Source organism: Felis catus, chromosome A3 (assembly GCF_018350175.1).
Source record: "Felis catus isolate Fca126 chromosome A3, F.catus_Fca126_mat1.0, whole genome shotgun sequence".
NCBI lineage: Eukaryota > Metazoa > Chordata > Mammalia > Carnivora > Felidae > Felis > Felis catus.
The window spans coordinates 101,359,301-101,430,167 of NC_058370.1; the positions used below are offsets into that span (position 1 = coordinate 101,359,301).

The 70,867-nt window shown below is 47.4% G+C and overlaps 1 protein-coding gene and 2 long non-coding RNA genes across 14 annotated transcripts; 2 read left to right on the forward strand and 1 right to left on the reverse strand.

The window, feature by feature from the left end:
- Positions 1–18,330: 18,330 nt before the first annotated feature.
- THNSL2 (threonine synthase like 2) lies at positions 18,331–40,710 on the forward strand. 12 transcript variants are annotated; one of them, XR_002154972.3, is made up of 9 exons: positions 18,331–18,468; positions 26,703–26,935; positions 28,450–28,644; positions 29,052–29,204; positions 33,000–33,230; positions 36,372–36,520; positions 36,623–36,748; positions 37,655–38,287; positions 38,958–39,094. XR_002154972.3 is itself a non-coding variant. In XM_045054537.1 (9 exons), exons 1-9 carry the CDS (start codon positions 18,464–18,466, stop codon positions 39,732–39,734), a joined length of 1,470 nt encoding a protein of 489 aa, XP_044910472.1. In that variant the 5' UTR covers positions 18,343–18,463; the 3' UTR covers positions 39,735–40,710. The 12 variants fall into 12 exon arrangements, 11 of the variants coding, with proteins under 11 accessions (XP_006930347.3, XP_044910473.1, XP_006930348.4 ...); XM_045054537.1 differs by lacking the exon at positions 37,655–38,287 and adding an exon at positions 39,509–40,710 and having other exon boundaries at positions 18,343–18,468; positions 38,958–39,109; XM_006930282.5 differs by lacking the exons at positions 18,331–18,468; positions 37,655–38,287 and adding exons at positions 25,009–25,126; positions 39,509–40,710 and having other exon boundaries at positions 38,958–39,109.
- Positions 40,711–49,996: 9,286 nt separating this feature from the next.
- On the reverse strand, positions 49,997–61,269 carry LOC123384528. The gene is made up of 4 exons (XR_006595723.1): positions 61,140–61,269; positions 58,011–58,262; positions 51,052–51,461; positions 49,997–50,513 (listed from the first exon to the last, which is right to left on the reverse strand). It is a non-coding gene; the product is annotated as an uncharacterized LOC123384528 (long non-coding RNA).
- Positions 61,270–61,290: 21 nt separating this feature from the next.
- On the forward strand, positions 61,291–63,677 carry LOC123384527. The gene is made up of 2 exons (XR_006595722.1): positions 61,291–61,569; positions 63,534–63,677. It is a non-coding gene; the product is annotated as an uncharacterized LOC123384527 (long non-coding RNA).
- The last annotated feature ends 7,190 nt before the right edge of the window (positions 63,678–70,867 follow it).

Consider the following 70,867-nt stretch of genomic DNA (forward strand, 5'->3'; position numbering starts at 1 on the left):
ACATTTTTCAACAAAAAATTTTTGAACATTATTTTTATTTATTTATTTATTTACTTTTAGAGACAGAGTGAGCAAGGAAGAGGCAGAGAGAGGGAGAGAGAGAATCCTGAGGGGGCTCCAATGCTGGCAGCACAGAGACCTTAACCAAAATCAAGAGTCAGGTGCTTAACCCTTAACCCACTGGCTGAGGTGGCCCTAAAAGTCATTCCTTAAGCTTTGCTTTTCATATGCTTATTCTATCTCGAGCATTGCATTTCCTTAAAGAACCCTCTGTAAATGACTGGCCAGTATTTAGAATGGAGTCTGCCTTAAAACCATCCAATATCCGTGGCATTTTTAGACGTCTGCCTGCTTGAAGAACCCAATGGGGCCCCAAAGTGCAAAAATGATAAACAAACTTTGTGGGTGGTGGTTTGCACTGTGAAAAGAATCACACTACACAGACTGCACTGAAAAGTCCACTTAACAAAATTTCCCTTTATAACTTTTAGGACTATCCTTGTTGTAGAAAGGGAAACCTTCCTGTGATTTATTTAAGCCACCCCTCCACCCCCGCCCCACGAGTTCTCCTTTACTGTGACACAGTGGAGTGGAAAATCCTGTGGATTCTGTGGCAGGCAATGGGGATGATTTGTGAGCTGATGTAATCAAGAGACAACACAGAACTTATCTGTAAGTCTTGTTTATTAGGCTCCTAATTTGGCTGTGAAGCTAATAGTGTTTGCTTGTCCTATGTCCCTGTGTCCTTGTGTCCCTTGCCCTCTGAGGGTTGAAAGCTAGTCCAGTTGGCCTCAAAGTCAGCCTGACACTTCAAAGAGAAATCTCGCCAGCCTGTCACCTCTGCCCTGCAACTCTGCCTTCTCTCTGCTTTAGAGCCATGAGTCACCAGCCCTTCAGAGCTGGGACGGCCACTCCGCTGACATCTCTCAAGGTTCAGCTCCACGTTCCCTCACCATACAGCCCTCCTGAGGTCTCTGCTTTCTCTACTCCCCTAGACCAAAGTACCCAATGGCAATTTTTAATATGTTCCCTTAATTCTATTGTATTAATAGTGATAAAATAGTAGCTTCTATTAACTGAACACTAAGTGGATAGTTTTTCTGTGCCATCTCATCAAATTCTCAGAACAATACTATAAGGTAAGTGTTATATTCCCATTTTTCAGATGAGAAAGCTAAAGTACAAAGATGTTAGTAACTGCTTCTAGGTACCAAATAAGAAGTTGGTAAAAAGGAACATGAACCCAGTCTGTTGGACCCCAAAGTTTACATTTTTTACCTATATTATTTCCATATGATAATTTTTAAAGGTATACCTTGCTTACTTTCCTGAAAATTCTTCTACACCAGAGCTTAGCTTGCACTTTCCATAGAGTGTGTGTCTAGAAAATGTTGGTAGGACAATAGTCCAGATGCCATTGACCTCTTGGGTCATTCATGGTTGACTTACTGTTGGCTCAGAAGTGTCCTATTAGTCTAGATCAAGTAACCTGACGGTCCATGTGTATGAAGACAAAACTCAAAGAAATGAAAGATCCAGGGGTAGCTGCTGGGCCCTTGTGTTCAGGAGAGGTACAGGGTAAAGCATATTTCACTAAATTCTAATTCTTTAATGGTATGATCTATAGTTCTTCCTATATTGGCTTTACTGGAATATCCCATATGGGTCACTCTGTAAGCACACCCCTGTGCTCTATGGTGATCATGCACATCATTCTGTTCCCTCCTCCAGGGTTTCCTGGGAAGCCTTTCCCCAGCTTCAATCCCAACAAAGCCACAGGCATCCAATGATTCACCTACTTGTCAAGTATTCACTCAGCAAGCATACACTGACCTACTATGTGAAATTGTTGAGGGGAGAGCTACGTTTTGAATCCACAAAGGAACTCACTGTGTAGTAGGGAGCACAATGAGAATTTAAGCTGCCTTTTGACTAGGATGAAGTTTGAATAAAATTTCAAAATAGGGGTGTCTGGGTGGCTCAGTCGGTTAAGCGTCCAACTCCTGGTTTTGGCTCAGGTCATGATCTCACAGTTTCTGGGTTTGGGCCCCATGTCGGACTCCATGCTGTCAGCATGGAGACTGCTTGGGATTCTCTCTCTCCCTCTCTGTCTGTCCCTCCCCTGCTTTCTCTCTCTCAAAATACATAAAATAAACTTAAAAAAAAAAACTTCAAAATGTAGGGAATGATTGAATTAATAAATGAAGGAATATTCTGGTCAGGGAAGGAGTCAAAATACTTTCACGAATAGAGAACAAAGCATGCAAAGACATGGAAAAATAGGCTGCTGTTGAACAAAGCGTGAGGTTCAGGGAAAAAGAGTAGAGAGGAAAAGGGAAGAGTCTCTGTAGGCGTACTGGGGATGGTGGCCAGAAAGGGAGGCCACAGCCAGACAGTGAGGGAGAGATTGGATTGGATCCCCCGACGAGAGTCTGTATATACCCAGAATGGAGTATGTATCAGCCCAGGAGATGATTTTTAGATGGTACATGGATGAACACTTTTATGTTGATATATTAATATTAATAGTTATGCATGGAGTCTAATATAGATTTGGAAAATATACACCAACTTATGACCTCATAGATGTTATTGCTTAGGACAAGGGAAAGTTGTTTTTTAAGGAGCAACTTAGAGAAAAATAGTACATCACTGATAGTACAGAAAACAGAAAGTGCCCTAGGCATTTCAAATGAGGAAATTTAATACAGGGGATTAGTCACCAAGGTTTTAGAAGAGCTGGAACAACCAAAGAAAGGAGGTTCAAGTATATTTATGCCCCTGGGCTGGGCTCCAGAGGCCTACACTTGCTTCTACAGTGTTGGAGGTTGCTGGTGCCTTCAGTGCTGGATTCAGTAAACAGCTGCCACCTTGGCTCAGGCATGAGTGACTGACAGGGGGCCACCCCCAGCCAGGCTGCTGGAATCTAGAGCCCCTGCATTCCTGCTGCCACACCAGCAACCACTAGAATGTCCAGCAACTGCTGCTAAGCAAGATTGCCTCCTCCTTCTGATTTCCACTTTCCTGCTGATTGGGTGATCGCCATGCCTGAGATCCTAACGGGAGGCAGCTGGCAAAGGAGTTCAGAAAATGTAGTTTGTAGACTCCAAGCCCCTAAAATACAGAGCAGAGTGGTGAGTGAGGGTAAGGGGTTGAGAGACATGGTCAAAAAACTGGCACAAAGGTACCTAAAGATATGACAAAAAGAGATAGTGAAGCTGATGTGCTAGTGACAGCATTTTGGATACTGCTATGCTAGGTGATGGACAGCCAACAAAAGTTTTAAGCAGAGGAGAGGTGTGATTGTGGTTTTGGAAGATTACTCTGTGGAGGTAGCAGGAAAGACCGGCTTGATGGGGAGACATTTGGAGGTGGAGAAATGAGTTTGGAAACTTCTACAAAAATTCTGGCAAGAGACGAGGGGGACCTGATCTCAGGAGGAGGTGGGTGGGTGGGACTTGGAATGCTATTGTGTAATTAAATGTAACACTACAGTGTTTGGGGGTCTACTGTAGGCGCATGGATGGGGGAGGGGCTATAGACGCTCCAGGAAGCTCCAGCCCCGGTGACCATGGGGGTGTCAGTGCCATCCAGTGGGTAATGGAGGGAGATCATCCTCACCTCTTCCCTCTCCTCCTTCTCCCAGCTGGAAGTATGTCCTCCTCACTCTGAACTCTCCTGAGTTTCTATGCCTCTCTCACTGTTTGTACCACTCTATCTTCTAAACTCACCTAGCTTTATGTCTTCCTTTCCCTCTGGATGGTTAGGTAGCAGGGTGCAGTCATTCACCCTTGTCTCCCTGACTGGACTTTCACTGTCCCTGGCACAGAGAAGGATCAATGTATGCCTGAGGAACAAGGTGGCTATAATGATGTAATGATGTTATTTGTGTATGTTCATGCTGTACAATCTCCTCTCCTCTCCACCCCTCTTCTGTTCCTAGTAGATTGTTCGTGCACTCTCATATGTCCATGGTCCCTTAAAATGCTGAGGGCAAAATCCAGCATCCACATCGACAGCTCAACAGAAACAGCCAAAGCTTGGTGAACATCGTTTAGAGGAATTCATTCAGGCTGCCTTGTCACTCAACCTCTTACCTGATGGGATTCCCATATACATAGTACAGCTCAGTAAACACTAAATGTTTTGTTTGTTTGTTTGTTTGTTTGTTTGTTTATAGGCTTCACACCCAGTGTGGTGCCCAATGCGGGGCTTAAACTCATACCCTGAGATCAAGATCTGAGCTGAGATCAAGAGTTGGTCATTTAATCAACTGAGCCACCCAGACATCCCTAAATACCAAATTTAAAGTGTAGCACCTTCTCATTTCAAGGGTCTGTGGTCTCGAATATCCTTAGTCTGGAAGTTGTGTGAAGGAGGGTTCATGAAGGAATAGCCTCCATATTGGTACTTTCTTTGTAGTACCCAGAAAAAGGGGGTGTCTTGAGAGGGATTACCAGAATATCTGCCCATACAGGATTGCCTACATTGATTATGGTCCATCTGTGACTTGAATTACTGTATAGCCATTGACAAGCGTGAGTGACTTGGAAATATTTCCAGAGATGGACTGTTCAGGTAATAAAAAGTGGTTACAGAAAAATATAGAATGATTTCATTTGAATTTTAAAAGCCCAATAGCCGTGATTATGTATGCACATACACCCACACGCATGCAGAGAAAGTCTGGAAGGGCACACCCCACGGTTCACAGTGGTTACCTAAGAAGAGAGCAGTGGGAAGGGAAGGAGTAGCAGAAAGGTACTTCTTACCTGTGTGCATTTGATTTTTTCACAGCGGATTGCTTGTATGATTAGATTTCTGACAATGGGGCCATCATTGCCACGTGAGAAATACTCAGGCAGTGTCTCTCTCCACTACAGAAGGATGGGTCCTGGCTCCTCCTGTAGCTGTGGGAAAAACCAGTCACTTCCAGCTCTAGACCTCAGTGGGAGGTCTCACCCGGACTCACAATGGCACCGCTTCACGGCCCTCTGGTATGTCGTTGCTCTTACAGCTAATACTTCCTGCCACTCACTGGTACCAGGCACATTTATATGAATTATCGTATTTCACAACACATTAAAACCCATTTTAGAGATGAGGCACAGAGAAGTTAGGAAGTTTCAGCTCCACCCAGATGAGAAGCAGAGGAAGGAGCCAGGATTCAAACCCACGGACTCTGGCTACACTGCCCAGACCATTGATTCCAATGCAAGGTGAGAAGTCAGATTCTGTCATATTTCTCGGTGCATCCTGATTCACAGGGATCTAACTACACTCACCAACTTCATAGGAACCTTGAATGGAAATCAGGACAGAAGGATCTATTAATGTCAAAACCATCCTGATCCTCCCTTTGTTGATACTGGACCTGGGAGTGAGCCCGCTTAGGAGGAACCATGCTAAATCCTTCATCAGGATGCTTCCCACAAACGTTCTCCAAACATGTGCGACTGCCTCACATGTGCGACTTTGGTACCTCACCAAATGCTCTGCAGGATTTTTGAGACTGCCAAGGTCTCAAAGGGTGGTAGGTTTCAAAGTGTGACCCTGAGCTATTCTGCAGCACTGTCGACAAGCACGGGGATACCCAAAGCTCCATTTGGTCTGAGGCTAAACGGAAAATCTTGGGGTTCCCTGAATTGTCATCTCTCCCCTTGTACCTCAAGCTTCTATTGAACTATTACATTGTAAACTTTGTGGAAATGTGATTAAGAAGCAAAGTTCCTGGGGTGACGGGGTGACTTAGTCAGTTAAGCGTCCGACTTGATTTGGGCTCAGGTCATGATCTCAATGTTCATGAGTTCCGAGCCCTAAATCGGGTTCTGTGCTGTCATCACAGAGCCTGCTTGGGATTCTCTCTCTCTCTCTCTCTCTCTCTCTCTCTCTCTCTGTCTCTCCCTCTCTTTCTGCATCTCTCTCTCTCTCTGTCTCTCAAAATAAATAAATAAACTTAAAAAAAAAGAAGTAAAGTTCTCAAAAAACACACACACACAAAATTTCTACTGCTTACTTTCAGTTTCTCAATCTATGACTGGGAGGATTTCAACTGTTAGGGAATGATCATCATAATATTAACTCAGGAGTAAAATGGTACAGTTGGAGAGTTAGGGTTGGTAACCCCATTTTCTATTTCTGTTTTGTTTATTACTTGTAACTTTCTTGAGGGCAGGGACTGTGTTGTTATGTGTATCTTTAGAGCTTAGCAAAATCCCTTAGAGTAGAAGGCACTCCGGACATGACTGGCGTGTCAGTGGAATAGCCGAGTGAACGGATAAGAATAAAAAAATGTCACAAACTTGGCTTACAAGTGACAACTCTTCTGGCTTTTGCCTCCTGGCAGGATCTTCCGTTACCCAGAGAAACAAACGCCTTTCATGGAGTGAAGATGTAATTAGAGATCTATGAAAAAGGGCCTTAGGTCTGTTTAAGCAACATCCTTATAAACATTTCATAGAAACACTAGAGCCCCCTGCTTTTGGAAAGTAACATGGAGAAGTACAAGATTCCATGATGTGGGCAGAGCTCATGACATGCACATGGTCCACTGAGAGGAGGGATTGCCCCATCTGCTGAAGGTGTGTGTGTCAGGGGTAGGGACACTTGTAATCACATGTCCATCTCTGGCCCAAGTCCCTGCTTTGACCAAAGCTTTTGACAATATGGTTAAATTTCAACTAAATATTATTTGACTAAACTACCCCCCTTGTAACTTAGGCCCCTGGAGTCTGTCAGCTTTCTTTGCTGTCTTTGTTGAAAATAGCCTTGATAGAAGTTGTTTCCAAGGTCAGGGCAAAGTTTCCCAAGGAGACTCTGGTGTCTTGAGAAAGGGCAGGATTAACTGAGTTAAGTGGGATTCAAAGTTTATTACAAAAGTGTGTGGGCCAGGAGAGCCTGCACGGCTTAGTCGGGTGAGTGTCCAACTCTTGGTTTCAGCTCAGGTCATGATCCCAGGGTCGTGAGACTGAACCCTGCATCAGGTTCCGCACTGAGCGTGGAGCCTGCTTAAGGTTCTCTCTCGCTGCCCCTCTCCCCCACTTGTGCACGCTTTCTCCCTTTCTCTCTCTACAAAATAAAATAATAATAATAATAATAACCAAAGATGCGTGGGCCTGAGTGGGACCAGTCAAGTGTCTCCAACCATTTGCTTGACTCCCAAGTGGACAAACTCTTGACCCTGGGTTGGGTTGATATTTTTCACTCTAGTTGGGGAAACTGATTCAAAGAGAATCCAAATCGCCAAAGGTTAGAATAAATTGCTGAACCATCATCTGCACAGCACAGCTCAGCAGGACTTATGCATTCCCAATGCCCCGTCGGGCAGGCATGATGCACGCTACAACTCCTATTTCACCCAGAGAAAACTGAGATCCAGAGATGGAAAGCATCTTGTCTGAGGCTGCACAGCTAGGAAACAGCAGAGAAGGCAGCCTTTCTGGGAGCAATGTCAGAACTGTCTCCTCCGTGCCAGAGGTATCTCCTCTTCACATTTTCATTCTAAATGCAAAACAACTTTGTATTTTAACGAAGTATATATACTCAGAGTTGGGGAATTTCTCTTCTAGTGCATTACCAGCGAGTTTGGCTACTAGACCAGAAAATCAGAGACATCAGTGCCTGGCACATTGCAGATGTTAAATAACCATTTATTGAATGAATGAATGAATGAATGAATGAATGAATGAACGAACGAGCAGTGCCTCTGGCCTTTCCTATTAGTTCACCTCAGGCCCAGGCTGAGCCCAGGCAGGAGCTGTCCGGGAAAGAGCAGACTCCCTGGCTCTTGGGGTCCAGTCTGTCCCAGTCACAATTGCTTGCCAGCCACTGAAGCCCACTTGGCTGGCGCTCTCAGAGCTGTGCTGAGTGCCAGGCCGCTGCCCACTCCCAGCACCGAGCCTCTAAGGCAGCAAGTGGTTTTGACCTTGCCTTCTGCTTCCACACCCAAGTGGCAGACATTGCCCTGTCCTGTTTCTAGTGTAAGCCATTTCTTTCTCTCACCCTCAGGGGTGAGGGTGATGATCAGGACCAAGTGATGGGAGTCACATCATCACAGAACGAAGCTTGAGAAAAGAGGGGCACCTGAGTGGCTCTGTCGGTTAAGTGTCTGACTTCAGCTCAGGTCACGGTCTCATAGTTCGTGAGTTTGAGCCTTGCATCGGGCCTCGTGCTGACAGTGCAGAGCTTTCTTGGGAAACTCTCTCTCTCTCTGTCCCTCCCCTGCATGCTCTCTCTGTCTAAAATAAAATAAAATAAAATGAGAAAAGAAAAGAAAAGAATAAAAGAAAAGAAAAAAGGAAAGGAAAGGAAAGGAAAGGAAAGGAAAGGAAAGGAAAGGAAAGGAAAGGAAAGGAAAGGAAACAAGGAAAGTTCTGTATTTCATTAGTAAAGCATGGCTCTTAATGCTGCCAGGGAAGCTCTGCTGATGAGGTTGAATGCATTGCTGGAGGCCTCCCTGAGCATCCTAGAATCTCCCCCACTGGCCCTGCAAGTTAACTACCAACCTCTCTGTTCAAATCTCCTTCGGAGATCATGGCATGCTGGCCTAAGGACACCACTCTGGCCCTCAAGTGAGCGTAGCAGGACAGCCCCAAATTGTACCTTGAACCATTCACAGACTCAGACTGCAGCCTTTACAGTTTATTGCTGCCAAATCATCTTCAGTGACCCGTGAGGAGGGTCCCTGCTTCTGACTCCTACCTCTGCTCCCAACCTTCAATGGACATGAGAAATAGGCATTCCCATCTACTGAAAAGAGTGTAGGATTTGTAGCCAGGTATCGTGGATTCCTGGCCCCACCACCCTGGGGGTACATCAGCTTCCCTGACCACAGTTTTCCCATTTGTAGAATAAGAAGCAATTTAATTACTCACTCATTCAACACATATTTATTGAGCATTTACCTCAAGCCAGGACCTTGCTCATCCAAGATATTAACAAGTTGTGGCCATTATCCGTGGGACGTCTGCAGAGCTTCGATCCTCCCAGGCGTCAGTGCTGGCTGTCCCTTGGCTTTGCTGAGAGGATTGATGGAGATCAATCATGTGGATATCTTCATAAAGGACAAGGGCTGAGGATCCAGAGGACTGGAGGTACCTCCCTACTCCCTGGGTGGCTATGCATGAGTTGAAGGTGTAGGAACAGGAGGGCTGGGGAGGAATCAACTCACTTAACCTTCCCAAAGCCTGTTAGTTCAGCAGTTAAATGTGGAACTACATATACTATAGAGATCAAATGGTGTAGACTCTGCTTTTATAAATGATGGTAAGAGGCCAAAAACGTTAAGATATTGACCCAAAGTTCCAGTGCTCTTGTGTGGGGGCTGGTATTCGAACCCTAGGCGCTTGACTCCCGGTCAGAAACTTTTCCCTGCACCATGCTTAGTAATGCAGCAGACCCTTTTGATTGTTTCCTGACATCTTCCTTGCTAATAAAACCCCCACCATGTTCAGATGGTGCTGTACTTTCTCTTACTTGGAGCTCTGGGCATTTCTGATAAATCAAGTACTTTCCACACTTATGTCTGTGTCTACGTCAATCTACAGACACTTGTCATCCTAATAATATTGAGTCATCCCATCAAGTGCATATCCTCTTGGATTCTTTCATGGAGTTTAAAATTTTCCCCACGGAGGTGTCACATGTTTTAAAAAGTCAGTGCCTAGATGTTTTGTGATTTGTGCTGATATTGTAGATGCTATTATATTTTCGAACTGATTAGTCCTGGTATAGGAAGGTGCCTTTCTTTTCTTTTCTTTCCTTTTCTTTTCTTTTCTTTTCTTTTCTTCTTTCTTTCTTTCTTTCTTTCTTTCTTTCTTTCTTTCTTTCTTCCTTTCTTTCTGTTAACAGAAATCTGGCCACCTTGTTGAACTATTTTATACTAGGAGATTAATTTTTTAACAGCTTTATTGAGGTCTAGTCGACATATAATAAACTACACATATTTCCAATGAGAAATTTGAGGGGCACTGGGGTGGCTCAGTCAGATAAGTGTCTGACTCTTGATTTCGGCTCAGGGCATGATCTCATGGTTTGTGAGATGGACGTTGGTGTCAGGTTCTGTGCTGTCAGCACGGAGCCTGCTTGGAATTCTCTCTCACCATCTCTCTCTGCCTTCCTCTCTCTTCCTTTCTTTCTCTCAACACAAATAAATAAGCATTAAAAATAAAATAAAATGTAGAATTTGATAAGTCTGACATATGTATGAATCCCTAGAACCATTACTACAATCAACATAATGAAATATTCATCACAGTCTAGAGTTTCCTTGTGCCCCATTATAATTCCTCCCTCTCACTCCCTGTCACCCACATGCCCCCATTCCTAAGCAACCACTGATCTGCTTTCTGTCACTGGGTTAGTTTGAATTTTCTAGAATTTTGTGTAAGTGCAATCATACCATATATACTCTTTTCTGCATGACACTTAATTTAGTGTAATCATGCCATATCATAAATAACAAAAACAAAACAAAACAAAAAGACAAAGAAGGCATAATCTCAGACAGAACAGTCGACAACCTTATTCTGCCATGTTATATAATGCGTCACGATGTAGTAGTGGGATACCGAGACTGGGAATGAGAGAGCAGGACGGTAGGCTGATGGGGGATGTAAATATCTTGGGGAGGCCAGTCCCACCAGCCTCCCACGGACGGCCATTCCTCCAGGCTGGAATGGTGATAGGCTTGTGGTCAGGAGTCCTGTGCCAGCACACATGTCCCAATGGGTTGCTCTTCCTATCTAAGAACTTGGCACTGTGACCATTGACCAGCTGGCCATGTGCCACAGATTCAATTAATCTCATTGAGATTAGGGAAGCAGCAGGAGCCAATGGTTCCTTCGATTAGACCTGAAATGGTCTGAACTCAGCACTCAATCTCGGCCTCTGATGGCCCTAGATAATAAATAGGCTTCCGTCTGGATGAAAGGTCTTCTCAGCCTTGACAAAGATGACTAAAGACCTTTGGGCCTCACAACTGTACAGGTTGTCCCTTCCCAGGGCATCTGAGCCCACGAACCAGATGAGGAATGAGCACCATGGCCATTATCAAAATCGTTACTTATCTAGAAAGACCATTTTCTCCAGGATCTGAAGGACAAGGGTAGAGCTGAGCCTACTTCCCCAGCTGACCTGTCTTTCTTAGAATCAGTTTTTGATTAAATGCAACTCTTCGAGATGTTCTGATTTCTTATAGCCCTAGATGTCCTTGGTCCCTCATCATTCCCAGCAGGAGACTTAGCCACTAGTGTCTTGGTCAAGGTGGAGGAGATTTATATTTGCCAAGTTAGTGATCAGCTCTTTGAGCCCATAACAGGCAGTGTGAGGTGCCCGTTCAGTGCATGAGACCACCTATGGGCCGTGACTATTAAGTAGCTGTCCAGATGGGAGTCCTACCCTCTCTCCCCAGCCAGCCTGCCCACAGCCTCCAGAATCCATATCAGCCTTGAACATCAGAGCTTAAAGGGACATGTTCTTGGAGAACATTCCTTCCAAAAGATTGTAACCAAAAACCTAAGGGACCCCGAAATTGGGTGCGAAGTATATTGCATTTCTCTGATAAGACTTACATTAGATCCTCAACTTGAACCTCTCAAAAATCTCGAGAAGCTCTGACCTAATCCGATCCCTTGCTAAGACGGGGAAACAGAGAAGCGAAGTGGTTGGTGCAAAATCCCACAGCGAGGGGGATGTGACCTGGAAGACAATTTGGGGCTTAGCTCTATCCTGCCCTCTACCCCTCTCAGAATCTAGAGCAGAAGTGCCCAAGTGGTCCTCTGAACCCCTGTGGCAGGTTAAGCACTCAGACATCTGGGCCTGCGGTGGACCTACTCAGAGTCAGAGGGTGGGGCCGGAGTTTAGTAAGCTCCCTCCGGGTTTTAGGGTTTGAGAATTAGGACTGCCCGAGAATCAAAAAATACACACAAAACACACATAAATGGTAATGTAATGAGGCGATCGCAACCATGTTCAACTCTTTTAGCTTTTTCCCCCCTAGTACTTTTCTCCACATTTCTAAACAGCACTGTTTTATGATCTTTCCTTCCTTCTTTTGTCCTTTTCTCCTCTCCTTACTTTTGTAGCTGTAGATAGTCTCAGCTAAGTTTTTATCATGGGCGATTAGGGTCATGAGACTTGTTTAGGGGTTTCCAGGTGCCCAGCTGGGCTCACGTCTCTCATCTTCCTTGTCAGGGAATGTTCTAGACTCTAGACGTGCTATTGACATACCCATTTCACCTGCCACAGTAAGTCCAACCTCCCCTCCCCTCGGGGGCGCTGGAGAGCAGGCCATGGTCTGTGCGCCCTGTTCCCCTCTGCCTTCACTGCTGATCCCAGCCCCCAAGACACCTGGGAATCGGCCCTAAACCTTCCCTGCAGGCCCTTGTGGGTAAGAAAGAGGATCATTGCCTTCTCCTGACTTGTAGTGCCAACCCGTGCCCTCTTTGCCACCAGCTCCTAAACCCCAATGCCGGTTTCATTCCTTTGCCTCCATCCTTTTCCCTCTGTATCATCTTCCCCACGTGTGAGAAGTTGACAGAACTGTGCATAAGTTTCTATTTGTTGTTCTTACATCTGTTTATTTTTTTAAAGGTCATTCCTCTATCAAGGCACTTGGTTGCGTAACATCCTCGGCATCCCCCCCCCTTGACGGGAAATGTCTGCGAGGCTCACACCACCATAGTCAGCTTCGACTCTCCAGCCTCATGCGGTGCTTTGCATCTAGGAAATGCCTAATGCCTGTTTGTTGAATGAATAACTTTGTCTTGCAAAATATCTGTTGGTATTCTTTAAGAGATCGTTTCCTGGGACACCTAGGTAGTTCAGTAGGTTGAGGGGCTGACTCTTGGTTTCGGCTCAGGTCATGATCTCACCGCACCTGAGATCAAGCCCCTGGAGATCCAACCCCACATCTAACTCTGGGCTGATAGCCTGGAGCCTGCTTTGGATTCTCTCTCTTCCTGTCTCTCTGTCCCTCAGGGTGCTCTGTCTCTCTCTCCTCTCTCAAAAATCAATAATCAAACATTTGATTTTTGAGAGAGGAGAGAGAGACAGAGCCTGAGCAGGGGAGGGACATAGAAAAAAATTAAAAAAAAAAATTTAATGTCTGATTATTTACTTTTGAGAGAGAGAGAGAGAGCATGCACAAGCAGGGGAGGGGCATAGAGAGAGGGAGACACAGAATCCAAAGCAGGCTCCAGGCTCTGAGCTGTCAGCACAGAGCCCGACACCAGACTTGGACTCAGGAACCTTGAGATCATGACCTAAGCCCGAAGTCAACACTTAACTGACTGAACCACCCAGGCACCCTAAATCAACACTTTAAAAAAAAAAATAATTTCCCTAAAGTTAAGAAAAACAGAGACCATACTGCCTTAGTTAATAAGAAATGAGAATTTTAATCCCATCAAAAGGGGATTACTGAGAAATGAACCAGGTGACTTTGGAGATGACACTCCCAACTCTGGTTCCCATCCATAAATTATCAGGGAAGGTCCAAACTATCTTCTGATTCTAACATATCATAAACATTTTAGACAATAGCTGCTTTCCAACCGTCATCTACTTAGAGAAAGAAGCTGGGGGAACAGGCAAAAGTGTTAGGAGATGGTGTCAACAGAAGATCATGAAAAAAATGAAGTATAACATCACCAATGTGTACACTTGGTACCTGGCCAGAAGGTAAGGAGGACGTGGTAAGAAAAGATCATTCCCATGGCAAAATTTCAGTTTGCCAATTTTCTAGGAAAACATGGAGCAGTGATTTCAATCTACTCTGGAGAGCAATACTCTATTTGCTTGATGTTTTAATCCTTTGGGGCACATAAATATATATGCCATATACAATTTGATGAATTAAAGTAAAAAAAAATTTTTTTGAAAATCCTATCACGCTCCCAGGAACTCCCCACCACTCCCACCCAGCTCACCCCCAGGATAAACCAAAACCCAAACTGGGGGTGGTTTTGCGAGAGGGCTGTTGTAGCAGCTCTTTTGACCCAATACTGCCATCTAGTGGCACTGGATGTAAACACTATGTTTTATGACGGATCCAGGAACCAGAGGTGGAGCTCAGGACGTTGGTACCAGGTAAGAGAGAAGGGAGCCAAACGCCCTGTATCTACTTCCTGCCTGGCGTGAGTGGGTGAAAAGAAGCCCTCTTCTGTTGTACGTATAGCTGCAAACCCGAGTCACAGAAGCTGGACCAGGGGCCACCTCCTCCACGAGGTGTTGGGTTTGACTCCTGAGCCCCAACAATCTGGGCCGAGCCACGCTCGGGCTTGCTCCCTTAGAGCGCTTCTCATTTGGGCTGTGCGTGTCCCTCTCCCTCTGCTCCCCACACTGCGGGGTCCTGAAGGGCAGAGGTCTTGTTTTATGTCTAGAGCCTGGCCCAGTGCCTAGAACGTTGTAGGTGTGCAATATATATGGAGTATAATTACACATCATACACCATATGTATAATTATGTATCAGCATTAAAATAAAAAATGAGTGAATGGCAGAGTGAATGTCTATCACCTTCATAAAGTCAGTCCCAAGAGAATGAAACATCTACCCCTCTTAAGTCATTTTCTAAATGGAGTGGATGCGTGACGCTCGGCCCATCTCCTCTTTCAGGAAGAAAGAGCTTCTTCCCCAGCTGCTGGGAACTGCTGGGACAAGGCCTTCAGGCCACAGCCTTCTTTGGGGATTTGTATCAGCTGGAGATACAACTGTGGGCACTGACTGTACCATTCTGGCCCAAGGTCACACCTCCTTCCGGGGCAGCCGTATCCAATGCTTAACCCATGTGGGAGTATAAAGGCCCACATTTGTAGAATCACATGTGATTCCTGAAGATGCTGTGGTGTTCCTAAGGTCTGCCCCCAGGAGCCTCCGTCTCTTTCAAGCCCTGACTTACTTGCTCCATTTCTACACTGGGGGGAGCATGCCGCTCTCTCCTCCCCTCCCACAGCTTGGGGTACACGTTGTCAAATGTCCCCAGTCCTCCTACTCCTTTCAGGCAAGCTCAGCTCAGCATCTATGTTTTTTAAGTAGCCTGCACTTTAAAGTGTTCTCCTTGGGTCGCCTGGGTGGTTCAGTCGGTTAAGTGTCCGACTTCGGCTCAGGTCATGATCTGATGGTTTGTGAGTTCAAGCCCCGCATCTGGCTCTGTGCTGACAGCTCGGAGCCTGGAGCCTGCTTCGGATTCTGTGTCTCCCTCTCTCTCTGCCCCACCTCTGCTTGTGCGCTCTCTCTCTCTCTCTCTCTCTCAAATATAATAAATAAACATTAAAGAATTTTTTTTTTAAATGAAGTGTTCCTCTTGCCTCTGTGTCCCTATGTGACTTGCATTGTTTCCTGGTCCCAGCGCTTGCCTGCCTTCCCCTTAGCAGGTGATTTCCTGAGTCTTCTTGTGAAGTCCTGTCGTGAGACACAGAGGCAACAAGTTCTGAGTCTCCTCCAGAGTGTTCACATAAAGACTGCCCACCTTTGCCCCCATGACTGTAATTCTACATAGGAAAAATCTTTTTTTTTTAACGTTTTTATTCATTTTTGAGAGAGAGAAACAGGGTGTGAGCAGGGGAGGGGCAGAGAAAGAGGGAGACACAGAATCTGAAGCAGGCTCCAGGCTCTGAGCTGTCAGCACAGAGCCCGATGCGGGGCTCGAACCCACGAACCGTGAGATCATGACCTGAGCTGAAGTCGGACGCTTAACTGAGCCACTTAGGAAAAATCTTTTAAACCAGGGCAGGCAACCTTTTTCTGTAAAGGGACAGGTTTTAGACTCTGCCAGCCATATGGTCTATGTTGCAGCCTCCACAGTGCAAAAGCAGCCATCTGCAATAGTCAGATGAATGGGCACAGCTGGGTTCCAGTAAAACTTTATCTACAAAAACAGGCAATGGACCAGATTTGGCCCATGGGCCATACTTTGTGGACTCCTGTTCTAGAAAGTCGGCATCTGCTCCTAGCCGAGGCTTAGTCTACCAGACTCATGTTTTCTTAACTTCCTGTCCTATGTTGTCTCAGGCTTGTTCCGTGTGACCCAGACCTATGCCATCCAAATGGCCTGTGTGACACCTGTGTCAAATTGAAGCTCACCTATAGTTTTCTATTCCCCTGAAGGAATAAATTCTGTGCTGACCTTGCCCTATTTTGTCTCTCTCAGATTTGTCAAAAACCACACGTAGCCACGCTCAGAGTAGCATTCGTCATTAAAGACTGTTAACTGCTTTTTTTGTATCCACATCAGGGTGGTGGTAAGGACTTTTGGGTCTGGAGGCACCAGGAGGAGTTAAAGGTATTGGGGTACAGAGAGGGGCCAAGATCTCCAATATGCAGCCATGGCTTCCTTGACCCTGAAGCAAATATTTTATTGAGCATGTATCATATGACAGGCACTGTTCTAAGCACTGGTGATAAATCAAGGGAATGGAACAGAGCTATTCCCTGCTTTTCTGGAAGCTTTTCTTACGGTGAGGAGAAACCAATGGCCTTCTACAGCGTCTAGTGGTGATAAGTTTCCGCAGAAGAGTAAAGCCAAGCAGGGGGATAATGAACCCCTTTAGACCAAGGGATTACGGAAGCCCTTTGTAATTAGGACACCTGACTGCACCAAGAGGGAAGGACTCTCTGGAAAGAGCATTCTGGGCAGAAGAAGCAAGTGCAAAGGCCCGAGCACGAGGTCATGCAATGTCTGATGCACGGAGGAGCTGTCGGGTGCCACGGTGGCCGGAACAGAGAGAGCAAAAGGGAGTGTGTAGGGGAGGGAGTTAGGGCTGAATACTCCGATATTTCTCACTGCCTGTGATAAAGAACTGTCGATCAGTTTTTTCCCTCAGTACAAACCCAGGCCCATTGTCATGAATGATGCCATGCTCGGTATCAAGATTTCACTAGCCCATTCCTGAACTTCAGTTAGACATTTTCAGGCGTCTCAACAAGGACCATTGGCAAAGACTATATTGTGAGCGTTATATTCCGTCACTCTTCCTCACCACCCGTGACAGGGTATCCATAAAGAGCCCCCTCTCTACCCTTGCCCAAAGCCTTTTCCTATTTCTCCAGCTGCCATTGGCTACTTTTCTTGAAGGCAGCTTGTTAGCTCATCACTCTTCTTGAGTTTTTTTCTTACAATGGTCAAATGCAAACTTTCTCTAAATATATCAACAGACAATTTGAACCAGAATCACCTGAGCCACTTGTTAAAAACAAAGATTCCTGGGGGGAGCCTGCGGGGCTCAGTCGGTTAAGTGTCTGACTTCGGCTCAGGTCATGATCTCATGACTCGCGAGTTCAAGCCCCGCGTCGGGCTCTGTGCTGACAGCTCAGGGCCTAGAGCCTGTTTCGGATTCTGTGTCCCTCTCTCGCTCTGCCCCTCCCTGCTCATGCTCTGTCTCTCTCAAGAACAAATAAACATTAAAAATTTTTTTTTAAATAAAATAAAGATTCCTGGGCCCCTCCTACTGACCTTGGGAATCAGGATCTTGGAGATTGAGCCCAGGAATCTGCATTTTAAACAAACTTTCTAGGTACTTGCTATCCAAAGTGTGGTCCTCAGACCTGCAACATTGGTCTCACCTGGGAATCTCGGCCCCATCCCAGATCTACTGAGTTAGAATCCACATTTTAAAAATCCTCAGGTGAAGCTTTTGCATGTTCAAGTTTGAAAAGCATAGGCCTAGATGATATTTATACACCCGGGAGTGTAAGAACCACTGATCTAACACTATCAACAGGTAACAGTATGTATTCTGAGAACAGGGTCTACACTCGGATTGGGGCCACAGGAAATGGTTGTTTGGTTCACCCAGAGGAAGAAAGTTATGCAGCTGCAGGTTCCTTTTCTACATTAGAGACCACTTCAGTCTACACAGATTTTCTAGTTCTCAATCTGCAAAGAAAAAAGCAAAAAAAAAAAAACCCCCAAAACGTGTTCTCATTCTGAAGCTTGAAAATGTCTTTGCTAACCACTGTTTTCCAGGATGGTTAGCTTAGCCACCAATTATGGGATTTTTTAAAAGTTTATTTATTTATTTTGAGAGAGAGAGAGAGCATGGAAACAGGGGAGGGGCAGAGATAGAGGGTGAGAGGGACTCTCAAGCAGACTCCCATGCTGTCGGTGCAGACCGCAAAGTGGGGTGAGATCATGACCTGGGCGGATACGGAGACTGAGATGCCTAACTGACTGAGCCACCCAGGCGTCCCCAATTATAGAATTTCATATCAGTCTCCAATCAACTTTTGCAGGCTGGCCTTTACTAAATGAGTAACCAATGACATTTAGGTGGCTGACAATTCAAGCAAACCTTTTATTTTCTGGCATTTTCTTCATTCATCCAATAAGCATGTACTGAGTGTGGCTGGTGATTGTTCTAGGTGCCAGGGAGAGACTGGTGGATACGACAAATAAGGTCCGTGTCCTCGAAGAGCTTCTATTAGAATAGAGAGAGGAGAAAACAGCCAAGAAGCACATAAATCTGATGCGGTAAGTGCTACGAAGACAATGGAACAGGGCGATATGATGGTGACAGGGGGAGGGGTGAGCTCTGAGGGTGCTCGGAGGCCATTCTGAAGTGACAAACAGTATCTGCCATCTCACTCCTAGAAAAGAGAGGTGGCTGTCACACCTACCCAAACTGGCAAGTATTAAGAGCTTGAGCGGGTGGTGCTGGGCCCAGGGTCCAGGTCAGAGAAACCTCTTGGGCCATGTGGGCTCAGAACTAAATTCTAATAGTGACGAGAACTACTGAGGATTAATGAGTCATCTCAATGGGCAGATGTGCCAACGGCCTATGAAACGCTTAATTTCAGGGCTCCTCTACTGTGATGCCAACCCCATGGCATGTGCAGTAACATCGGGTTCTTGCCATGTCCTCCCCCGGGGGTTGGGGGTGTGGGAACTAGTGCTAAGATGCTGCTCTGGCTGCTTTTTCCAGGGAATGATCAACTGTTTCTCTGATCCAGAAAACCCCATGTCTCCCGTCAGGAGATATACCTAAAATGTGGCAGGCCAGCCTGTGAGCTTCCAGGCAGGGTGACGTCTCAGACCCTTCGCGGTTTCTGACTTAACACCAGGCTAACTAACAAATGAGTCCCAGGGGCACTAGTTGGGTCTATTCCTTATAAAAGCTGTCCTGGAAACTGTCCCAGAGCTTTTAGCTTGTATCTCACTGGCCCGAACTTGGCCACTGGGTCACCCCTAAAGGCAGAGAAGTTTGAGGCACACGTGACGTTTCTAACTGCACATCTTGCCACATCAGAGGAGTAGGTGAAAGTGGGTGTTGGTCAAGCATCTCGCGGTGGTCTGTCCCAGGATGTTTGTAAGGTAGCTCTTACACCGCTATCCTTCCCAGACTTTCAGAATTTCTCATCAATGGAAAACATCTTTTCCAAGTCCCCAGCAACTTAGAGTGGTGGCGGGATGAAAGGGAAATTGGATGCTGAATTGGGGGTGAATCCCGGACGTGCTGCTGTCTAATCGCGTGCCCTTAGGCAGGCCACAGTCTTGCTGAGTCTCAGCTCCTGAAAATTGGAAATGACGTGGTGACTGGGTGGATAAATGGGCTAACATATGTGAAGATTCTTAGGAAACGTGAGTCCAGCTGAGAGAGCGGAGGAGCAAAGGGCAGGTCCAGCACCTGTCGGGCAGCATGGAGCCAGGTCCCCTCCCAGAACAAAGCAACAAGAGTCCGCTCCCGTGACGTGACGGATCCAAGTCCACGTACGGCGGGCACAAGACCTCCCATCCTGACAGCCAACGATACCCATGACTGCGGAACTGTACAAGCAATTTATAATTATTACCACTCTGAGAAAATATGCAGAACACACAGGGTCAGTGTGGGCAATGGTCTCGAAATAATGGAACATGAGTCCGGGCTTTTACTTAATGCTGCTTCAGTGGAGATCATTGGGTACGCATGATTTCCTATTTGCATGAACAAAAGTACCTTTGAACTTGGCACAGATGCTTTCATGCACACAGAGCAATGCTCAGCACGGGCCAGGGGGAGGGAAAAGACACGACCGAGAAACCAGCATCCAGTCCTTATAACAAACATCTCTTATAAATGCACACTCTGCTCAGATGGTTAAGAAAGTATCACCTGAAGTGACATTAACTGCAGAACTATTTGTACCCTTTTCAGCATTTTCTGCAGGTTTCTCAAAAGTTATGGAGTAAGACCAGATATCAGAGTGGTAAAAGGTATCTCTGACCTGCATTAATTATGCCCCATTGACTGCTATTCCAAGTAAATTAGCAATGGAAGACTATATTTAGAAGAGCAGAAAAAAGTGCATACTAACTACACAGAGGAAACTTCCAGCATCGGAAAAGGCTTGCTTGTTCTTTTCTGAGTTTTTAGAAAGGATTTCTAAAGTTGTTCGCTGATGGATTAGATTGTCTGGATCAAAACTCTGATTGTCTTGTACTCCCAGTGGGAACAGCGTGCCCCTTCTCAGGGCTCAGTCTGCCCTGTCATGCCATCAAAGCTTTTCTCTCTGGGCAGCTCTTTTGGATAACGTGCCCTGACTCCTAGCCAATTCGAGTTTATGTTTTTTTGCATTTTTTTTATTATGATATAATTCACATAGCATTAAAATCACCCTTTTGGGGCGCCTGAGTTGGTTGAGCATTCGACTCTTGAGTTTGGCTCAGGTCACGATCTCACAGTTTGTGAGATTAGTTCCCTTGACCATGGAGCCTGCTTGGAATTCTCTCTCTCCCTCTCTCTGGTCCCTTCCCCGGCTTACACATGTGCTCTCTCTCTCTCAAAATAAATACATAAACTTTAAAAAACATCACCCTTTGGGGCGCCTGGGTGGCGTAGTCGGTTAAGCGTCCGACTTCAGCCAGGTCACGATCTCGTGGTCCGTGAGTTCGAGCCCCGCGTCAGGCTCTGGGCTGATGGCTCAGAGCCTGGAGCCTGTTTCCGATTCTGTGTCTCCCTCTCTCTCTGCCCCTCCCCCATTCATGCTCTGTCTCTCTCTGTCCCAAAAATAAATAAACGTTGAAAAAAAAATTAAAAAAAAATAAAAAACATCACCCTTTAAAGTGTACAATTCAGTATTTTGAGCATATTACAAATTTGTGCAACCATCACCACTGTCTAAATCCAGAACACTTAAATTATTCCCTAAAAACACCCTGTCCTCATTAGCAGTCACTCCTTATTTTCCTTTCATCCAGCTCCTTGAAACCACTACTCTCCTTTCTGTGTCTATGGATTTTCCTATTCTGGACATCTCATATAAAGAGAACCATACAAGATTTGGACTTGTGTGTCTGTCTTTCACTTAGCATAATGTTTTCAAGGTTCATCCGTGTCATAGCATGTTCATCCATGCTATAGTATCTCTTTTTGTGCTGAATAATATTCCATTGTATGGATATACCACATTTTGTTTATCCATTCATCAGTTGATGAACATTTGGGTTGTTTCCATTTGGGGGTTATTATGAATAATGCTGCCATGAACATTTGTGTTCAAGATGTTGTATGAAGATATGTTCTCAATTCTCTTGGGCATGCACCTAAGAATGGAATAACTGGGTCATCAGGTAACTCTTTAAACATTTTGAGGAGTGCCAAATTGTTTTCCAAAGTGGCTAGACAGTTTACATTCCCACCAGCAATGGGTCTCGGTGTGTGCATGAGGATTCCAATTATTCCACATCTTTACCAACACAATTTTTCCGATGCAAGCCATCCTAGTAAGGTGTGAAACAGCATCTCATTCTAGCTTTGATGTGCATTTTCCTAATTACTAATGGTATTTTTTTATGTGCTTGTTGGCCATTTGTAGATCTAAGTCCTTTGCCCATTTTTAAATTAGGTTGTGTTTTTATTATTGAGTTGTAGGGGCTTCTTATATATTCTGGAGACTCAACTCTCCAGAGTTGACTCAACTGTTGAGTCTGGAGACTCAACAAATCACAGCAGATTTGTGATTTGCAAACACGTTCTCTTATTCTGTAGGTTGCTTTTTCACTTGCTTTTAATAGTGTCTTCTGATGCACAAAAGGTTAGCCCAATTTGTCTGTTTTGTTGTTGTTGCATTTGATGTTGGTCTCATATCTAAGAAGCCTTTGCCTAATCCAAGGTCTCATGAGGATTTATACCATAGTTTTCTTCTAAGATTTTTACCATTTTAGTTCTTACATGTACGTCTTCTGTCCATTTTGAGGTAAATTTTGCATACGGTATGAGATAGGGGTCCAAATTCACCCACTTGCATGCAGATGTCTAGTTATCCCATCATCATTTATATAGAGATTATTCTTTCCCCACTGAAAAGCCTTGGCACTCTTGTTAAAAATCAGTTGGCCATATGTGTATGGGTTTATTCCTGGACTATCAGTGCTATTCCGTGGATCTGTATGTCTATTCTCATGTCAACACCACACCGTCCTGATTACCACAGTTTTACCAGGTTTTCAACTCAGGAAGTATAAGTCTTCTGCCTTTGTAATTTCTTCTCAAGACCGTTTTGATTATTCTGAGTCCCTTGCATTTCCATATAAATTTTAGGACCCACTTGGGGCGCCTGGGTGGCGCAGTCGGTTGGGCGTCCGACTTCAGCCAGGTCACGATCTCGTGGTCCGTGAGTTCGAGCCCCGCGTCGGGCTCTGGGCTGATGGCTCGGAGCCTGGAGCCTGTTTCCGATTCTGTGTCTCCCTCTCTCTCTGCCCCTCCCCCGTTCATGCTCTGTCTCTCTCTGTCCCAAAAATAAATAAACGTTGAAAAAAAAAATTAAATTTTAGGATCCACTTGTCCATTTCTGAAAGAAAGGTAGTTGGAATGATACTCGTCAGTTTTCTCTCGATAATTTGAGACTTTACTTGAAACTCTTAGTTACAGAGTCAGGAACTCAGAAGAATGAGGGTGATTCAGAGCACTTGAGCTTAAATATCACCCCCTCTCCTCAAACAACTATTGCACACATTAAGCAAAACAATTCTCAATTTAGGAGGGCAAAATGCTCAGAGATACCAGGCATGTGTCTCTGAATGCTATCTTTTCTCCTCTTTGCCTTGCTGCCTTGCCTCACCAGAACTCCAGAAAAAGCCTGAGTGCTCGCCTGTGCTCTGCACAAATGGCTGGCAGGCTTCTGACAGGTCACTTGTTCCTCCAGCATCCTGTGTGTTCTCTAATCTTTACAGAGGGCTCTGGCCCCTAGCTCCTACATCCCACTGCATGGAGACCACGGTAAATCCGCTGTGCTCACAGTCTTGTAGAAGCTTCCCTTAGAGGACTTTGTAGGGACACATGGAAGAAAATAGCACTGCAGGGGCCCTGGGGCTGTGCTTTGAAAATCATTGGCTTCAAGGCCACAAATGGCTATGCACTCAAATCTGGAAGGTCAGAAAGCAAAATAAATAAATAAGAACAATTTTTCATCTCAAAAAAACTAAACGGTGGTCTAGTGTAAACGTCTCCGAGTACGCCACATTCCTACTATTCCTGTTTAGAATTCAGAATTCTGTTCTCCTCATAGTCCGCACAGAAGTTTCTATTCTCTGTAGCTGCATTGTTCTGAATGTCCTGGGCCAGGAATTCCTAACAAATTAGACCTCTTCTTCCCTGAGCAAAAGGCTTCTCTCCTTTCTGAGGGAGTCAGACGATTTATAGCAGAGCTTCTGGCCTCCCCTTCTGCGTACAGAATAATGAAGAAGTCTTGCAGGCCTCTGGGAGTCTGGCCTGGTGGGAGAACTCTGTGGAAGCTACTTTTGTCCTTGTGGAGTTTTTGAAACTCCATCCTGGTTGGTCACAAGCATTGTAACAAACACAGCTGTGTCTTAGGGCCTCTTTGCCAGGTGCCTCAGTTTCCCTGGCCTTTGTATACCTGATATAAGGGATGGACACCCTTGGGGGTTTTGCCTGGCCTGTATCCTTCTCTGGGAATGGCTCCCTGGCATATATGTGAACTCCATGACCACCGTCCATTAGCTGAACAGGGACTAGTCAGACTCTCTTTCTGGAATCTGAGACCCATCCAGACTAGAGTTGGCCAATGGCAGGTACGTGGACTCGTGTAGATATGTCAGATGAGCACGTGTGGGCCAAAGTTTGGAGAGAGGTAACTTGAGTAAGCAGAGACCACAGGGTTAGGAGAATGTCATAGATAGGAGGAAGAAAGGAGGAGGGCAGCCATCCAAGTCCACTGTCCCCATGAGTCCCAGCTGGGCCTGCTACACTGACCAGGCCCAGCCCAGAGGCACAGACTAAATCTTAGCTGACATCTGTCCAGCTCGGCAAACTTTGCCTCCAAAGTGGCTTGGGACCCAGAAGCACGAATATGAATCCAGGGGCATTTGCCATATCTGGAGGACAGTTTTTCAAGTGTCTTGCTTCTTTTTAAAAAAAAAAAAAAAATTCTTTGGGGAGGCACTTCACTCTAGACTAGATCTATACTTACTAAAAAGTGCTTTCTGACAAATAACAGTCGAGCTAAAACAATGCCATGTGCCCTTGTGGATTCCGAATTCCTAATGTGCTAGCCCCAGTCTCAGGAACAAGGAGTTTGTCCAGTCGTCTGATTTTGCAGGTGAGAAGTATAAAGCCCAAAGAAGTTAAGGGCTTCTTCTTTCCATCTTGTTCTGTTTTCTAATCTGAAAAAATAAGGTTCCAGGGCTGCGATGAAGATTAAGAGACTGAATGTAAGTGATTAGCGAGGTGCCTTAAAAACATGCCAAGTGGGGGCGCCTGGGTGGCTCAGTCGGTTAAGCGTCCGACTTCAGCCAGGTCACGATCTCGCGGTCCGTGAGTTCGAGCCCCGCGTCGGGCTCTGGGCTGATGGCTCAGAGCCTGGAGCCTGTTTCCGATTCTGTGTCTCCCTCTCTCTCTGCCCCTCCCCCGTTCATGCTCTGTCTCTCTCTGTCCCCCCCAAAAAAATTAATAAACGTTGAAAAAAAAAAAAAAACATGCCAAGTGAGCTGCTCCCTCACTGCTGTGCCCTTTGGCGCCCTCCTCCCCCTCTTCCCGCGCCGCTTTCTTCCGCGCTCGGCCTCACTCCCCCGCGGCCCTTCTCACTCGCCCGCAGAAGCCTGAGGCCTGCGGCCAAGTCCAGCGCGCACGGCCGAGCCCCGGCCCCGCCGCCGGCCAGCCGCCGCCGCCGCCGCCGCCCGCGTCCTGGACCCGGTAACCGTACCCCCCCCCCCCCCCACACACACACACACCCGGCCCAAGCCAGCCGATTCCGGGCCGGGATCCGGGGTGGCGCCGCTCGCTCGCCGCGGTGACCAACCCCCGCCCCAGCGGCCGAACCTCCCCCCTCCCAGGCCGGATCTCCTCCCCGCGTCGGCTTCTGGCGAATTGAGGCGCCCTCCCCGCGGTAATCGGTAGCGGTCTGTCTGCGCTTTTGAACTTCTCTCGGTTTCGCTCAACCCTGACTTCCGCGTGGCTGTGTCGGCCTCCCTGCCCCCTTCCGTAGTCTAGTTGGGGCACTGTGCTCAGATTTGGAGGACCTGGGAGGGTCGAGGGTTTCCGAGGCTCGGAGCCTTCCGTAGGGGCTCTGCGGTACTTGGACTGGTGCCCGGTGACCTTAGACAGGCAGGGGCCTACCTTGAGCCTGCTGGAGCCTCCACCCTGAGGGGCCCAGTCTGGGCTCGGAGGGCAGAGACTCAGCTGCTGGGGTCCAAGTCCCGGCCCTGCCCCGTCCTTTATCAGAAAATTTGTTCGCCTGGCTGGGCCCTTCCTGAACTGTTTCCTGGCCTTGGGGCTTTAAAATCAGACCTCCTGAATTCACTGTCATGGTCCAGAGAAAGGTAATCAGAGCTCAAGCTCAGCTCCTCAACATGGCACCCGGCTCCTGAGAAACTAACTGATGTGACATTGTAACCAGAGTTAGGCCTCAGGTGCCCTTGGGCACTCCCCCTGGCCACAACCCTAGTCAGAGTCCTGAACCCACCCAGGGCCAGTCAGCCTTAGCTAGACAGTATTAAGGGTAGCTTTTCAGCACTTCTAACTATTCCAGGGTTAGGCTGAGAAGTAGGGCACTGGTTTTCAATTAGCTTGACCAAATCTAGTTTGTCTACCACTGAGAGGTTTCCTGGGACAGGGGACTTCCGGTTTTAAAACTGGGAAGGTCGTGGGCAAAGTGAGATAAGTTGGTTCCTGTATTCTTAACCCTGGCTGCACGATAGACTCACCCAAGGAGTTCTCATATAGGGGTTCTAATTTCATGGATTCAGGGAGGGTCCCAGATAGGAATATTTTTTTATAGCTCCCAAGTTGATCCCAACAAACTACCAGAGTGAGGAACCACTAGGTTATGGGCAACAATGCTGTAAAACCATTGAAGGTGGCTATTTTTTTGAACAGAAGTGGACCCAGACATTTCTCAAAATGGTGGTCCTCTCTTTATCAAGAGGGCTATCAAAATGGCAGTTGCTTTATTATTGCTATTATCTTTCCCCAGTGCCCTTATTCCTCAACAGTGAGGACCCACAAGCCTTCTCCTTTCCTCGAATGCCTCAGTATCCCCTTTCCCAAGGTCAGCGAATTTGCCTCCTTTGGATTGGAGAGGCCATGATGTGGACAGTTCCGGATGAAGCTGGCATGAGACTCAACAGGGCTCCAGTCTCTCAGTCTGGGATGCCTACCCCAAATGAGTCGTGGTCTAGGGGCTAGCTGAGGGTGCTGTGTATGCTTCAGCTTCTCTCTGTGGGGTATTGAGCTTGGAGAGCAGGTGCCTCTGGGACTTTTCCCTCTGCAGGCCACCAGGGATGCGGTACATCAGCACTCGGGGAATGGCCCCCCGGGTCGACTTTGAGGGAGCCCTCTTCTCTGGCTATGCTCCTGATGGGGGTCTCTTCATGCCCGAGGAGCTCCCCCAGCTGAGCATAGAGACCCTGCGTCAGTGGAGTACGCTGTCCTACCCCGGCCTGGTAAAGGAGCTGTGCACCCTCTTCATCGGCCCTGAGCTCATTCCAAGAGATGTCTTAAATGGTGAGCACCCCCCAGCCTCCCTACTCTCCCACCTAACTCCCCAGCCAAGCCAGCTCCCCCACAGAGCTGCAAATCCATCACTTAACTCCTAGGAGGTTTCTAGTCCTATTTCCCAAACTTCGGATTTTTTTTTCCAGATTCTGGAATCCCAGAAATGGAAATCTCCCCAAAGAGTTCGTCCATTCCATTCCACCTTCCATCTCCAATAAAATGAATGCCCCGTGGCATCTGCAGAGAATTTTTCCCTTTCATTTATTGTTCAAAACCCTTTTCAAGACTAGACATTTCACCAACATCCTGAGATGCTTGAATAGTGGGATGCTTCCTGCCTGTATGTAAAGCGCTTAGACCCTCAGATTGCTGTTTTATTGCCTTGAATGGTAATTTTCGAAGGGACTTTGAGAGTATCCCGGACCAGCTCCTCTCAAAACTGGAATATACCCGTGGGTTGCCCCAGGGATCCTGTTAAAATACAGATTCTGATTCAGTAGGTCTGGGGTAGGCCCGAGGATTCTGCATTCCTACCCAGCGTCCAGAAAATACTGGTGTTGCTGGTCCATGGGTCAAACATGTGATGTAATCACAATATAATGGTGAGAGCTTGGGGCTGGGAAGAAGAGGGCCACTCAAAATGTGGTCTCATGGCAGGGATGGCATTGCCTGGGCACTTAATCAGAATTCTCAGACTTCTTCAGGCCTACTGAACCAGAATCTGCATTTAAAGATCCCAGGTGATTGGTTTGCTAATGAAAAGTTTGAGAAGCATTACCTAAGACGGCCTGCCTTAGGTAGGATTATATGTAAACCATCCCAAGGTTCCGGTATCACAGATGTGAGATTTAGTATAGGAAAAACAAATAAAGAACAACCTCTCTTTAGAAAGGAATATTATGGGGTGCCTGGGTGGCTCAGTCGGTTAAGCTTCTGACATCAGCTCAGGGTCATGATCTCCCGGTTCATAGGTTCGAGCCCCATGTTGGGCTCTGTGCTGATGGGAGCCTGCTTCCGATTCTGTGTCTCCCTCTCTCTCTGCCCCTCCTCCGCTTGCCCTCTGTCCCTCTTTGTCTCTCAAAAATGAATAAACGTCAAAAAAAAAATTTTTTTTAAGGAAGGAACATTAGAAAAGATGAGACATGGATTTGTTTGTTGCACAATTGTTTAATCAAACTTCTGTTGGCATTCACACACACACACACACACACACACACACAGAAGAAATCCAAACAATGAGGTTTACACAATAAAAAATGGAAGTCTGATAGTGTCATTTCTCTTCTCTGGGGGGCATCACTATGAGGAATCTGTGGATGGTGTGGTTCACGTCTTTTCAGACTTCTTTCTCAGATTATGCAATTATATTCATATATAGTATCATTTGGGGTAAACGTTTTTTGCCCTCTCGTCTGGTAGCAGGAGATAGGAACTTCAAATTCAAAAGTGTAAAGAGACAAGAGAGAGAACCTGTAGAAGAGATAATGCCCTTCTTCCACCATCCAACCCCTCTCCCCTCACAGGTCTGATCGACCAAGCCTTCAGCAGATTCCGCCACAGAGAAGTGGTCCATCTGTCCAGGTTGAGGAATGGGCTGAACGTGTTGGAGCTGTGGCATGGCGTCACATATGCATTTAAGGACCTGTCCCTGTGCTGTACAGCACAGTTCCTGCAATACTTCCTGGAGAAGAAGGAGAAGCACGTCACTGTGGTCGTAGGTGAGCCCCTTGGGGGCCCTGACTTGCCCGCATCCATCCACAGGATGCCCGTCATTGATGTCTCTCAAGGAGGGTGTGTTACTGGTTCTTCTAGAGCAGGGTTTATAACCTTTTCTTGGGCCATTGGCCCAATTGACAGTCTGAGGGAGGCTATGGAGACTTCACAGAATAATTTTTTTAAGTACACAAAATATGTAAGATTATATGGTACCAAGTGCACAGGTGCCCTGATTTCTATCCCTGGATCTCTAGGAGGTTAATGGACCCCAGATTAAGTACTAGGTTCCTACTCTTCAGGTATTTGAAATAGACATTGTCTCACATGGCAGCCATGCTTTAGGGGCCACGTCTTTCCTTTTCTGTCTCCCCTGTTCTAAAGAAGAGGGTTATTTTTGCTTCCTACCCAGGAACGTCTGGGGACACAGGGAGTGCTGCCATTGAGAGTGTTCAAGGGGCAAAGAACATGGACATCATCGTTCTGCTGCCCAAGGGCCACTGCACGAAGATTCAAGAGCTCCAGATGACAACAGTGTTGAGGGAGAACGTCCATGTGTTTGGAGGTGAGTGCTGGGATGGGAAAGCGCGGCCCTGCCTCATATGGGGGGTCTGTTTGGGGAGATGAGCTGGAATAAAATGGTCAGTTGATTGGTCGATCATCCTTCCTCCTGCCTTTTCTCTGTCCTTTCCTTCCTTCAACCGTTATGAGGTTGGTATATGCCTTGGCTTAGCTCTGGGCAAGCTCTTGGCAACACGGTTTCATAAGCTGTTGGAGGTGACGAGTGCACAGACCAATACTGTCAGTACAACCTAAGAAGTGTAGGCTGAAAACCGTAATCCAAAGATGGCCACCTTTATGCAGGTTCAACCTCCTGGTGCCTTATATACAGGCAGCCACCAGACCCATTCGCCTGAGCCAAGTGACTTGGGTTTTGTTCCAGGACACGGGAAGTTTAGAGGGCACAAGCATATGTTAAATAATTATTTCTTAAATGTTTGTTTATTTTTGAGTGCGAGAGCGTGAGCGAGCAGGGGAGGGCAGAGAGAGAAGGAGAGAGAATCCCAAGCAGAGAAAGAAAGAGAGAGAGGGAGAGAGAATGCCAAGTAGGCTATGCACTCAGTGCAGAGCCTGATGTGGGACTCAAACCCGTGAACCATGAGAACCTGATCTGAGCCGAAACCAAGAGTCAGACGCTTAACCGGCTGAGCCACCCAGGCACCCCAGCAGGTCTAAGTATTTAAAATAGGAAATCAGTTAGTGGTACCCATTGCTAGAGACGCCCTTTCCTGAGCCACATCAGGAATTTGGGTATTTTTGTATTTGCAGAAACACAAAAAACTATCTCCTTTAATGTCAGGACATCTACTTTTTAGAAATCGAGACTGTGGAAGGGTGGGGTGAGCTTGAGTGGAGCCGAACACTTTTATTTCCACTTCTCACACCTAGCTAGACCCCAGGTAGCCCCAAAGTAGGGGCGGGGATATGAGCAGTAGGGGTCTTGGTGAGGTTTTGCACACTGTATACACCGTGGCCTTGGGGAAGCTGTCCCAGTGGTCTGGTCTCGTTTGGTCACTCACCCGGCAGGAGAGCAAATGTGGTGGCGGAAGACAGTCCTCCTACAACTCGCCTGGTCTCCTGGTATGATCCCATAGAGCATGTTTGCATAGGACACGGGCTTTGTCAAGGAGCAAAGCGTAGTGCAAAGAAACCTTCCCCATGGGAGTAGCATGAATAGCCTTTGTCCATTTGTTCAGAAGTAAGCAAAAAGCCCCTTCTACTCTTCCCTCTAACAAGCACATCCACATCCCAGTGAAAGGTTCCGGGTTCAGCTAATGCAGGTGCTGGCAAAATCTTACACATTAGCCTTGGTGGTTGGCCGTATTTGGCCGCGTTTTTCTGCAGTCATTGCAAAATATTGATGTATGATATTTGGGCTCCTGAGGGTCCCTGTTATACCCTAAGCACTGAAATTGCTAGTGATGGGTCCAGGGCTGTCTTTGCCTAGAATCAAAGCAGAGAGTAACCTTTTGTATTTCTGTCTGCCACCTACTCCCTTCTTGCCTTGTACCAGATTTTGGAAGACTTTTATCTAAAGGCATGGGGGTTAGGGAGCCTGGGTGGCTCGGTTGGTTGAGTGTCCGACTCTCGATTTTGGCTCAGGTCATGATCTCACCATCATAGTCTCATGGTTGTAAGATCGAGATCCGTGTCAGGCTCTGTGCTTGGCAGGGAGCCTGATTAAGGTTCTCTCTCTCCCTCTCCCTCTGCCCCTCCCCTGCTCTCCCTTTCTCTCTCTCTCTCTCTCTCTGTTTCAAAAAAGAAAAATAAATTTAAAAAAACGACTCATATGTAAGCTTGGTTCCTGACGATGGGGTGGAGAATGGTGCCCATTTGTAAAATAATGGTAGAAATGTCAATGGTATTGAGTGCAAACCTGTCATAAATGTATTATTGCTGGAGCTCAAGGGGGCATTTCTGTCGTGCACATGCTCTGAGCTTCAAGAAAATAAGGCAGCAGACTTTAGAGAAATTAATTTTTATTTCTAAATAACACCGTTCAGGTTCTTCCTTTCCTTTCTGGAGTCTTCTGATTTGGTTTCTAGGAGGATGTGTGTTAGTTCCAGAGCTAACAGTGGATATGTATTTTCCCTTAGACCAGTGAGCTCAGGGAGTAAGGACGGACCACCTGGATTGTTGTGAGTTGGACACTGATGTTTTATAAAGTCATTAATTTCCAGGGCACCTGGATGGTTCAGTCGGTTAAGCCTCCGACTTCAGCTCAGGTCATGATCTCGAGGTACGTGAGTTTGAGCCCCTCATAGGGCTCTCCTCTGTCAGCACAGATCCTCTTTCCCTCTCTGCCTCTCCCTGGCTTGTGCTCTGTTTCTCTCTCTCAAAAATAAATAAAACATTAAAGAAAATAAAGTCATTAATTTCCATATATATTTCATACTTGGTTCTTTTTTTTAAAAGAGAATCTCTTTTTTAAAATTTATTTATTTGAAAGAGACAGAGAGCATGAGTGGGGGTGGGGAGGGGCTGAGGGAGAGGGAGAGAGAGAGAGAATCCCAAGAAATCTCCTTGCTGTCAGAGCAGAGCCCAGCGTGGGGCTCGATCCCAGCACCCTGGAATCATGACCTGAGGCAAAATCAAGATTTGGATGCTTAACCAACTGAGCCACCTAGGTGCCCCTATACTTGGTTCCTCTTAAGCAGAGAGTAATCAGCAAGTGCTAGTTACACATTATTTGGGATGTTTGGGGCCAGATGTAACAGAATATCTAACTCAGACCAGCTTGAACAAGAATATTTTCCAGCTTACATAACTGGAAGTCTAGAGGTGGGCTGGGCTCCTGAATAGTTGATTCAGTGACTCAACAGTCCCTCAACAGGGACCCAGATTCTCTGTATTTTCTGCTCTGCCTTCCCCAGTCCTAGGGCTCCTTCCCCCTTGTGTATGTAGTGCTTACTTAATGTAGCCAAGTCTCTCTTCCTGTGGCTCTGTCTTAAGAGCAGTGAATTTTTTCTGGAACTCCAGCACACATCCCCTGGTGCATGGATCTAGAGTCAGCCCCCTAGCCTCATTGCTGCTACTCAGTGCGAAGGGTGGGATGAATAACAACCTCAGTGCCTACTCTGGCACTTCCCACGGTAAATCCCAAGTTTGGATCCAGAGGAGAAGTAGACCCAGGTTTCAGATAAGAGATCCATATTGGCTTGATTGCTAGTTGGGCTGGATTGAGGAATGCAACTTGGACTAGTAGCCAACTCACCCATAAATTTAATGAGCAATTCATCCATAAATTAAATGAGGTACACACCCAGCTCATGGAGGAAAGGTCCATGCCAGCCAGCTTCCCTACCACGTAGGAGCAGGGAACAGAATGCCTCTCTGTGATCTGAGAGAAGAAGGGCAGACCGTATGGCAACAGTGACTCTTTACCCCCACCCGCTGGTAGAGGACCGTGGAGTGAAGAAAGGATCAGCCTCTTGCCACCTCATGACCTCATAAACCATCTCTCCTTGTTCCTAAAGAGTGGGGAAGGTGGGCACGGATTACAAAGAGGAGTCATTTTCCCAATATCCCAGAAGGCTGACATTAAATGCCTAACTTATATAGTGGTAGAAATGTTGGAAATCTGACCACAAGAACACGAGACATGGTTTCTTTCCTTGAGTTGCTTAATTTTGCGTCTAAGAAGCCAGGCCAAGACATGGGAGAGCAGAAACCGAAGGTCGAGCGAAGGTCCCGCCCGGCAGGATGGGCCCAGTGTGGGAGGGCCTTGTTGCAGGCAAGTGCTGACCACCTGGGGGTTCTTCATGCTCCTGAGGGCCACCCTCCCCTCTCTCCCTGACAGTGGAGGGCAACAGCGATGAGCTCGATGAGCCGATCAAAGCTGTGTTTGCTGACGTGGCTTTTGTCAAGAAGCACAACCTGATGAGCCTGAATTCGATCAACTGGTCCCGGGTCCTCGTGCAAATGGCCCACCACTTCTTCGCTTATTTCCAGTGCGCGCCCTCCTTAGACATGGACCCCCTGCCCCGCGTGGAGGTGGTTGTACCGACAGGGGCTGCAGGTAACCTTGCAGGTAAGGAGACCCCTGGGCAGAAACGGGCTTTCCAGAAAAATGCCTGTGGCCCTAGTCCTTCCCGCCGCCCCCTCGGCTGCAACTATGAGGAGGAAGATTGAGCCCTCGCTCTGGCTCTGAAGGTGACAGGCAAGCCCTCAGCAAACTTCCCCCTAATTCCCCGGGAGGACATCCCGGCCTCTTGCTGCAGGAGGGAAAAATGGGCTCACCCCGCTCAGGAGAATGTGGGAAGATGAGATCAAAGTTCACCTCTGTGCTGGCCTGGCAGCTCCCTCTTCCAGAGATACGGACTTTGCTCCCAGCCTCGGCCAGCTGCCTACAGTGAGGGCACCTGGCACACCGTGTTCCCACTCCTAGAATCACTCCCCAGAGACCTTGTGAGATGGAAAGAAGGCTGGACTTGGGGTTCTGGCCCCAGCTGCACGGCCACGGGGCCGTCCCTTAGACTCAGCCGCTCCGCTGTAAAAGCAACATCGGATAGCTTATCATATCTCTCAGGACTACTGCGAAGTGCACATGAGTCTTCACGCGTGTAGGTGAACTTTGTAAGGGTGAAGGGCTGTACCGCTGCGTGGCATTAAAATCGTCTTCCGGAATAATGATAAACGTTTATCCAGCACTTACTGCCTAGCAGGCTCCGCTCTCAGTGCCTCTCATGTATCAACTCATTTAATCCTCACGTGCGCCTCTGAGGCGGACAGTCCTGTTATCTCCACTGTATAATGAGGCAGTGGAGGCACGGAGGCTCGGCCAGCTTGCCCCTGCTTACACGCTGGTCAGCGGCAGAGCCAGAAGTACCGTCCAGGCAGGCTGGCTCCAGAGCCGGCGTCCTCATGAGCTTGCCAGGCTGCCTCGTAACGGGCACTACCGTCTCTGATGGTTCGGTCGGTGGCATCGCTTCCGATGGGCGCCAAGCATGGCTTACGTGACACCATGAAAGCGTCTTAGTGGTCGGGAGTCTTCCTGACTTCTTCCACTCACACGGGGATGGGGAGAACGGGGAGCTGGCAGTCAGGCAAGGATCGGTCAGCCGCCGTGACCACCCACCGTGCTCCCCATGTGCATCCCCCTCCGGTGAATGATGCCACCTGCACGTGCCCCAGTGCCTACCACAGTAGCTCCTACCTACCTCTGCTTCATCGGGAACCAGCTGTTTCAGCTTAAGCCCCTGGGTCCTACTGAGGGTCCACGTCTCCTCTGCCGTACACGGATATCATGACGTTTACGTGCAGATCCAGTGAAACAGAATGTGAACATGCTTTCGCAAAGTTCAGGGTGACGTTGGGGTGGGGTGGTGATCCCTAACTCCTCTTGACGACCTGCCAGAGATAGGCCACCCCTGGAAGTATGTCGTTACCTTTTTGGGCTCTCCCTCTTTCAGGGTGAGGGATTCCTTATTTGTTCCGTGCAAACAGGAACTGCAGCCAGGGTGGCCCAAGGGTGCCGCTCCGTCCTCCCAAGGGGCCTCTCCAGGAGGTGCCGTCTGGAGGCGCTGCTTCCAGGAGGCTGATTTCGGGGGGCAAGACCATGTGCTCTGGACATAGACCTCTTTCCAATCCTTGCTGTACCACTCGGCAGGCTTGGGGTGGGTCATTTCTACTTCCCAGAACCTCCATTTTCTCTTCTGCAAATAGTGGTGAGCATTTAGGGGCACCTGAGTGGCTCAGTCAGTTAAGCACCTGACTTCGGCTCAGGTCATGATCTCACAGTTCGTGAGTTCGAGTCCCGAGTTGCGCTCTGTGCTGACAGCTCAGAACCTGGAGCCTACTTTGGATTCTGTTTCTCCCTCTCTGCCTCTCTGTCTCTCAAAAATAAAGAAACATTTAAAAAATGGGAAAAAACCCCAATTCATCCATTTAAATATACAGATCAGTAGTTTTTAGTATATGTGCAGATTTGTGCAACCACCCCCAGTCAACTTCAGAACATTTTCATCACCTTGGAAAGAAACCCTATTCCCATTAGCAGCTACTCTGCATTTCCCCTCATTTCCCCAACTCAACCACTGATCTCTTTTGTCTCTATCAATTTGCCTATTGTGAACATTTTACATATAAGAGAAGCATACAATATGTGACCTTTTGTGTCCACCTTCTTTCACTTAGTATGTTTTCAAGTTTCATCGATAGTATAGCACATATCAGTACTCCATTCCTTTTTCTGACTGCATAACATTCCATTGTGTGCATGCACCACATTTTGTTTGTCCATTTATCAGTTACTGTTGATACCTGGAATGTTTCCGTTTTGAAACTGTTATGAATGATGCTGCTATAAACATCGGTGTGTAAGTTTTTGTGTGGACCTATATTTATTTCTCTCGAGTATATACACCTAGGAGTGGAATTGCTGGGTCATATGGTAACTCTATGCTTAACTTTTTTGAGGAACTGTCAGACTTTTCCAAAGCAGCTGCCCCGTTTTATATCCCCACCAGCAATGTATGAGGGTTTCATTTCTCCACCAATACTTTGATTCTAGCCATCCTAAGGGGTGTGAAACAGTATGTCATTATGATTTGGGGTTGTGTTTTCCTGATGGCCGATGATACTGAATTTCTTTTATGTCCTCATTGGCCATTTGTATAGCTGGGGAAATGTTTGTCTAAGTCCTTTGTCCATTTTTATTTTTTTTAATTAAAAAAACATTTTAAGGTTTATTTATTTTTGAGAGAGAGACAGAGTGCGAATTGGGGGAGGGGGCAGAGAGAGAGGGAGACACAGAATCCGAAGCAGGCTCCAGGCTCCGAGCTGTCAGCACAGAGCCCGATGCAGGGCTCAAACCCACAAACTGTGAGATCATGACCTGAGCCGAAGTTGGACGCTTAACCGATGCAAGCGCCCTGACATTTGCCTATTTTTAAATTGGGCTATTTGTGTTTTTATTGTTGAGTCAGAAGAGTTATTTACATATTCTGTGTGCAAGTCCTTTATTAGATATATGATTTGCAAATATTTTTTTTTCTCATTCTGTGGGCTGCCTTTTTGTTTTCTTGAGAGTGTCCTTTGAAACACAAATCTTCCAAAGCATAAAAGTTTCTCAATTTTGGTGGAGTCCGGTTTATCCGAATTTCATTTTATTTCTTGTACTTTGGGCGCCGTCTCTGAGAAAACTTTTGCTCTTCTCTTCACTTGTCTTAAGCGGGGTGCCTTGCTCAGAAGATGGGCCTGCCTGTCCGCCTTGTCGTGGCAGTGAACCGCAATGACATCATCCACAGGACTGTCCAGCAGGGCGACTTCTCTCTTTCTGAGGCCGTTGAACAGACCTTGGCATCAGCAATGGACATTCAGGTAGGCCCTGTGGGAAAGTGTGCAGGTCTGGCCCAGCTATTGATTGGTTGGGAATGGACAAGGACTGAGATCAGTGTGGCCCCTGGCACCCTGCCTTTCCAGGTGCCCTACAACATGGAGAGAATCTTCTGGCTGCTCTCTGGCTCCAACAGTCAGGTGACAAGAGCCCTCATGGAGCAGTTTGAAAGGACCCACAGCGTGAGCCTACCCAAGGAACTGCATAGCAAGGTCAGTCCCCGGTTGCACCCCACGGAGAAAGCAAAGGGTGTAACCACGAAACCCAGTTGTACACTTGAAAATCTGTCTAAGGCAAGAGGACACCTGTTTCTTGAGCACCTGCTATGAGCCTGGCCCTTTTGCAGTCTCTTTACAGGGACTGATTTGTTGAATGAAGAGAGGCAGTAGAGAGCATTGGTTCAAATCAGACGGGGGTTGGCTCTAAGCCAGCTGTGAAACCTTGGGCCAGTTTCTTAAACTCGTCTATAAAGTAGGGCTAATGAGAATGCCTGTCACAGCATTGTTGAAGATTTACGTCAATTAATGCCCATGAGACACGTTGTATACTGCCTGGAAATATAGGGCTTAATACATTCGCTGTTAATTGTTTTAATTCATTATTGTCGATTTTCAGTAGTAGCAACAATTGGAAGCCACTTTGCCCATCCAGTATGAACAGAGGCCTGTTGAGCTTTTTTTTTTTTTTTTAAGGAAAAGGAGAAATTTTATTTCTTCAGAGTGGTAGGAATCTGGTTGGGAAGGATTGCTTTTATTTTAACGTAGCCTAGTGATGGTCCACTTATTTTACGTAAGAGAAAGGATTTCATATGTTGACATTGCCTTTAATTTTCTCTATCACATCCCACCAAGTCATCCAGACCGTGTGTATATCCAGTGACCAGGTCCTCACTGGCTCACATCAGCTCTAATCATTACAAAGTTCTTTATGTTGAGCCGGAATCTCCTTCCGACTTGTGCACTGGGGAGCAGTCCGATTCCCATACTTGAAGAGAATCTTTGTTTCTCTGCTGAGTCTTCCCGGTCCCTTTAGCTGTCCCTTCCGTGACCTGATTTTGCATAGTCAAAGTCAGTCTTCAAGGGTTGTTCCCAGAACTGGCTACAGTTCTCTGGGTTTAGGCACCCACGCAGACCAGAGTGGAATTTCAATCTTTCTTGTGCTGCAACTTGTCGTCGTTTGCACTGCCAGAGCAAAGTACCAGAGACCGGGTGGCTTATAAACAACAGACATTTATCTCCCACGGTTCCGGATGCCAGAAGTCTGAGACCACGATGCCAGCACGGTTGGGTTCTGACGAGAGCAACTTTCGTAGAAGTGGCGGACCGCCAGGGTCTTGTCGTATCCTCACATGATGGCGAGACATTTAGCTAGCTCTCCGGCCTCTTCTTATAAAGGCACTCACTCCACTCATGAAGGCTTCACCCTCATGACCTCGTCACCTCCCGAAGTCCCACCTTCAAACACCGTAACGTTGGGATTAAGTTTTTAACATACGAATTTGGGGGAGGGAGGACGTAAACATTCTGACCGTAATACAACCAAAGGTCAACTTGGTTAATGGTTCGTGTTGATATCCCCAGTCCTTCTCCTCATGTAAATGAGGTGCTCCGTGGAAACAGACACCAGATCCCACACTTCTTCATTCTCTCCCTGGCTGTACACGTACAAAACATCGCATCTGCTGGAACAGCATTCATTCATTCATTCATTCATTCATTCAACATATCTACTGTAATCCAGGAACTGTGCAGGTACTGGAAATACAAAGATAAAGAAAATACTTTCTCTGTCTTCTGTGAACCCTAATGGGACAGGTAGCTGTACAAATGATTTATAACACCCTATGGCGGCAGTCAAGTATATGCAAGGTGTTTGGCACCTCAATAGCATGCGGTAAATTTTCAGAGAATGATCAGATCAACCGTCCACACTGAGGGGACAGTGAGAAGGGAGTCTTCTGCTGTCTGTGGGTGGAAGGGGAAGGCTTCCTGGAGGAGGTGCTACCTGAGCTGGGTGGGAACTGACTGGAAGATGTTTCTTACACCCACAGGACAGGGATGCACCAAAGACAAGGCACCAGGAATGTTTGATTACCCTTAACCTTCTGTGTTTTGTCGGTTTGTTGAACAAGAGTATATACTAATTTGCTGATTCATGAGCTAATCCTTACTAAATTTACTGACTTGAAACTTGAAAAACTTTTTGTTTTTTTTTTTTTTCCAATATATGAAATTTATTGTCAAATTGGTTTCCATACAACACCCAGTGCTCATCCCAAAAGGTGCCCTCCTCAATACCCATCACCCACCCTCCCCTTGCCTGGCTATGTTTTGTAGTGAGTTTTTGGTCGCTTTCCCTGGGTTACCCCCAAACCTGATTCCCACCACCCCCCCCCCCCGCTCTGACCCTGGGCCCCATCAGCTTTCAGGGGCAGTGACGTCTGAGTCAGTGTCGGATGAGGCCATCACCCAGACCATGGCTCGCTGTTGGGAAGAGAACAAGTACTTGCTGTGCCCTCACTCGGCCGTGGCCGTGAGTTACCATTACCAACAGACAGAGCAGCAGCCGCCCAGGTATAGGCCGTGGGCTCCTGGGTCACTGGGGTACTCTGGTTTTCAGGGGCCCTTCTTTCCCCCAAGCAGAGGAGATGGGAGTCCGAACAAATGGCTGTACTGAGCATGACCGGTGCTGTGTGGAACAGTGCCCCGAGAACAGGGATCCCAGAGGAGGGTGTGTGATATATTCTGGGGACAGCCACTGGGACAGGTGGTAGTTGAGCTGGGCCTCCAACAAAGAAGAGCAGTTTCCCTAGCAGTGTCATTGCAGAGATAAGTTCAAGGTACCAAGCGCCTGTCTCTTTCTCTTTCTTTCTCCCCTGTTCCTCCTTCTCCTCCCTTCTCACCTTCTCCTTCCCTTATCTGTCCCTCTCTTCTCCCACCCGCCCTCCTGTTCCCACCTGCTCCATGCCACAGCCTTCCCCGGTGTTGTCTGGCCCCTGCCTCTGCAGCCAAGTTCCCAGAAGCTGTCCTGGCTGCCGGGCTGACCCCAGAGACCCCTGCAGAGATCCTAGCCCTGGAGAGCAAGGGGACACGCTGCACCCCGATGCGGAAGGGTGACGACTGGACGCTGATGCTTCGGAACACCATTGAGGACATAAGCTGCCAGCAGAGGGGTCACTTCCTGAATGCTCTGGAGTAGCCAGGCTGGATTTGACTTCCTTCAGGCTCCAGACCTCAGGGAGGCATGCCCTCTAAACTGCTTTGCACACCTTCTCGTTAAGAGGTGGTGTAGTTGGTTCTCAGGAGGTTGCTCAGCATGGTCTGGGGACCAGCTGGCTTTGCTGTGTTCTGGAGCCACTCTGTGTCCTCACCGTGGTGGTGGTGTGCCTGCTTGCCGGAGATGCTGGCTGGGGATGTGTGTGTGTGACGGGGCGTTCCGGATGGTGCAGGAGCGTCACTGCTGCGGCACGCCCGCTAACCGTGCCATGGTTCTCAAAGTGTGGCCCTTGGGTCTCCTCAAAATGCACACTTCCGGCCCCTACCCCCTACCTTCTCAGGCAGATCTCTGGGTGGGGGGTGGACGTCTGCAGTTCTTATGAATTCCCTGAGTAAGTCCTCTGTGCACTCCAATTTGGGAAGCCCGAGCTGGGGAGTTTAGGTTGATACGTAATTTCTTATTTATCCATTTTGAGGTGTACTTTCTTTTCACGAGGGCATGCTTTATTGCTTCTACTATTTTCACGATCTAGCCCTGCCCTGTCGGACTCAGTAGCCACCAGCCATATGGTCTCTGAGCACTTGAAATGTGACTAGTATGGCTAACACACTGAATTTTTCATTTTTTAAAATTTTAATTGATTTACATTTAAATGTCTTGACTTCTTACGTTACTTGATTCCGTTATTTAAAAAATTTTAAGTGTGGTTAGAAAAATGCAAGTATGTGAATCGGCTTTTTCAGCTGTCAATTTTATGAAGTCTAAATACAGGTAAGTATGTCCAATGAAAATTTAGCGTTCTAATTAAGAAAGACCGTAAGTGCAAAATATATATTGGATTTCAAAGACGTCAAACGAAAAAAATTGGAAGTATCTCAGGAATAATTTTACACTGACCACATGTTGAAAGGATAATATTTTGACGTATTGGGTTAAATAAAATAGATCATCAAAATTAGTTCCATCTGTTTCTTTTCCTTTTACTAGGATGTTTAAAGTGATATATGTGGCTCGCCTTTGTGGCTCACATTACACTTCCATGGACAGAAGTGATCTAGAACCTAACCTTGAACACGCTACAGATAGTTGCAGGTTTAGTTGTATTACTGGGTTCACATCCTGTCTGAATCGAGGAGGGTGAAATGAGACCAACACAAACATGTGAAGGTCAACACAAGCCTTCTGCCCTGGATGTGATGGCAGGGGGCGGGAGGGGGGGCTTTGGAAGGCAGGTGAGGCAGGCACATCATGGAGGGGGGCACTAGAGCTCACTGTTGCTACCATTTTGAGGGCTGCAGGGAGAAGGCATCCCGCCTCCCGAGCCCACTTCCCATGCCCTGAGGTCTAAAGGAGCTGGTCACCCAGGTTGATCTCTGGCTGCCATTCCCACAGCACAGCATGCCGGCCCCACCTCTCTGTGATGCCCAGGGAGAGAAGGAAGAAGCTGGAGGGCGCCCTCCTACTGGAGAACTTTTCATTGAAGCATGGCATTCAGTACAAAAACGGAAGGGCAGGAATGTTGGACCCACAGGAGGATGGATAGAGCATTCCTAAAGGAAAGACAGTGACCCTTACAGATCAAAGCCCTGGGCAGTTTCTGAGACACTGTAATATCTATGTTAGCAAACATGATGGAGCCCCAGGGCCCGTTTACCCACCAGGCGGTAGAGGTCTGATGCTTAGGAGTCATGATACATTGAAAGACCTATGAAAATGCTTTCATTTCTTTTAAAACCGAAAGAAACAATGAATATAACCCAGCTTGGCTTATATTCATCTTTATACCAGCACAGTTGTACAATAGAATTTTAAACATTTTTTATGGAGGAAGAGGCCCATGACAGCAAAAGTGCCCAGGGCCCGCAGAAGTCATCATGTGGGTCTGATCGTGCCTACTATGTGCCAGGTAATGCTTTACAAAGTAACTACGGCAAAACCTTGGATTAGAGTGACTTGTTCTGCGAGTGCTCCACAAGACGAGCAAACATTTCTAATAAATTTTGACTTGATAAACGAGCGATGTCTTACAATACGAGTGGTACGGGATGCCGAATATCACGTGATCACAACTGAGCCAACGGTTCTTGAAATTCACTCTGATAGACAAGTGCTTTGGATTACAAGCATGCTTCCGGAATGAAGCATGCTCGCAAACCAAGGTTTTACTGTAATTGAATCCTCACAGCCTGGGACGTAGGTTTTGCTATTACCTGCGTTTTACAGACGAAGAAACCGAGGCACGCTGAGAGGTGAAGACCTTGCTGGGGTGGCACCACTAGGGGGCAGAGAGGCTGGAACTTGAACCCAGATCCTGTGGCTTCAAGTTCACCGTATAGTTTCCATCACACCGTGTCTTATGTAGCTGCTTTGTGGTCCACTGGCTCTCCATCCTCCCCCCGGCTGTGGCCCTGCTTCCGGGGCCTCCTCCACCACCCCTTTCATGGATGGATTTGGGAGCGTGGCTTTGCTTCTCTGAGAGGCCCGCCGGGGGCTGCTACAACCCCGCTTTGCTGGTCTGTCTAACCAGCACTGACCCTGGCACCCGGGGCCCACCGTGGGCTGACCTGAGCCACACTAGTTCCCCATCTTTTGCTGCCTTATTTCTGAGGGGCTCAGGGCAGTGTTGGGGTCATAAGGGTAACAAAAATCCCTGCCCCCTGGGTGGTTCAGAGACCTACCTATCCAGCTCTGAAAGGTCACCACACCTAGAAGAAGGGACCCAGAATAAAGCCACTGGACACAGCACAAATAGATGTGAAACATGTACTACAGGATGGTCTGGCCACAGGGCATCTTGGGGGTGAATGGAGGAGCAGGACCCGGGTGAGGGAAATATCCAAAGAAGCACCCACCACGTAAACATACACACAGCCCCGCTGTCCTGACACACACATACATCTACACACACACACACACACACATACACACACACCACTGGCACCAGACCAGGTTAGAATCGGTTGAAGACGTCCTTCCTGAGTCAACCGCTCACTGGTGGTGTGATCACAAGCAAGTCATTTCACCTTCGTGAGCCTCAGTTTCCTCATCTGCCAATTACAGTACTTCCCTTGCTGGTTTGTTTTCAGGATTACCTGAAACAATGTATCTCCCAGTGCTAGGTAAATGCTAAAATGCTGCACAAAGGGTTCTTCTTAGTAACACAATTATAGTCTGCACTGAACAATTTAGTACTTTGAAGCTGTCTTGTATTTTTTGCTAATTGCTTTGCGAATTAGTCTTATCTTGCCTGTGAGGTTGCCTCTTCCTTGAGGACCCAGTTCTCCTGTGGCCCCACTATGCTGGCAAAGCTCCGGGCACACGGAGAGCTGGAACAGCCCTCACCCAGTCAGTGTGCCAGGCTCGGCGAGGCTCTTTTGGGGGCCGAACGGCATGGATCGATCAGCAGTGGCTCTGTTAGCTGGTTAACAAACCTCACTAATCCACAGTGATGATAGTGATGGACTGGTTCCTTTTCTTGAGCACTGAAGGCCGGCTGAGCCCTTTGTGAAGCACTTTCCAGACATCGACTCCTTTAATTCTCACGAGGACTGTATGAGAAAGTACTGTTAGGATCTCCATTTTAGAGATGAGGAAACAAAGCTCAGAGAGGTTAAGTAACTTGCTGAAGACCTCCCAGCCTGTGGGTGGTGAAGGAGAAATGTGAGGGTCTGTGAGCTTACACATCGTGCTAGGCTGGGAGAGGCACTTTAGGCCAGATGGCCTCCAGGTTCTCTTGAAATCAGAGTCATCCAAAGGTCAATGTGTCTGAGGAGAAGAGGGCCAGATCCTCGCGGGAGGGGCAGGGAGCCAGAACCTTTGCTGGGGGCTTGCCTCTGGCCCGGGCTCCCACTTGGAGCTGGGTTCCTCACAGGGGAAGGTTGGGAGCAAGTGTCTGCTAAGTGGGGCCGGTGTTGTCGTGGGAAGAGAGTGACGTGGCAGAAGTTCTGAGGGCTTTTCAGCTGCCGGCAGGGAGGCCCGGCCTGGCAGGCCCCACTGGGAAGACTCACGTGCATGGAGCTGGGGAGACTCTGTTGCGTTTTCTGTGTCCCCAAACGAACAAAGCATGAGCAACCCGAGGAGGGCTGGGCCACGAGCCCCCTGAAAGAGGAGAGGGTCGACATCTCTCTGTCCTGGTCAAGAAAGCTTTGCTTTAAGGCCTGCCTATCAGTTTATCCATCCACAACCTACCAGGTGCTGGGCCCGGTGTTGGGTTCCCAGGGAGAGAGAAAGAGTAGGAAAAGATGGGGTTGGGGTTGATTTATGTAGAAGGAGAAGAGTTTGGAAAACACTCAGGGCCTGCCCCAAGGCTGTGCGCGACTGGTTCCTGGATGCTGAAGCCCCGGCAGCCCTCTCGTGGCCCAGTCTTCCTGGTCCAGCTCTAGCACTGAGCCACGGTGCTGCAGTGATTGGTTTAGGGGCCTGCCCCCTGAATACTTGAGCATTTCTGCAAGATTGTTGTCCAATACCCCATAAACCGACACCTAACCCCCAAACCCAGCCTTCCTACGTGTGACCTCCACGAGTGCCTGATTGGAACCCATCTGGCAGGAGGGCTACAGGGCCCACCAGAGGAAAGAAGGCAGCAGGAGAGCAATGGGTGGGGGAGAAAGAGGCTGCTCTGGGTCTCCAGGGGTCTGCTAGGTACCGAGGAGGTCCTCCTAGATTCAGAACTGTTTCTTTCTCCTCCTCCATAGTTTGGGCGTCACAAAGATCTTGAATAAGAAGGCGAAGGAACTTCCTTCCCTCTGAATGAATGCTCAGGAGCTGAGTAACCAAGGCGAAGTTCCTGTAACAGGTACAAAACCAAGAACCCAGGCAAGGCTCTGGGTCCTTCAGGCCAGGGAGAAGCCGCTAGAGCCTTCCCCCAGTTTGGCCGCTAGGGGGACCCACGGAGTGTCACCTACCCCGCCCCCCCTTCAACTCCTCAATCGCCTGGATCACTGTCTTCCTTCCAGAATCCCTTATCCAAGCCTCACCCCCCAAGCAGAGACAACGTTTGCTTGTAGAGTGGATTTAGTTTAGGTCTCCAGGGATCAGAAGGGTCCAGGCCCAGCTCTGTGCAATGCTCCTGCCAATAAAGGTCACTTTCGCCCCCTTTCCCCCAACCTCTGGGCAAAAGCTCCCTCCAAATTCTCCGGGCCCAGGAGGAGCGAGTCTGTGATTCACATGGCCAGCAGAGGGCAGCAGAACCCCCACCACCAGGCCCTCTCTCTCCAAAGGCCATTGACCCCAGCCCCACCCTCGACCCCGCCCCCTACAGGCATGCCTGTCTGACTTTGTTCTCCAGGAATTAGAACCCCTGAAGGTCGGGGTGGGAGCGGAGGCAAATTTTTTTAGTTCATCCTCAAATGTAATATTGGGACCTCCATCCTTTAAAAATATGTGTGTGTGTGTGTGTGTGTGTGTGTGTGGATCATAGATGCTTCCAATGTTGTCTTAAGTAGTTTTTGTTTTGTAATAATGCTACTCAAACATGTACAAACATAAAACCACCTGTGAACTCCTTATACTGATAACTCCCATACAAAGATAAACAGAAATAAAAATTCAAATTAAATGAGAACAAATCTACAAACAAAATCAGAGTTCAAAGTAACCTCATTAATGTATGTGATACGTCACATGCTGCACTCAAATCCCTGGTGCCCGGTAACCATGGCACTGAACTCTTCAGGCATGATTTTCCGTGTCTGTTTAGCGTATTTATCCCCTGTTTGTGATGGAATAACTTCATTCTTTCATTACTTTTCGTTTCTAACCACAGGGAAACATCCCGAGCATAGCACATTGTAATGTCATATAGCCTTTGCTAAATGCAACTCACCATGCATTTGTCACATGGTCTACCCTTCCTTATTGCCTTGTGACAATTGAGACAGTATTGTTGCTCGTGATTGTAAATACAAACACAAATGCAGACACTGGAATTACACGTAAGACTTAATTTTAAGGTGGCCGGACAGATGATCCACAAAATGTTCTTTTACAAAACTTATGAAATCACATAGAAAAAAAAAAAAAAACAAAACACCACACCACTGACTGAGAATTCTTAAATACCAGGAATGGGTGTCCAGAGCCCCATGTGACAAATGCCATCTCCCCCAACCTTTACTTTTTGCAAATGAGCACAGAAACTCAAAGAGAGTTGGCTTAGCCAAGGTCACAGGGCCAGTCAGGGCAGCTTGAAAGCTATGGGGCTGTCTTACTTTGCATAGCACTACCTCCTGTGAACACACTCCTGAGGAAAGGAATCCTGGGGGTTCTCTTAGGGGGTTAGTCATTGATTACAGTTGGGGTAGTTCCCTGCAGGTTTCAAGCAGCCATCTTTTGTAATTTGGAATATGAAAGAAATTGGATATACACAGCCACTGCCACATACGAAAAAAATTTGCTTAAAGCCCTTCCAGATTCTAGTGTCTGAAAAGAAGGCTCAGTTTGCACCTTTCCATATGCTCTCATTTTCTGTATGTTTGTGTGTGTGTGTGTATATGAATATATATATATATATACATATATACACACTAAGTATGTGTGTGTGTTGTATATATATGTACTAAGTATATGTGTGTGTGTGTATATATATATACACACTAAGCATATGTGTGTATATATATATATATATGCTAAGTATATGTGTGTATATATATACTAAGTATATGCCTGTGTATATATATATACTAAGTATATGTGTGTGTGTGTATATATATATATATATATATATACACTAAGAATATGCATGTGTGTGTGTATATATATATATATATACTAAGTGTATGTGTGTGTATATATATATATATATACATATATATGTATACATGTATGTACATACATACATATATGCAGGCTTGTGTAAAAAAATCATGGTATTCCATTCCCCATGCCAGTTTCAGAAAGAGCCTGTCACCCAGTTTTGGCCCATATGATGCAAGGAAAAACTCATCCACAACTGATTCTGCTTCTTGACATTGGAATGGGAGGCAGGGATGCTTGGAGCCACTGCAGCCACCTTGTCCCCATGAGGATGGCAGAGCTGGGACAAGGCCCTAGGCTCTCAGTGATGCTGTGAACCTCTGAACTGAGCAGCCTGCAACTTCCTGCTTCTGGACTTCTAGTGAGTGGAGATAACAAGGGTAGTTATATTTATTTATTTTTGAGAGAGAGAGAGAGAGAGAGAGACAGAGCATGAGTGGGGGAGGGGCAGAGAGAGAGGGAGACACAGAATCCGAAGCAGGCTCCAGGCTCTGAGCTGTCAGCACAGAGCCTGACGTGGGGCTCAAACTTGGGAACGAGATCCTGACCTAGGCTGAAGTCGAATGCTCAACCAACTCAGCCACCCAGGCACCCCACATCCATACTCTTCTAAGGAGCTTATGGTTTATCCTTGGAGGCGATGATGTGGTGGGCAGGGTCGGGGATTAAATGATTGAAGGAAGGGACTGAGATAGTGTGATTTATACTCTAGAAAGAATACTTTGGAGTCAATGCGGAGGATGGGATAGTGGAAAATGGTTAATAAATAAAATGGTAAAATAGTGCAAATATGGTAAATAAGCCATCTGGGCTGGGGGTCTTATTCTGCTCTCAGCTTGAGGGAAAAGAGAAATGGAGTAGGTAAGCATGTTAACAGTAGAACTTCATTGTAGGTCTCAACTTCCAGGGGACCCCAATCTCACAGACCTCACAGAGGACTGGCTGCTGGGGATGACACTCAGGATGGTGACACGGAGGCCCTGTCACACCAGTGAGGCCACCAGCATCACCAAAGAAAGGACTGGTCTTCAAGGTCCCATTTTGGTTTCAGGAATCTTCTCTACTAGTGTACACTATTCTTTGAAAATTGACAATCTTTCTGATTTAAGCACTTACTCTCAATGAACCAGAATACCTCCTTTCCCTACCCCCCCGCCCCCTGCCCAAACAAGAGAAAGCTTGCTATGCTTAGGTGTGTGGGTCTGTTTCAAGGCCTGTCCTGGGGACAGAGGTGGTGCTTGTGGTGGACAGAGGAGTGGACAAGGACAGTGTCCTTGACTGAATAGTGGCACTGGCCTCATGTTCTCTGTGTTTCTTCCTGGTCCCTGCACCCTTAGACTCACAATCCCCCACTGGGCTGCATCTTTTACTTGCATGGAGTTGGGGATGAGATTCCTCAGGATAAAATATATTGCTGTTGGTCTCAGGTGCGGTGCCTGCGGCCAGCCGAGCTTTCGGTATTTATAAAGCCCCTACTGTGTGCTTGGTACCATGCATGAGGAGGCATCCTGAGGAAAAAGTAGGCCCCACTCTCTAGTAGTTGCCAGGGACCTGTGTACGCTCACACACTCACACACACACACACACACACACACATACACACCTGCACACACACACAAATGCACACGTACACACACAGATGTGAAATGGTGGGGGCAGTAGGTAATTTCCTGTGGTGGTTCTGAGAAGGAGGGAAGTCACTGATTCAGTGTCAGACAGCTCATAAAATCTTCCTAGGGGGAATGAGTCAAGTATCTCGTGAAAGGGTGGTAGGTTTTAGCTAATGGTTTATGAGCGATTGTGGACTGAATTGTATTCCTCCCAATATTCCTATGTTGACACCCTAAACCCCATTCTGGAGAATGTAATTGTATTTGGAGATAGGGTCTTTCAAGAGCTAATTCAATTCAAGTGGGGTCATTAGGCTGGGCCCTAATCCAATATGACTGGTGTCTTTATAAAAAGAGAAGATTCTGGCAGACACATACAGAGGGGAGACGATGTGAAGACACAGGGAGAAGACGGCCATCTTCAAGCCAAGGAGATAGACCCTGTAAGCCAGGCATGGTTTTAGGCACAGGGATATGACAGATAAGATACCTGCTCCTTGGGAGCTTTCATGATGAGGAAGCAGCGCGCAGGCAACCAAGAAACAAACAAATGAGCAAGGTCAGCCCAGACGGTGATGCGGCTAGGAAGGAGAGTTAAGCAGAAGGTGAAGATGTGGCGGAAATGGGGGAGGGGCAGGGCCAGCTTTAGCTGGGGTGGTCAAGGGAGGGTCGCTGGGGAGCTACCATGCCAGGGATGACAACTAGGGGAGTCAAGAATACTCTTGGGGGAGGGGTGCCTGGGTGGCTCAGTAGGTTAAGCCTCTGACTCTTCATTTCAGCTCAGGTCATGATCTCACAGGTGGTGAGTTCGAGCCCCACGTCAGGCTCTGTGCTGACAGTATGGAACCTGCTTGGAATTCTCTCTCTTCCTCTCTCTCTCTCTCTCTCTGCCCCTCCCCTGCTCTCTCTCTCTCTCTCTCTTTCAAAATAAATAAATAAACTAAAAAAAAGATATTAAAAAAAAAAAAGAACATTCAAGGGGGAAGTCACAAGCCAGAGCAGAGGCTTACAGGTAGGGTGTGCTTGGGGGTTTGAGAATCCCCAAGGAGGCAAGTGTGGCTGTGTCCAGTGTGGAGGTTACGGTGGGATGAGATGAGCTCCCTAGGCCTGGCAGGGACCCTGTCACACAGACCCTTGAGGGCTCCAAGAGAGACCATTTAAACAAAATGGTTTAACTTGCATGTTTAAAAGATCCGTCTGGTCCATATGATCTAGTAATTCTACCTCTGGTTATATACATTAAAGAACTGAAAGCAGAGAATTGACCAGATACTTGCAAGCCACATTCATAGCGGCATTGTTCACAAGATCCAAAAGGCAGAAGCAACCCAAGGGTCCAGCTACAGAAGAATGGATAAATAAAGTGCAATAGGAGGGGCGCCTGGGTCGGTTAAGCGTCCGACCTCGGCTCAGGTCACGATCTCGTGGTCCGTGAGTTCGAGCCCCACGTGGGGCTCTGTGCTGACAGCTCAGAGCCTGGAGCCTGTTTCAGATTCTGTGTCTCCCTCTCTCTCTGCCCCTCCCCTGTTCATGCTCTGTCTCTCTGTGTCTCAAAAATAAATAAACGTTAAAAAAAGATTTTTTTTAATGTAATATATCCTTACATTGGAATATTATTCAGCCTTAAAAAGGAAGGAAATTCTGATACCTGCTGCAACATGGATGAACCGTGAAGATGTGATACTAAGCGAAAGAGCCAGACACCAAAGGACAACTATGTGATTCCACTTCCATGAAGTACCTAGAATAGGCGAATTCACAAGCAGAACAGAGAATGGGGGGGGGGGAGGGGGAGGGTAGGTCAGGGGAGAGGGGAATGGGCAGTTAGTGTTTAATGGGTACAGAGTTTCAGTTTGGGAGGATGGAAATGTTCTGGACGTGGATGGCAGTGAGGGTTGTTCGATACTATGAATGTACTTAATGCCACTGAATCGGATACGTAAAAATGGTTCAAGTAGTAAATTTTATGTTACGTGTATTTTACCACAATTAAAAAAAAAGAAAGATCGGTCTGCTTGCGGCTCAGGCGGGGCGTGAGGCGCAGGCTAGAAAAATGTGGGCAGGCCGAGCCATTTCCCCGTTGCTCTGTGCCTATCGGGGCTGGCTCCGGGATTTCCATTCAAGAAGCTTCCCATGGCCCAGCAGAAGCCGGGACTTCAGACCCTCAGTCTCCTGGCTTGGGAATCACACTGCAGCCTTGCATCTGTCTGGGTGTTATCTGGTTGCTGAGGTGGGAGGCTGAGGAGTGGAGGGAGGCCTGGGGCTCGGGACCCTTGCAGCCTCCCCAGAGCAGAGCGTCCCCACGATCCGACCCGCAGCAGACAGCTTCTGCAGGCTCCTTCCTGCGCCCGGCCGGTGGGGCTGCCTGGGCAGGCCCGCACGGGGGAATCACCCTGCCCTGGAAAGAAAAAAAAAAAAAAAAAAAAAAAAAAGGCAAGAGAGGGAGAAAAGCAGCACCATTAAAATCTTAGTGCATGAATAATTACATTTTAAAAATCCCCACATTTTTTTTACATCAAAAGGAATTCTGTAATCAGAGGTTTAATTTGCAGATTTAGTGGCATTTGGCAGGTTAAAAGTAGGTGCTGTGAAGTGAGTAAGCGTGGGATTTGGGGCTGGAAGCAAAGAATGGGGGAATCTGCTCAGCCAGAAATCCTGGCTTTGAGCTGCCTCTGAGCTTTGCGGCCGCACTTCCTCTGCCCACAGCCACCCTCGGACGTGCTACTTTGGGGGGGCGGGCGGAATGAGGGAATGGAGAGGGAGAAGAATCAAGCCCTCCAGCCCTGTGTCCTGGCTTCCTCCTTCTCCTTCAAAATAGCTTTATTGTGTGTGTGTGTGTGTGTGTGTGTGTGTGTGTGTGTGTTTCCTGGTTATTTTCTCATTGAAAAAAAAAATTCTGATAATAGAGAAAAGCAAAAAAGGAAAACAAAGATCACCTGTAGTTTCAGTGCCCCAAGGTAGGAATGCCTCTTCTCCTCTCTAAAATAATGTGGATAAAATCCTTTTGCCAAGTGGCCTGGGCTTTACAGATGTGCAGGTTTATTATTCTCACCCCTCTCCACTTCTCCCTCTTCTCTCTCCTCCGGGAGTCACCCTGTCTTTCCTTCCCCATGAGGAACAAAACAAAACAGGAGCTTGGACATCTGAAGTTCAGGAAGGGAGTCTACGGCCATACCACCCTGAACGCGCCCGATCTCGTCTGAAGTTCAGGAAGGGAGACCTGGGCTCGAGAACCTTTCCAAAGCGGGTGCTGTGGCACAGCAGCCTGGGAGAAGGGGCTCGGAGCAGGGCAATCCCGGCTGGAGGAGGGGTGGCCTCGGGGAGGGGTAACAGTAGGGCAGCCGTCCTGTGGAAGGGAAGGAAAAGAAGCAGGAGTGAGCTGTGTTTGCCCCCCCCACCATCGACTGTATGTGGACACACCCCAGAGAGGGGGGACATCGGGTGAGCTGACTGTCCTCAGCTGAGACAATTTCTACATAAGTAGGGCTCAGTGCTGCCTGCAGCAAACCCCCAACAGCTGGGGAGGGGAGGGCGGTGTATGCCCTTCACTTCTGAAGGGTGTTGGGGGCAGATGGTAGAGAGACAGAGAGAAACACAGACTGAGAAGCTGAGACAGGGAGACAGAAAGGGTTGCTGGAGCTCACCAAGGTAAAACTCTAAAACCAGCACCAGGCAGCTGCTCCTGGAGAAACTTCCAGTTGCCAGGCAGTTTCAAGAGGCATCAAGGGGTTCCTGAAGTCGGTTAAGTGTCTGACTTCAGCTCTGGTCACGATCTCACGGTTCGTGGGTTCAAGCCCCATGTCGGGCTGTGCACTGACAGTGTGGAGCCTCCTTGGGATTCTCTTTCTCTCTCTCTCTCTCTCTCTCTCTGCCCCTCCCACTGCTCCCTTTCTATCTCTAGCTCTCAAAGTAAATAAATAAACATTAAAAAAAATGCTTCTGTGAAGACAAATGTAGGAAGGAGACAACAGCTGGGCCGAGATAGGACCAAAGCCATGGGATGGTCTGACACTTTGTGGGGAATAAGACAGGCGCTTTCAGGAGACTGGAGGCAAAATCCAAAGTGAGAACAAACAGCAAGACTTTCCTGAGGGTGGCCGAAGCCGCTGGCCCCCACCGCCCCTCTGTCAGCATTCCTGGGTGGAATCTTTCTTATCAACAGACTGTGCATCTATCTGGCAAATACTAATGCCTACCATTAATTTAGTGTGACTGTCTTGTCCCCCAAGAAACTGGGGTTTTGCTCTTGTACCAAAGCCAAAAAATGAAGACTAAGAGAGGTTGAGGAAGTTGCCCAGGCTTCACAGGTAGGGAATGGCAGAAAGTGGGTTCAAACCCAGGTGCTCTGACCCCAAAGCTCTACACATATCCACTGGCTCTTGTGACCATGTTTCTCCAACTTATACCATGGTGAGATACTTTATGAAAGTATAACAGATTGGAAGGACACCAAGGTGATTCAACTCGTGTGCTTGGATCACGCCAGACGGAAAGAACATGGTCTTACGTATTAATTGTAGCAAGGAATTACCAAAAAATTATAGCAAGAGATTACGGTTTTTTATTTATTTATTTTTAATGTTTATTTATTTTTGAGAGGGAAAGCACAAGTAGGGGAGGGGCAGAGAGAGAGGGAGACACAGAATCCAAAGCAGGCTCCAGGCTTCAAGCTGTCAGCACAGAGCCCGATGCGGGGCTCGAACTCACGAGCTGTGAGATCATGACCTGAGCCGAAGTTGGACGCTCAACCAACTGAGCCACCCAGGTGCCCCAAAGAGATTATGTTTTTAATTTAGAATAAAACTGCCAAATTGTATACATTAAACCAACTTAATTTCACTAATAATAGATCAAGATTTTAAATATTTATATTCTACACATTTTTTTAAAGTATGACCCTCTCAAAATTATTTCAATTGGAAGAATTCTTTTTGAATTATTTAAAAACCACCTTTTCACTGAATAATGGGGCCATGGGGGCTGGTCAGGATCTTCCTTACAAGGTTCAACATCAAGTCTATTTACATATTCTGGTTTCTGTCACCAGTAAAATGTAGCAAAGGAGAAAAGAACAAATTCCCATTTTGCACTGTTTGTGTTGTGTTTTACTGTTGTTATGGTTGACAATTAATGTATTCATTTTGAACAGCTCTTCTAACTTGTTACAAACTCTCTTCATGTGGAGGCTGCCTGATTGTGGTTCTGTGATTCAAACCTAGCTTGGGAACATGTGACTCTGCTTTTTATTTGAAACTTCCTTCTTCTGGATCCACGGAGATGATATGAGGCAGTATCTATGTTTAGGATACAGAAAACTTGGAATCACATCACGAATATATTGGATCTTGTATGTCTGAACGCGTAGCGAGGCTGATCACGATCAGTTGTTAAATACCACACATCAGTAGAGGCTATTAGATGTCACACGTGTGTACTTAGGCAATGCTCCCTTCCATTCTTCAATATGGCACATAAGAAGACTATCACGTAATAATATCAATGGAACCTATATGAATGTGTCTAGTGTTTTTCTTTTTTTTTAATTTCTTAAATGTTTATTTATTTTTGATAGAGAATAAGAGCGTGAGTGGGGGAGGGGCAGAGAGAGAGGGAGACACAGAATCCGAAGCAGGCTCCAGGCTCCAAGCTGTCAGCGGAGAGCCCGATGTGAGGCTCGAAATCACAAACTGCGAGATCGTGACCTGAGCCGAAGTCAGATGCTCAACCGACTGAGCCATCCAGGCGCCCCTCTCTTTTCCTTTTTTAATTTAAGCCCAGGTTAGTTAACATATGGTGTAATAATGATTTCAGGAATAGAAATTAGGGATTCATCACTTACACATAACACCCAGCGCTCATCCCAACAAGGGCCTTCCTTAATGCCCATCACCCATTTAGCCTAACCCCCAATCTTAGTATTTTTCTTAAGTGGATATTTTAAATATTTTTAGAGCAAAATTATGGCTAATAGAGCTTTGAGCTTTTCTGGTGCCACACCTATTAACACCCCATAGCACACAGGCTGCACCTTAATCTCCATAATACATTAGTAAATCATGCTAATTTGATCCAATGTACAAAACAGTAACACATGCTCGGGATGCCATGGTAAAAGACTGGTGCTTTGGACATGCATTCTAGAGAAGAACGATACCAGGTTCAGAGACAGACTATACTGATAAAGTTTTTAAGGGTTCAGTGGTTTGAGCCCCAATCAGATTAAGCCTCCAAAGTAAGGACAACTTATGCACATTTAAACTCCTACTACCGAGAAAGAAACAAAACACTTGGTGGCCTTCTTTGGGTTTTGGAAGCTACATATTCCGTACTTAGGAATCCCACTGTGATCCATCTATCAGGTGTTCCAGAGGGCTGCTAGCTTTAAGTGGGACCCAGGGCCAAAGCGGGCCCTACAGTAGGCCTAGACCATAGGACAAGCAGAGCAGCCCTGCTCCTGGCTGGTGTGACCTAGGACATCGCATGGCATCAAACCTGTCTCTGGTTGAGAACGCTGCCAGGTGGAGCTTCTGCACACCCCAGGAAGAGAGCAACAATCCAACACTCGGGGTTCTGCCACAAGACAGAGGCATTTGCAGCAGAGAACTATGTACCATTATTGCAAATACAGCTGCTGACATGTTAGTGGGTTCTTGTAGAAATTTAGCCTCTGACCGACCCTGGGGAGTCGAAGGGCCGTGAGGCGGTGATGAGCTGGATACTATTAGAGCCACACGTCCTAAGGCTGGGGAGGGAAGCAGCAGAAATCTATCATAAAAGTGATACACTGGGGACTAGGCTGAAGTGGGTTCACGGGGGAGAAGGGAGCAGCACACAGGAATGAGTCAGACACCCATATTAGTCACCACGTTTGTACCAATACACCTCTGGTCTTTGTGTGATCTTGACCTGTTTCCTTACCAATAAAATCCGGATAATCATAGGGAATGTTGTGAGAGTAAACAAAGATAATAGACATGGGGAAAAATAGAAAAGTTAAAATTACTAAGCAATTAAAATTAAATACGATCTATCATAGATGAGACTCGAACCAGGGTGTAGGGGTGGGAAGAACTTGCCCTAATCCCAGCACTGGAAGGCTCTCTGGGACTTTGCAGACTGGGCTCCATGACTCTGGAGGGGTCCTCAGTGTGCCTGCAGCGGCCTTGGTGGGAAGGAGGCTTCTGGATCTTGCTCTTGCTGTCTCTAAAGCAATTCTGTTTGATCTGTTGGCTATGATGGGCACAGGAGTAGATTAAGACTTTAAAGTCCCTGCATACTGAGAAGACCAGGAAACCCCCATCCCTATGTACAACTTTGATTACTGACATTAAAGTGGCTCATTTCTGGTTTTGCTGATGGAAAAATTCTAGCTGCGTTTATATTCAAATCGAACGTTTCTCTCTCCCTCTTCCTATTCGCCTGCTGTTCTAAGCATATGCTTAGCATGCCTTTTGAGTAGTCACAGCATCGCCTGGGTTTTCACAGAAAGATCCATTTAAAAAGGGAGTTGTAGGGGGTGCCTGGGTGGCGCAGTCGGTTGGGCGTCCGACTTCAGCCAGGTCACGATCTCGCGGTCCGTGAGTTTGAGCCCCGCGTCAGGCTCTGGGCTGATGGCTCAGAGCCTGGAGCCTGTTTCCGATTCTGTGTCTTCCTCTCTCTCTGCCCCTCCTCCGTTCATGCTCTGTCTCTCTCTGTCCCAAAAATAAGTAAACGTTGAAAAAAAAACATCAAAAATAAAAAATAAAAAATAAAAAGGGAGTTGTAGCAACATGGATGGAACTGGAGAGTGTTATGCTAAGTGAAATAAGCCAGACAGAGAAAGACAGATACCGTATGGTTTCACTCTTATGTGGATGCTGAGAAATTTAACAGAAACCCATGGGGGAGGGGTAGGAAAAAAAAAAAAAAAGAGGTTAGAGTGGGAGAAAGCCAAAGCATAAGAGACTCTTAAAAACTGAGAACAAACTGAGGGTTGATGGGGGGTGGGAGGGAGGGGAGGGTGGGTGATGGGTATTGAGGAGGGCACCTGTTGGGATGAGCACTGGGTGTTGTATGGAAACCAATTTGACAATGAATTTCATATATTGAAAATAAATAAATAAATAAATAAATAAATAAATAAATAAATAAATATAAAAAGGGAGTTTCATTGTTTAAACTCTTGATCAAATCTAATGTCTATTTAAATCTCCTCGCCAATAGCTCACCAAACATTTTCCCAACTCTGGCTCAAATACCTTCCATACTACTCACCATCCACCAAGTGACCCTGGCACATGTTCAGATTATTATTAGAAAGGCTGGTAGCGAGGCCAAATTCACTACCTTTTGGCTTCCGCCATTGGGTCTCCCTCTGCCCTCAGGGCTCTGCTGAACATGTTTAATCCCCCTTCCACTGTCTGCCTCGGCTGAGCCAGGTGCTTGGGTGGGGTTCTTGGAGTCAGCCTGTCTCCTCTCTTTCTCTCCAACCTTGACTCCTCAAATAGTCTCCCCAGGTAGTGATGATGATAATAATCACCGCAATTAGCTGGACTCACCATATGCTGGATGCCAAAGTCACACAGCTAGAGGATCTTAGAGGCAAATGCTAGTTTGTCTGATCCTGGGGTCTGTATTTTCAGCCTCTACGTTATGGTTTTAACCTCCCACCTGGTCTGAAACAGACAAGTGTTGTCTCTTCAGAACATTCAGCACAATTGGTTTGGAAAAAAAATTTCAAGTACCACCAGCCTTTGACACGGAGCATTGTCTAGAACCTGAAAGAGTGAATCGAGGAGTGTTCACTTGTTAATCAAAGGCCCTGCCCCTGAGTTGAATCTGCTCACGCTTCTCCATATGAGGCATCTCTTAGGTGTAGGGGCAGAGAGGCAGCTAACTATGGCCTTTGACCCCAGGGAAGAGTCATTGGACCTACTGAATGTTCTCTGGATGATCACAGATACCTGCAGTGATCTCCGGTTCATCTGGGTGATATTGTCCCCATAAGGAGTTCGTGGCTCAAGTGTCCCTGGCACCTCACTAAAGGCCAAGGCAGGTAGGGGCTTCTGGGCAGGTAGCTTTGGTCCCATGCCAGTGTTCTGTCTGTAAGGACAGTTGGGTAAGCAATTTCATGGGTTCTGCTTCCTTAGTGTGAGGCAGGTTTTTCCTGTCACCAAGATTTATACGTAGGGAATTCTTCCAACATGGGGAGAGAGATCAAATGTGCTGAACCAACACGTGTCCACATCTCTGTAGTTATGAAATTCCCCAGGTCTTTTCCTTTAATAAATCAACTCCCATTTCACTCACGTTTATCAAGTCCAAGGTCCCTGAAAGGCACAGCGAATGGGAAGGTGACTGCCACATTTAGGTGAAACCTCAGATCTCCAATGGGCTCAAGGTCTTTCAGTTCCTGTATGCACCAAGCCTAAACTGGGCTATTTATTTACAAGACCCGAAGTCAGATTGGGGGGTGAGGAAGGATTCAAATGCCCGGCCTTCTCCTCCTAGATTTAAAACACCCAGCTAAAATCCTCAATCTCTCCTCCTACTGCCAGGGCTTCCACAGGGCTCTCTGTGATATTCCTAAAACCTATGTAAAACTGTCACCTCCACAACCCAAAAATCATTGATTAATCTCCGTTACTCAGAGGCTACCCCATTCATTCCTTTACCCATCCAATAGCCACGTCTGTGCCTATTATGTGCCAGGTATAGGGCTCGACACTTGAGAGACAAAGGTGAAAGCCACGGGCCCACCCCGCAGCAAGCTCAGTGTGTAGCCAAGGAGCTGGATATGAGCACAACTACGTTGGGAGAGACAGGAGCACGGGCCGCTAACGGTGTGCCCTTAGCGCTTCTTGCTGAGATGCCCTCCCCAGCAGGCAACCCCCGCCCCCGCCCCCCAAGCCCATACCTGTATCCTGTAAATCCTGTGCTTCCTTCAAATCTAATCTAGACATCTCCCTGGGAGATCTTCCGATGTTTCTCTGTGTGTTCCGAGTGCTGGAATCTCCTGGAGAGCTGTGTGGGGTGGGGCCGGAGGGCCCATGGCATTTTTACTGTGTGTTTCCTGGACCGCCCTGCAGCGCGCACCCTTAGCACCTAACAGGATGACTCCTCTGGTATCTCTTCCCTCAAAATCAGTACGTGTTTTGGTGATGCCTTTCTGGAAGATGAAAATAGATTTTCGTTGTTCAGTTCCTGAATGGGATGGGGTTGCTCCTCAAAGCCACATTCACCACATGCTCTGCACCTGGTAGGCACTCAGTGACCATGTGGGGTCTGCTGGGAAGCTCATCTCCAGCCCCCATCAGGTCTGCACAGGGCAGGGCTCCCCAAGTTGGGGGCTCCCTGAGACAGCTTTGCTGCTTGGGGGATGTTCCACCTCCATCAAGTCTAAGTGAGGAATCTGGGCCCCAGAAGATAAAATGGTTTTGGGCCTGACGGAACTTGCCGCCTCTCAGATTGGCCAGCGGAGCTTTGGTTTCCGGCCAAGTCCATGGTGGGCTTCCCGGCTTTGATGTGGTTTTGCAAGGAAAACATCCGCAAACGAGCAACAACCAACAGAGTCTCTTTCTCTCTTAGTCCACCTTGAGTTTTTTAAAAAGAAGTGCTAATTAGCTTCTTGGAATTGGTTGAAGCTGGAGGCCACCGCCCCTCTAGAGGAGAGATGGGTACAGGCTCCAGAGTCTGAATACTGGGATCTCCAAACAGTTACTCAAACATGTGTCATTGGTGGAAAAGGGGAAGCGAGGACCTTTGGAATTAGGGGACCTAGGTCCTGAGTCACTCAGGCTCTACCTCTTAGTTAAGGTATACCGTTTTGTATCTGAGCCTCGGTTTTCTCATCTATAAAATGGATGAGAAAATCAAATGGATATTTATCAGTGGATAAAATCAAAGTACCACCTTAGTACCAATAGTCTCCAGTAAAATATTTCTGTGAGAGCCCTGTGCGGTCTGTCAAGCTCTATCCGTGTTAGGTAATAACCAGGGATAAATACCTAACCCCAAAATAAGACAAAAGAATTGTCTATGAATAGTAGAGGCAAAGCATGCTGATCAATTCTTTTTGAAAAAGGCTTTTAATTGAGCTAGATATACTTTGTATCACACTGGCAATAACAATAGAGCCTATAGGAATAGATTTAATATCAAAAACATTTAAAACAGGGTGGCTGGGGGGCTCAGTTGGTTGAACATCTGACTCTTGGTTTCGGCGCAGATGGTGATCTCAAGGTTCGTGGGTTCGAGGGTTCGAGCCCCACATCACTGACAGTGATGTGACAGAGCACTGACAGTGTGGAGTCTGCTTAGGATTCTCTCTCTCTCCTTTGCCCCTCTCCGTCGCTCATTATCTCTCTCAAAAATAAAATAAAAATAATTTAAAAAAAACATTTAAACTTGTCTCTTTTTTTTCCCCATTGGTGCAGAACATTTTCTTAACTTTCTATTTTGAAACAAGTGTAGATTCACAGGAGGTTGCAAAAACAGTGTGTAAGGAGGTCCATGCACCCTTCACGCAGCCTCCCCGGGGTAGGGGCGGGGGGGAGGCGGGGTGGGGGAGGTCTTACGTAACCAGTACAGTCTCAAACCGGGGAACTGACATTGGCGTAATCCACAGAATTTGTTCAGATCTCACCGGTTTTACAAGCACTCATTTGTGAGTGTGTGTATATATATACCTCTGTGCAATTATCACACATGTAGCTTTGTTTAACCACCTCCACCATCAAGATTCAGAACTGCTCATTCACCACGGGGTCCCTTATGCTACCCGCTCATAGATTCCCTGGACTCTAGGCCCCCACCCCTGGCAATCACACTAATCTTCTCTCTATCACTATTGTTTTGATATTTCAAGAATGTTATATAAGTGGAGTCATACAGTATATAACCTTTTGAAGTTGGCTTTTTTCATGCAGCACAATCCCCTTGAGGTCCTGTGCAAGCTGTTGCGTGTATCAGTAGTGTATACCTTTTCTTTGCTGAGTAGGATTGATGCTGTGGACGCACCTTGGTTTGTGTAACCACCAAAGGATATGGGGATTGCAATTATTCCTTATGAAAGAAGGGAAATATTTTTGGGTTCTTTTAGTAAATATTTATGGAGTCGTCCCCATGAGCCAGGTTCTACCATATATGTTGGTGATGTCGCAGGAAATGAGAGAAAGATGATAAAGCCACAAAGAGAATGATTGTAGCGACTAATAAGGGATATGGAGGAACTAACAACCTGGCCGAGCAGAGTGTGTAGGACTCCTCCAGAAGGGAGATTGGTGGGGGCCCCTTGGAGGAGGTATCATTTAAATCAAGACCTGAATGAGGAGGCATTAACCCTTCAAAAAGCCCTAGGAAAGAGCCTTCTGGGCAGAGGGAACAGCAAGTGGGAACATCCTGAAGTGGGCTTGTGCCTGGCTACTAGGGAAACAACGGAACGCTGCAGGAAACGTCAAGGCAAGGTTAGGAGAGGTCAAAGAGGCTCCCAGTGCCAGATTAGGCAGGGCTTGTGAGCTACAGAGAGGACTTTGGATTTTATTCTGAGGATATCAAGGGGGAGGCATGATGCTATTAATGTTTTAAAAGATCACCGTAGGTTTCAGAGACGAACTATTTTAAGCCCCTGGGTGTAATTTTACTGAGTAACTACTCATTTATTATTCACAAACCCTTGAACTAGAATTGAAAGCTAACAGCCTTTCTAGCTACTAGTCATGTGGGACTACCCCCCTCCAGGTCAAAGGGGAGTCCCTGGAGGATAGACGGGGTCAAACATTTTCTGCGGCTCCGAAGTCAGCAGCTCAGGAAGTATACATTCATACAGAAGAATATACAATTTTTTTTTTATAGCTACCCATTGGATTTCACTTGGACTTCATGAGAACTTGCTGCCCGCCCCCTCCATCCCACTGTGCACCTGGCCCCTATCCCTTCCTCCCAGGCAATGGTAGGGGTGAGAAGAGAAGGGGATGGGCAGGCAGGAAAAGGGGAGATAGGTCATCAACCCTCAGAGAGCTGAGTTTACTGACCTCTGTTTACTGACCTCTGAGTTCACTGACGTTTACTGACCTCCGTGGTGGACAGACTCTAAATGGCCCCATGAATCTTGCCACCAGGTATTCATGCCTCCGAGGAATCCCTCCCCTTGAGCGCGGGCAGAACCTGTGACGTACTTCTAACCAATGGAATGCAGCCAAGGCCGCCATGTTCCCATGACTTCACAGAGGGCTGTAACTTCCATCTTGCTAGCAGACCCTGTCCCGGGGTAGCTTTGGTAAGACCAGCTGCTGTGTTGTGAGCTACTCCACGGAGAGACCACGTGACAAGAAACCGGGGGTTGGCACTGGACAGCTGCGGCCAGGAAACTGAAGCCCTCAGTCCAACAACCTTGCAAGGAATGAAATCTGGCCAACTGCTACAGGAGTTTGAAAGTGGATCCTTCCCCAGTCGAGCTTCAGAGACCCCAGTCTCAGGTGACGGTTGGCTTATAGTCTTGTAAGAGACCCCAAGGTAGAGGGCACAGCTTAGCTGACCAACAAAGGGTGAGATGATAAATGTGTGGGTTTAAAATTTTTCTTTTATTATTGAAGTATATCTAACGCATGATGTTATGTGAGTTTCAGCCATATGGTGATGTGATTCGATAATCCTATACGCTATGCATGGCTCACCATGATAAGTGCCGTCACCGTCCGTCACCATGCAACGTTATTACAGTATTATGGAGCATATTCCATGTGTCGTACTTCCCATCTCTGTGACTTATTCATTGTGTAACTGGAGGTCTGTACCTCTCAATCCCCTTCGCCTTTAATGCGTGTTGTTTTAAATTGCTAAGTCTGTGGTAATATTGTTTCACAGCAATAAAGAACTAGGGGATCAGAGATTTCCTCAAACATGGAGCATTTGGTGGGATGCCCTTCACATACACAAGATTTCTACACAGCTCCTGGGGAGCAAAGCAGAGAAGTGAGGGGAGGCCCTGGCGGCCCTGGGTGGTGCGGGAAGATCAAGTAGATGAAGATTCTAAACCAAACACCACGGGGCGCCTGGGTGGCTCAGTAGGTTAAGCATCCGACTTCGGCTCAGGTCATGATCTCACGGTTGGTGGATTCGAGCTCCACATCAGGTTCTGTGCTGACAGCTTAGAGCCTGGAGCCTGCTTCAGATAGTGTGTTTCCCTCTCTCTCTCTGCCCTCCCCTGTTTATGCTCTGTCTCTCTCTGTCTCTCAAAAATAAATAAACATTAAAAAAAATTTTTTTTAATCAAACGCCAGGTGCACCAGACCCTGGGATAGTTAGAAGAGATTCCTAAGGATGATCCTATTTAAATGAACCACCAAAAAGCCTATCATTAAGGGTGCTTCCAAGTGGGCATGACTGGAACAATGTGAATTCCCTAGATGTGCTTAGGGTCCTGGGGTTCTGTGGCCCAGAGGCACACTGGCTGCTTGGCTCTGAACTGCTGCAAGGTCATGGCCCTGGTGAGCTGGGTGACCACTGAAATTTGAGAACCTCCTGCGGCCCATGACTTTAAGTCTTAGTTGGGGGTCAGGATTATGCAGTCTACACTGCTCTCATCTATTCCCCAGTGGCCATCTCCTAATCCTGAAGCCCTTGCCCACTGACCCCTCAACCAGACAGTCCTACCACCCAGAACCATCTATGGCAAGAAAGTAGAGCACAGACAAACCGAAGAGGGCAAGAAGTGGGGACCTCTGGCCTCTACCCAGAAGTTAAAGAATGTAGATACATGCACATACAAAGAATGATTTGATTATGAAATTTAGGACAATAAACTAAAGATGCGATAGATATTTTTTTAAGTTTATTTATTTGAGGGAGAGAGAGAGGGAGAGAGAGAGAACGTGCACATACAAGTGGGGGAGGGGCAGAGAAAGAGGGAGCGAGAATCCCAAGCAGACTCCACACGGTCAGCACAGAGCCCCATGCGGGGCTCGAACTCACAAACCACGAGATCATGACCCAAGCAGAGATCAAGAGTCTGACGCTTAACTGACTGAGCCACCCAGGTGCCCCTGGGGTAGATATTTTTAAAAAGAAAGTTCAAAACCTTTGTCAACCCCCAAGTTAGGAAACATCACCCTGGGATGTCAGGAGAGAGTTGTCCTGGAGCCGATGTGTGCGGGATGTCTGGTGGGTAGTGAGGCTCACCACTCGGCTGCTACTGTAAAAGGGCTCCCCCTTCCAGATCGACGTCAAGGCCCTGCCGTCCACCTGCCACCCTTGAGGCAGAACCAGGAAGACTGATCTGCCAGGGTGTCTAACAACTAAAAGAAATCTTGATTATTAATTTTTGAACCACTAAGTATCCTTTTGTTTTAAAACTCTTGAAGCAGCATGATTACCAGGGCAAGCCATCTTTATGGTGAAGATGTCAGAATCTAAATAGAGTCTTCATTCATTCTATCCACAGATATTTACCGAAACGTTCACGGAGTACCCACTGTACCCCAGGCACCGTCTTAAATGCTGGAAATACAAACGTAGACAAGATGCACTTGCTTCCTGTGTAGGGCGGCCTCGGGGAGTTTCAAAATAAAAAAAAAAAAAACAATAATAGCTTCTGTTCTTCTGACTATTACTGTTATTATAATTTACAGCATACGTCCTTGATAACTGTCTTTTCTGTCCTTGCTGTTAAAATTTTTAAACACCTGTTAGAAAGAGTCCACCAGGAGCCCCATTAACCATTGAACTACGTGAACTCCCACCCAACATGTCCCAAGATTACTCATGGGTTTACAGAGTCTTCTCCGTAAAGGGTTATCCCTGAGGGTGAGATAGATACTTCAGTGAAGACCAACTTAGCACACAGTCGACTGGAACTCTGAACTTTTCTCACTTTGAAAGCAAATAAAACTGTTTTGTGGCAATGCTTTGGGGTCTAGATGCACATTTTCAGATAAAAATGTACCTTTATTACAAAACAAAACTCTGTAATGTAAAGAATGAAAGACCCCCATTGAGTCTTTTTAAACTTTCTGTATTTATTGTTTAAAAAATGAAAAATTAGAGAAAATGTAAAGAGCAAAGCTTGCCAATAACCCCCCTGACCTTCCCCACCTCCCCACACAGAAATAAAAGATAACCACTGTTGATAGGTGCTATGGGTCCTTTAAACTTTTATGTGCATCTAAACATAGAGATTTCTGGAATAAAAAATGGGATATTATACCCAGTTTTAAAAAATGAATTTCTCCCCCACTCAACACTACATGGCTCAGCCAAACAGCAGACACATTATTCCTGTGTCTATGCACAAAGACCCCCACACTGTTTTGAAAGTGTTGTAGAATTCCATTAAAGGCTGTTCCACAATTTTTAACCAATTCTCTATTGATGGACAATCAGCTGGCAAGTAATAATTTGTCAACAACGTTGCTATGATCACTCTTGTACACAAATGTGTGCATTTTGAAATAAATATCCCCATAGGGTACATTCTTTCTTTTTTTTTTTTTAAGGATTTTTAAAAGTTTATTTCTTTTGTATTTTTGAGAGACAGAGAAAGAAAGAGGGAAAGCACGAGTGGGGGAGGGACAGAGAAAGACAGAGAGAATGCCAAACAGGCTCCATGATGTCAGCACGGAGCCCGACCCGGGCCCCGGTCTCACAAACCATGAGATCACGACCTGAGCCGAAATGGAGAGTTGGACACTTAACTGACTGAGCCACCCAGGCGCCCCCCATAGGATACATTCTTAGAAGTGGATTTTTTTTTTTTTTTTAACCTGGCATTAGTTCTGATAATGAGCTGTAGTAGAAAAAGCACTAACGGGGCGCCTGGGAGGCTCAGTCAGTTGAGCATCCAACTTCGGCTCAGGTCATGATCTCACAGTTCCTGAGTTCGAGCCCCATGTCGGGCTCTATGCTGACAGCTCAGAGCCTGGAGCCTGCTTCAGATTCTGTGTCCTCCTCTCTCTCTCTGTGCCCCTCCCTTGCTTGTGCTCTGTCTCTGTCTGCCTCTGTCTCTCTGTCTCTGTCTCTCTTTCAAAAATAAACAATAAAAAAAAAAAGAGAGAGAGAGAGAAAGAAAGAAAGAAAAAACACTAACCATGGATTCGGGAGCCCCCAGTACAAATCCATGTTTTCACTCTTGGACAAGTCACTGGACCTCTGAGCTTCAGTTTCCTCATCCATGAAATGAGAATACTAATCCCCCATTGGCCCATTTCGTGGGGGGCGGGGGGGGGGCGGTGCTGAAATCAATTGAAATAAAAAATGCAGAGGCACGTTGAAGGAAACGAAGCACTACGCTGAGGGGGAAACGGTGGTAGGGTCATTACTATCATCCCTTAGGTGTTATGAAATTCCCTGCATGAATTTAATTAACTCGAATTTTTAAACTGGGAGTACAGTGGGGGGTAGTTACAGGTGCCAGGGCCGCGGACTCACAACAAACATGAGACTTTGCTGGCAGATACCCAGAGGGCTCTTGGCCTAGACTTACCCTGGGGCCTCAGAGGCCAGAGCGAGACGGAAGGCTCGAGGTCGAGGGAGGCTGGTCCCGACATGCTCCTTGGAAGGGTCTCATAACAATTCGAGCCGTCCAACCTTCGGGAGTTTGCCCCGTGAGGGAAACTCCCAACACTGGAAGCATTCAAAGAGAGGCAGATGAACCCCCGTAGGGATCACACAGAGACGTTTCCTGCAGGAAAATTGCCACCAGGGTTACCCGGTTGGGGCCTCTTCTTTTCTGAGAGACCATCCGCCTCAGTCCACAGGTGGACAAGGGCTCTGACCGGTACCTGGGCCCCGGTACAGCCCCCAGACCTGGTCACCATTCAGAGTCCATTTATTATTTAGCCACCACTCTGGGGGCTCCATTCCTCAGAAATGCTGCCTACCGCCAAAGAAACCACTTTTACTATGAAACAATGATGCTCCACTCATTATTTATCAAATCAGAGACAATCAAAGCTATGAAATAGCCAGGGTTACCATTCTCACCTTCCGTGATTACAGCCCCAAACAATGACACTTAATTCAGAGAAGTTGATTGACTTGTCAAAGGACACACAGCTGGAACACTGCCAAGCCAGGACTGGCAGCTGGGCCATCGGAACCTGTATCCTCCCTCCTGAACAGAGAGAGCGGGCCCCTCTCAGAGGCCCAGCGGCGCTAGCTTCACAGACCCTGCTTTGGGGACTCTGGTTCTAAAGTGCCCAGCACCTGTAGTTAGAGGACAGGGTTCAAATCCCAACCCTGCTGCTTTCTAGCTGTGCAAGCCTCTGGGAACTGACAGCAATGACACTGTGCTCTTAGAGCGGCTTCGAGGAGCGGATGAGACCAAAACTGCTCTATCATTACATAAAGGGGAGGCTTTTATTCCGTGACTGAAAACGAAAGGAAACAGCATGTGAGGAGGTAGAAATGTGCACAGGCCTTCAGCATTAGCATGACTGCTTTTCCTAGAGTCAGAAACCGCTAGGTGTGGGGTTGGCCTCTGCAGGCCGGAGACCGGGTTCCCCGAGTTGGAGCCGGATCTGCCCAGCTCCGAAGTGATTAGGGGTTTGATATTCCCTGCTGCCTCTTTGAGGAGCCTCAGGAGCAAAGTTGGCCACGCGGGGAGAGCCAAGCGATCTAGGGCCAAGGGCGCTGTGCTCCCTCCATTTGGAAGTTCATATTTTAATGTCTTCGACCCTGTTAGGATAGATGAGGGCGTGTAATGTACAGTTTTTGTTTCATGGTTGCATTCCCTGGAACGATCCGTTTTCCTCACTGTCCAACTGTCTGGACAGTTGTCAAAGCCCCACCCCACACGGGGCCCAGGGAGTCCTTGGGTTAACTCTGGGCACATCTCACCCCTTCTCTTTACAGGAAACTGAGGCTTAGGGAAGGTGAATGCCAAGTCCAGAGTCAGGGGGCCAGAGTGGGCACGAACAGGGCCTCAGAGCCCCTATGTGCTCTCTAAAATTCAGGAGGCTGAGGCGCCCTACCCACCGTGAGCAGAGGAAGGACGGTGGGACACTGTCCCTCCCCAAGTTCTTGAGGGGGTCAGGCCTCAGGCAGTTAGAGAGGTGGCTTGCGTCAGTCTCTAGAGCCTCTCCGTTCCCCTCGCAAAGCCCTGACCAGCCACAGCAATACCATCCGCCGGCCGTCTCGCCCTCGCTACCCACCAGGCACGGTCCTGAGCTCACAGCACTCAGCCCTTGGAGGCGGAGGCACAGACACTTTATTTTACAGGTGACAAGTGTGAGCCTCACTCACACAGGTGACAGTGTGAGGGCTGTAGCTCTGCCAAGGTCACACAGCTAGGAAGCGGTGGAGTCAGGATTCAGGTCCAGGGCTCATCAGAAAACGTCCTCAGGAAAAAAAGGGCTAGGACATTATGCACCATCCTTGCGGTTGGTCTGAGGGTGAAATAGCTAAGGCTTAATGCAAGGATGCCTGGGTCTCAGTCCCAGCATTTCCGACTCAGAAAGTTTCTGACTCCGTCTGGGGTGGACCTGAGAATATGCATTTCTAAGAGGGTAGCAGATGATGCTGAGGCCGTCCCGGTTGGACTACAAATTGAGAACCACTGCTCTGGTATGTTTCTCCTGCCACCACCCTATAACTCACACCCCAGCCCCATCTGGGCTAAGACAGGGGGATTCAAACAAGCAGCAGCCTCAGACAGTGAGATGAGGAACGACCCCATAGTCTGAAAAAGTGGGTGTTGATTTTCCTGTTGGCTTTTTCATCTCCGTGTGGACCTTCGTTAAGTAACCTAATTTCTCCGAGCCTCAGAGAATTCTCTAGAAAATGCAGATCCTAAGACCTACTTCGTAGATTGCTGAGATTATGACTATAAACCCACCCGGGATGTGGTAGGAGCTCAATAAGTTACCCTGCGTCTGGAACACAGTGGTTTCTCTTTGATTTCCGCTTCTCCACCAGGCCTCTGGACTCCTGGGCCAGGATGTTTGAAACCCTGGGGGCTGATCGTGTTCTGTGTTCTTTAAAAATTACTCCTAAAGGCAGCATCAACCTGCTTGAGAGGCCTGCAGTTGAAGACTGCCCCCATCCCAGAGCCCCCAGTAGACTACACAGCCAGGGAGGGCGGGGAGGCAACAGAGAAAAAGCCAAAGGAGATGGAAACTGCCTGTAGTTTAACCCCTTAGTGACCCAGGGCGGTGCAGTCTAATTCCTGACAGCTGTAGGCTCCAGGGTTTGTCACGTGGGAGGAAGCAGCTGGCTCTTGGGTCCCTACCTGCCGAAGTAGGGCTGGGCCTCCTGGGACACAGGTGCTGTGGCTGCAGGGTTTTGATCTTGCACAGAGCCTGGCAGTTTGCAGGGGGCGGCGGGGGGGGGGTGCCAGCATCTGCTCAGCGGACTGGGTGCGTGCCTGGCCCCATCTGCTCCCCTCACCTCTGCCTGTGTTTCCTTCCTCCTACTGGAGGGGCCCCAGAGGCAGTCTGGCTCCCTCCCACCCCAGCTCTGAGAGAGATGCATGGGCGGGGTGTCAATGAGCCCACATCCTCGGCCAGCGCAGTTCCTTTAATTCAGCTCGGAGTTCCAGGATTACCAGGGTCACCCTGTAGGCTGGTACAAGAACTTCCCCTCCAAATAACTTAGGCTTCAGTCAGAGAAGCAGAACCCTGCGATTTGCTATAGGATTTGAATGTATGCAATTACGGGAGCTGGTTCAGCACTTTCTGGAGGGTTTGTCTTCTCTGATGCTGGAGCACAAAGTCTGCAGGGCAGATAGTTGGGACAGGAAGATGGATGCAAAGTGAGGAGCATCACAGGAAGGCTGTGTGCCATTCGTACGAGCTAGAACCGTATCGGGCTCTGTATAGTTTGCTATCGCTCCCATAACAACATACTGCAGGCTGGGTGACTTAAACAGCAGACATTTCTTTTCTTACAGCTCTGGAGGCTGGAAGTCTAAGATCAGGTTTTATTTCTCTTGAGATCTCTCTCCCTGGTTTGTGGGTGGGATGACTGCCTTCTGGCCATGTCCTCATATGGCCTTTCCTCTGTGCCCATGTATCGCTGGTGTCTCTTCCTCTTTTTTTTTTTTATTTAAAAAAAATTTTTTTTAATGTTTATTTATTTTTGAGACAGAGAGAGACAGAGCATGAATGGGGGAGGGCCAGAGAGAGGGAGACACAGAATCTGAAACAGGCTCCAGGCTCTGAGCTGTCAGCACAGAGCCCAACGCGGGCCTCGAACTCACGGACCGCAAGATCACGACCTGAGCCGAAGTCGGATGCTTAACCGACTGAGCCACCCAGGCGCCCCTCTTCCTCTTCTTAAGAGGACTTCAGTCATACTGGATTAGGGCCCCGCCCCATGACCTGACCTTAGCCCAGTCACCTCTTTAAAGGCCTTTATCTCCGAACACAGTCACATTAGAAGTTAGGGCTTTAACGTGAGCCAGGTGGGCAAGCCATAGTCTACAAAGATGCTACTCGAAATCAGGTGGCATTCACAGATACTGGTGGTTAGGAGTTCACCATATCTTTTGGGAGGCACCATTCAGTCCATAACAGGAGGTAAGCCTAGCTAGGAGGGGATGCAGAAGAGCAGTCCAGGCCAGCCACGAGACAGGGAGACCTGATAGGAAGCCATTGGAGAAACCCAGGTAAGAAGCAAAGATACTTGAATAAGACCCTGAAGGCAGGGAGCGGGAGGCAGGTGAAGTGGGTGTGACTATGTTGATTTACAGGTGAGGAAACTGAGTCGCAGTGCAGCCGTATTACCTTGTCTGAATCCCGCTGTGCACAGATAGGAGCCTGGATCTGTGATTCTCTGGTGGCTCGTATTACACGGTCGGCTCCAAAGCTGGGCCAAGGGCCCCGGTCCTCACCGATGGTGAATGACTGCTTGACTGAGGTCTTGCCACTTAAAAGTCCTGTTCTTCTGCCTCCAGGTCCAGTGCCATGTAATCCCAGGAGATCGCTCCTCTGCCCTAAAGGGGAATTAGGAGCTCTCTCCCTTTCTATCACCTATGCTTCTATTTTAATGCAGGCCACTTCTCCAAGCCTGGTTTAGCCCCTACCTGGGCCATCCCTATGTCCTTAGATCCTGTTGATCAAGAGGCCAGCGTGACAAGGATGTGACAAGACTCCTCTGGCCCATACGCCTCTCTTCATGGCCTGCTCTAGTCCTCCCTGTCACACACAGCCAGCACCTTGGGCTTTTAGGAACTCCTGGCCTGAGCGATCTGAATTACCATCTTATGTGATCACAGGTAGGAATCTGATTTGAGAAACCTTCTGAATGCTGACTGCTTGGAAGGCGGGGGGTTTACTCTTGCTGGACTGTGACCACGGCAGTCACACCACAGCATCAGCCTGTCGCCTGGCTCGCCTAAGCGGTGGTGCAAACTGCAGCTTGGAAGACAGAAGGCTCAGCCTCTGAGTACCAAGCTCTTCTGGGCCTTTCAGAACTTCCGTATCTTTATCTGAAAATGTGAGTCCTGTTGCCTACTTCCCATGATCAGAGATTAAATTGAGTAATTTTGCAACAGTGCAAGGTGCAGAGCCTGAGCTAGTAGAAACTCAGTAAATGCCAGATCCCTCCCCTTACCCCTTTGAACCACTCAAGCCTAGGCTTCAGCGTCAGACCTGGGTTTTAACCTGAGCTCCTAGGGCAGTTGGGCCGTGTGTGACTGTAGGCGAATGCCTAGAGCTTCAGTTTCCTCTTATAGGAAGCAGTTGTAGAAAGGTGGTTAAAAATAAAAAGTCTAGAGCCAGAGGGCCCAGATTCAGATCCTGGCTCCTCTTCTCATGAGCTGTGTGACTGGTTAAGTTCCAC

What these genes read in the sequence shown, in the direction of transcription:
- THNSL2 (XM_045054537.1), top strand. An exon ending in GAACGTCCATGTGTTTGGAG is followed by an intron (nt 29,205 to 32,999) that starts GTGAGTGCTGGG and finishes TCTCCCTGACAG; the next exon opens with TGGAGGGCAACAGCGATGAG. An exon ending in CCAAGGAACTGCATAGCAAG is followed by an intron (nt 36,749 to 38,957) that starts GTCAGTCCCCGG and finishes GGGCCCCATCAG; the next exon opens with CTTTCAGGGGCAGTGACGTC.